The 71,696-nt window shown below is 44.3% G+C and overlaps 6 protein-coding genes across 6 annotated transcripts in view; 1 reads left to right on the top strand and 5 right to left on the bottom strand.

Annotated features, from left to right (window-relative positions):
* epoa (erythropoietin a) overlaps positions 1 to 17,177 on the bottom strand; it is an 18,278-nt gene extending 1,101 nt beyond the window's left edge. Inside the window, exons 1-4 of the mRNA XM_056300692.1 lie at positions 17,010 to 17,177; positions 5,343 to 5,473; positions 4,548 to 4,634; positions 1,289 to 1,453 (exon numbers count right to left, since the gene is read on the bottom strand). Coding sequence (XP_056156667.1) covers positions 1,289 to 1,453; positions 4,548 to 4,634; positions 5,343 to 5,473; positions 17,010 to 17,031 — 405 coding nt within the window. The 5' untranslated portion in view covers positions 17,032 to 17,177. The remainder of the gene's footprint in view (positions 1 to 1,288; positions 1,454 to 4,547; positions 4,635 to 5,342; positions 5,474 to 17,009) is intronic.
* Positions 17,178 to 34,391: 17,214 nt separating this feature from the next.
* On the bottom strand, positions 34,392 to 39,280 carry LOC130130465 (zona pellucida sperm-binding protein 3-like). The gene is made up of 8 exons (XM_056300174.1): positions 39,065 to 39,280; positions 38,293 to 38,420; positions 36,532 to 36,635; positions 36,193 to 36,370; positions 35,851 to 35,968; positions 35,168 to 35,259; positions 34,863 to 34,965; positions 34,392 to 34,651 (listed from the first exon to the last, which is right to left on the bottom strand). Exons 1-8 carry the CDS (start codon positions 39,278 to 39,280, stop codon positions 34,571 to 34,573), a joined length of 1,020 nt encoding a protein of 339 aa, XP_056156149.1. The 3' UTR covers positions 34,392 to 34,570.
* Positions 39,281 to 39,852: 572 nt separating this feature from the next.
* Positions 39,853 to 40,928, top strand: ufsp1 (UFM1-specific peptidase 1 (non-functional)). Its single transcript, XM_056300723.1, has one exon. It carries the CDS (start codon positions 39,959 to 39,961, stop codon positions 40,670 to 40,672), a length of 714 nt encoding a protein of 237 aa, XP_056156698.1. The 5' UTR covers positions 39,853 to 39,958; the 3' UTR covers positions 40,673 to 40,928.
* Positions 40,929 to 41,500: 572 nt separating this feature from the next.
* Positions 41,501 to 43,020, bottom strand: LOC130130464 (endonuclease domain-containing 1 protein-like). Its single transcript, XM_056300173.1, has 2 exons — positions 42,697 to 43,020; positions 41,501 to 42,082 (listed from the first exon to the last, which is right to left on the bottom strand). The coding sequence occupies exons 1-2, from the start codon at positions 43,018 to 43,020 to the stop codon at positions 41,501 to 41,503; spliced, it is 906 nt and encodes a 301-aa protein (XP_056156148.1).
* A 3,377-nt stretch (positions 43,021 to 46,397) lies between these two features.
* si:dkey-85k7.10 (endonuclease domain-containing 1 protein) lies at positions 46,398 to 47,587 on the bottom strand. Its single transcript, XM_056300172.1, has 2 exons — positions 47,294 to 47,587; positions 46,398 to 46,982 (listed from the first exon to the last, which is right to left on the bottom strand). The coding sequence occupies exons 1-2, from the start codon at positions 47,585 to 47,587 to the stop codon at positions 46,398 to 46,400; spliced, it is 879 nt and encodes a 292-aa protein (XP_056156147.1).
* A 4,581-nt stretch (positions 47,588 to 52,168) lies between these two features.
* Positions 52,169 to 53,864, bottom strand: si:dkey-85k7.11 (endonuclease domain-containing 1 protein). The gene is made up of 2 exons (XM_056300171.1): positions 53,571 to 53,864; positions 52,169 to 52,792 (listed from the first exon to the last, which is right to left on the bottom strand). The coding sequence occupies exons 1-2, from the start codon at positions 53,862 to 53,864 to the stop codon at positions 52,169 to 52,171; spliced, it is 918 nt and encodes a 305-aa protein (XP_056156146.1).
* Between the last annotated feature and the right edge of the window lie 17,832 nt (positions 53,865 to 71,696).

Below are 71,696 nucleotides of genomic sequence, written 5' to 3'. Positions count from 1 at the left end.
TGTGACCCATGCTCAATATCGGTCAATACAAACATCAGACTGTGGCAAAATGTTTAGTGCTGATATACTGATAGTTGTTTGAACTGATTTGTGGACCAAAAATCATGGTTTCACGGACTTTTTGTAATTCCTGTGCATCTTTACTCTATGCTGTCCTTTTTTAAAGGTCCATTTGAGCGGCTTTAATTCATTGTAAATTGTTGGAAAAACATCAAAACAGGCAACTAAATAAAAAATAAAGTTTTAAACTGTGTTACCACTGAATAAATAATCTACCAACCATTTCAAATCTATCTATACTCTCAAGAGTGTGGGCAGGCCTATTTTGTTTCCACAACATGCTAGGGGCTGTCACATTGATAGCAAATCAAACACTGTGAAGGGGAATGTGTAAATTGTAAAATTAATGCATTATTCATATAGTTAACAGCAATTATACATTAAATGTCGACATAGCAGGGTTTGACAAAATAAGTGACAAAAGACAATAGCGAATACATAACTGACGGTTGACAGGCTATGTCATACAGATAGAGCGGTTTAGACGACAGTGGCTCCATGCTAATGCTATGTTAAGTTCAACTCAGAAATGTTGGGACTGGACTGATCTCTGTATTGGAGATGTTAGAAGAAAATGTAATGGATGTAGTAGGGCACCAGCCCATTACCAAGCTTTCATCCATCCATTCATTATCCAAACTGCTTATCCTGCTCTCAGGGTCGTGGGGATGCTGGAGCCTTTCCCAGCAGTCATTGGGCAGCAAGCAGGCAGGGAGACACCCTGGACATGGTGTCAGTTCATCACAGGGCCGACAAACACACATTCACACCTAGGGACAATTTAGTATGGCCGATTCACCTGACCCACATGTCTTTCGACTGTGGGAGGAAACCCACGCAGACACGGGGAGAACATGCAAACTCCACACAGAGGATGATCCGGGACGACCCCCAAGGTGGGACTACCCGGGGCTCGAACCCAGGACCTTCTTGCTATGAGATGACTGCGCTAACCACTGTGCCACCGTGCCGCCCATTACTAAGTTTCTAACTCACCAAAACAGGACACCATTGTGAGACGAGAGGTAACTGATACTAAATGCAAGTGCAATCTGTACATCTCTAAAACTATAACCTTCCTTTTTTCCAATGCTTAAATTACCTTTGAACTGTCTGTATTAACCCAAAAAAGATGTTTGATCATCATCCCAAACTGCACTCCACACATCAACATCATACTTTTAAATGCTGGCCTTTGAATTTTGACTTTTGAACTCATTGAACTCACCTGGATGTTGAGGCTGCGCAGCACGGCGTTAAGGCTGAGCACATTTCTGATGCTGTTGTCTATGTGGCTGTGCAGTGCTGTGTTGGTGACTGAAGTCCGGAGTGAGTTAAGGGCCCGGTGCAACAGCCAGAGGCCAGCTTGCACTTCCTGAGCTTGAGCCAGTGCCTGGTCAGAACAAAAGTGTTGAATGATTAAGATTATGGTTAGGGGTCATGGACAAGGAGCAGGATTAAACAGTCACCTCCTTGTATAAATGAGTGGGGGGAAATTATGTCCAAATTGACTACAACCCTAAAAAACAGAAAACAAAGGAAAACCACAATTCTGACATCTGTACATTACATATGTACACCAATCAGCCAAAACATTAAAACCACTGACAGGTAATTGAATAACATTGATTATCTTGTTACAAGGGCACCTGTCAAGAGGTGGGATATATTAGGCAGCAAGTGAACAGCCAGCTCTTGAAGTTGATGTGTTGGAAGCAGGAAAAATGGGCAAGCGTAAGGATCTGAGGGAGTTTGACAAGGGCCAAATTGTGATGGCTAGACGACTGGGTCAGAGCATCTCCAAAACGGCAGGTCTTGTGGGGTGTTCCTGGTATGCAGTGGTCAGTATCTACCAAAAGTGGTCCAAGGAAGGACAACTGGTGAACCAGCAACAGGGTCATGGGTGCCCGAGACTCACTGATGCATGTGGAGAGTGAAGGCTCGCCCGTCTGGTCCTATCTAACAGAAGAGCTTCTGTAGCTCAAATTGCTAAAAAAATTAATGGTGGCTATGATAGACCGGTATCACAACATGCAATGCACACAGCTTGCTGTGTATGAGGCTGCGTAGCTGCAGATAGGCCAGGGTGCCCATGATGACCCCTGTGCACCGCCAAAAGCATCAACAATGGGCACGTGAGGGTCAGAACTGGACCATGGAGCAATGGAAGAAGGTGGCCTGGTCTTTTTTTTTAAAACATTTTTTAACTTTTTATTTCTGGGTATTTTCTTCATTACAGGAACAAGAAAAACAAAAACAAACAACAAACAGAAAAAAGGAATGGGAAAAAAAGAACAGGAAAAAAACACGGGAGGTCATGGGATGATCAAGAAACCGCTAAAGTAGAATATCTCAGTATACTTACAATAACTATGAACTATCCTTCTCATTGGCCAAATAAATACATAATTTTTCCCACCATTTTCCTCCCAGTTCTTTTTGGAGCCGAACAGAGTAAGTCATCTCTTCTGAAAGATGTAATTGTATGACAATATTGATGAAAAGTTCAATAGCAGGACCATTTTTCTGAAGCCAGTGTTCTGTAATGGCCTTTTTACTTGCCGCCAGCAAGATCTTCAAAAGATAGACATCAGTATTATTTAGTCCATCAGGGATATGTCCAATAAACAAGGATGAGAATGTAGTACTGATGCTAAAACCCAGGGTTTTTGAGATGATAACTGATACTTCCTTCCAAAAAGTCTGAGTGCCGGTTTGTTTGGACTTCTGTTTAGGGGTGATAAAAAAGCGAATCAGGTTTTTTTCCCAGCAGAAGTCTCTCCAGGTCCGGGAGTTGGTGGAGGACGATTGCCTTTTCCAGGCATCCAACCACATGTCCTCAGTTATTTCAGCGTCTAGCTCTTTTTCTCATTGTTGTTTCACATAGTCTGTAGAGGCCTTATTCAGTGATGTGGTGCCATAGTATAACTCACTTATAAGATGTTTGTTGCTTTCTGAGTGACATGCGTCAATAAATACATGAATAATAGCTGGAATCTCTCTTGGATTAGAACCTTTTATCTTTTTAGAAAAGTAATCACGGAGGTGTAAGTACCTATAGAAGCCCTGCCTCCCCAACCGATATGTCTGACATAGATTATCAAAACTGCCAAGCTCCCAGTTTCTAACAATCTCGCATATGGAAGTGATACCAAAATAGACCCATTGCTTATATCTACCATCTAAAGATGCCGGTGTAAAGTCAGACTCATATGCCGGCCATCTGAGCAGGTTAGCTTCTCTCGAGTTGGAAACGTTTAACCACTTCCCCCCATATTTTCAGTGAAAAAAAAATCACCCATTGACTTGCTGTCTGTAATATTTCTTTCTCTTTGCCAACACAGCCAAGCAATGACTGTATTGGTGTATCAGTTGAGGATAACTCCATAGTCTTCCGTTTGGCCACATAAGATGGGTTACACCAAGAGGTCTCAGCTGAGCTGATAAGTAGTAATCCCTTAAAGATGGGGTGGCCTGGTCTGATGAATCACGTTTTCGTTTACATCGTGTTGCTGGCCGGGTACGTGTGCGTCATTTACCTGGGGAGGAGATGGCACCAGGATGCACTATGGGGAGAAGGCAAGCTGGCTGAGGTAGTGTGATGATGCTCTGGCAATGTTCTGCTGGGAAACCTTGGGTCCTGGCATTCATGTGGATATTACTTTGACACGTGCCACCTACCTAAACATCATTGCAGACCAAATACACCCCTTCATGGCAATGGTATTCGCTGATGGCAGCGCCCCCTTTCAGCAGGATAATGCACCCTGCCACACTTCAGAATTGTTCAGGAATGGCTCGAGGAACATGACAAAGAGTTCAAGGTGTTGCCCTGACCTCCAAATTCCCCAGCTCTCAATCCGATTGAGCATCTGTGGGATGTGCTGGAAAAACAAGTCCGATCCATGGAGGCCCCACCTCGCAACTTACAGGACTTAAAGGATCTGCTGCTAACGTCTTGGTGCCAGATACCAGAGGACACCTTCAGAGGTCTTATAGAGTCCATACCTCGACGGGTCAGCGCTATTATGGTGACACGAGGGAGACCTACATAATATTAGGCAGGTGGTTTTAATGTTTTGGCTGACACACACACAGACACACAGACACACACACAGACACACACACAGACACACACACAGACACACACACACACACACACACACACACACACACACACACACACACACCTAATACAAAAAAAGTCCAAAGCGGTCCACATGCCAAATGCTATGTTAGAGGCTTAGGCGTTGGAGTAGTTTAAATAGTGTATGAATAAGTTTAAATATGTATGATATGAAAATACTCCCTTAAGCATTATTATGTGAAATGTTTAGACTGAGGCTCTGAGGTGTAAATAATGCATTTTAAAAGCAGGGTAGCAGATTCCAACACAGCAAACATTAGAATGATGAAGAGTTATAATCTTTTTTTTGAACATTTTTTTTTATTTCAGACAAAAGTCATCACGTTTTGTGACTACTCACATTTTTCTTCTCCCAGACATCAAAATCTACTCTGGTTTGGGGAACAGTGATGGTCTGTGAGAGACTACATCCTTCTTTACACGATCGCTGAGTGAAAGAAAGAGAGCAGAGTAATTAGACAACACAACACAAGGACATCTGTTGCACACTTAAACCAGTACATACATTTCATTAGTATGTTAAGATAGGTGGCCTCACTACATAGCAACTGAAACACTGACACTGCTGGCGTTAGTGCCGGCTCTATCCACTGAATTATACAGGACGATAATAAGTCAAACAACATCTTTTGGGGGGGGGGGGGTTCCCCCTTTTTCAACCCAATTGTACTTGGCCAATTACCCTATTTTCCGAGTCATCCCGATCCCCGCTCCACCCCCCTCTGCAGATCCGGGGAGGGCTTCAGACTACCACATGCCTCCTCCGATACATGTGGAGTCGCCAGCCGCTTCTTTTCACCTGACAGTAAGGAGGACGTAGTGCATGGGAGGATCACGCTATTCCCCCCAGTTCCCCCCTCTTCCCTGAACAGGCGCCCCGACTGACCAGAGGAGGCGCTAGTGCAGCAACCAGGACACATACCCACATCCGGCTTCCCACTGGCAGACATGGCCAATAGTGTCTGTAGGGACGCCTGACCAAGCCGGAGGTAACACGGGGATTCGAACCGGCGATCTTCATGTTGGTAGGCAATGGAACAGACTGCCACGCTACCCGGACACCCCCATCAGACAACATCTGCAACAAGATTATCACCCTCCTTTATCCGAGCATGTTTAAGTATGTGTCTCTTACCATGGCAACTTCCGCGTCTCGTGCTTCCTGAATGAAATGGTTTAGGACTCTCAGGTCACAGATGGGCCTCAGCGGTGACGGTAGGCTTGGCCGGGTCCACTCCAACACTAACAACAGCAAGGCAAAGAGTCCTGGAATCACACACAAATACACATGCAAAAGTTACTGACAACTGACCGACTAAACATGGTGGACATGAATTAACATGTGCAGCAACAGCTTTGAGTCTGTATCCACTTGAGCTACTTCCTCACAAAATCAAAGAAAATGACGAAAACAAAACAGGTGGACTGGTGTCAGTCATAGGGTAGGGGTGCCTGGTTGTATTAAGCTTTGATTTTCAATTCCCAATTTCAAAAGAAAATGAATCCCGGATACATGACAAACACAATATTGTGGTGCACCCACACACACCCTTGCTTCCAACGTGCTAATCAAATCTCCGAAGCTTAGCGTCTTCCTTGAAAGCATCTGAGACAATATCTGGTGAGGTTTTTTCATTGAGCGTAATTATTAGATAAAATCTGTGGGTAAACCCAGCTGCATTCAGTGACATGTCTTCTGATCAGTAAGTACACCTTGTAAAATGAAAACACTAGCAGCATCGTTAGCCCGAATCTGTAACATGATGCATTCTGAGCAGACACTTGTACATAACACATAATATGACAAGCATGGATTTCATTTCCAGTTTAACAACAACAAAGTACTTAAACGTGTGGGTGATATTAATATTGCACTCTGGCTGCAACCCACAGACACTTGGGAACATAATGTAATACTATCAATAATATCATGGAGCCAATAAGCCTTTAAGCATCAGAATAAAGCTTTACATGGCAGAACACATTAAGAAGTATCATTACTGAGTGAGCCTGTTTGGGCCGACTTATTGATAATGCCATAACAATATTGTCAGCTGCACTGTTGTGCATTCTTAAAGACAGAATGATGTCAAAAAAGATCGCATCCGCTTTTTGTATACACATGGTCTTTCATGCACAAGGTATTTTTATGCACTGCTGACTAAACAGGTCATAACAATGCACTGTCCACACACCACACCTGTTATACTATACATTACCACGGGGTGGGGTAGCGCTGGGGAGATGCTGACAATTTAGCTGTTCATTTATTCCCCCCCTTTTTTTTATTCTCCCCAATTGTATCCAACCAATTACTCCACCCTTCAGAACTGTCCCGGTCGCTGCTCCACCCCGATCCGGGGAAAGCTGCAGACTACCACATGCCTCCTCTGATACACGGGGTGTCACCAGCCGCTTCTTTTCACCTGACAGTGAGGAGTTTTGCCAGGGAGACGTAGCGCGTGGGAGGATCACGATATTCCCCCCGGTTCCCCCTCCCCCCCCCCGAACAGGTGCCCCCAAAAACCAGAGGAGGCACTAGTGCAGCGACCAGAACACATACCCACATCCGGCTTCTCACCGGCAGACACAGCCTGTGTCTGTAGGGACGCCCGACCGAGCCGGAAGCAACACGAGGCAGCTGTTCATTTAGCTATGGCTGCTGTTTCAATCAAGTTGAATTAAGGATGGCAACAACAAAACAAAATCGGTGCAGGAACTTTAACACAGTAAATGAAATGCTTGGGGTCTATTAAAAAGACTGCCATGAGTGGTATCCACTCTTCCTTCTCCTCATCCTTTTTTTTGTTTCATTGTTAAGTCGGTGGAGTGTATACTTTCTAAACTTTGAAAGCACTGCAAATTAAATATGCATTATATCAACCCTCTACAGTTACATCAGTACATATTTGTCCTGTTTTAACTGCTATGATGACGGGCTATTGATTTTCTGACAGATAGATCTGTCAGAAAAATCAAGGTCTCAAACTATAGATTTGATAATACCACACAAATACACCTTCATACAAACGAGTACTCTGTGTTGATGTGGCATCTTGTCGTCGATATACCAAAAACTGCTAATATGAATTTGTGAGGACTCCAGGCTGTGGACCTCAAACCTACTAGGGTTGTGATGTGAAATTAAATCTGATGAATCTTAAGTGCATCTAACATATTGTTTAAGATTTTGACTAGAGATCATTTTAACAAGCAGTCAAGAATTTGTTGACTATTTGAATGGCCAGCTAGTCAGAAAATCTATATTTTGTTCTCTGTATTATTGTCCCATGACCTCTTAAAAACTTTTTTTAACATTTATATGAATGCTGCTACTACTGCTACTACTACTACTACTACTACTACTACTACTACTACAACTACGGTTGATAACAATATTGTAATAATGGCACTTCACCAGGACAAATTCTTGCCAAATCTTTGGGATGTTAGAAATATTCTTTGCAGTCCCTCTGGAAATGTTTAACATAACATGAAAAAGAAAAAAACTCAAACAGCTAGTTTAAAGGAAACAACAGAATTTTGCTAGGACCCTAAAGACTGATCGAAAATCCTCCCCATCAAAAGAAGAGGATACATTTTAATTATGGAAGACACCTTTTACCCTTCAACACATTCCTTTGACTTATAAATGAACCTATAAACTGGTATTAGTGCAGCAGTGCGCTCATGTAAAATCAGCACAATTTGAAGCACCTACAGCTGAGTTTCATATGTTGCCATAGGGGATATATGTCATCATTGTCTGCCAGCATCCTCCAGGACACAACCTCATGAAGTAATTGAACCCTGACAGACTTGGCCTAATGGCGGAGGGGCATTTACCACATTCTGTGGCCAGAGGTTAAAAATGCCATAAATGTATTGTGTTGACTGACTTTAGCATCATTTACCAGACCCTGCTCTCTCGCGCTAGGTTCATGTGTCAACTGTCTCCCAACTTGCAAGGGGACCTTCAAACCATTAGTATAATAGTGCTTTCATGGTTGACACTAGAGCTTGGCTTGATATTGTGATTGTGATATTACTTCACCGTTGTCATTCCCTGGTCTCGAAGGCTGCATTATGATGAAGGGATGCAGTTTTCTGAACTTATTAAACTATTTTAACTGAGTGAAATTAGCAATGAATGTCTCTACTTGCTTGGTGCATACCCACAGTACTAACAATTTCTTAAAAATGTCTTGTGTGTAAACATCTTAGAAAAGCACCACAATATTGTCATATTGATAAAGTATTTAGTCTTAAGTGTCATATTTGATTTTGTCAATATCGCCTGTCCTTGGTTGACATCCTGAGTACTTCTGTGACAACTGTCTACCTTTGGAGGAGGGCTTTGTTATCTGAATTATGTCTAAGCTCCCTCTCCTAATTCAATTTGAACATATGGTATACCTGGATGTATGAGGCACTGTTGGACTTATAGTAGGCTGTGTCAGTTCAAGACCTGGTTTACATTTGTTCATTTGGCAGATGCTTTTATCCGAGAGTAACCAATTAACTGATATATTCAAGTATTAACAACTAGCATCATAGATGGCTAAATAGTAATATCAAGAATGCATGTCAGGTCAAATGAACATTTTAAGAGTGCCTTAGATCGATCGATCAATCGATCAATCAAGTTACATTTTATATAGCACTTTTCTAGCTGCAACAGCTACTCAAAGCACTTTACATTTCTGGCTCAATTTCAGACACCTGTTATGATAGAACATAAGCCGTGTTCTGTACAATCGCTACCCATTTCTTTTGCGTAAGGCCATCGAAATGTGATGTACACCGGTTAACTTATTCACGTGCATCAACATGCGTCCAAACGGCATCTGTAAATGTGAGCAGCTTTTATAGCCTCCAGGGACGTGCAACATGATCCAGAAAGGGTCAGTGTGGGTGCAGGTCCCTGATCCAACCAAGCAGTTACACACCCAAGTCTATAAATCAAGGTCCTTAGCAAAGACTATTAGTTGACTAATAGAATCAGTTGTGTAACTGCTTGGTTGGAACAAGACTATTGTTTGACTAATAGAACCAGGTGTGTGGTGCTTGGTTGGAACAAAGACCTGCACCCACATCATCAAGAGGCAGTGACAGGAGAATCAAGGTACAAATTACATAGCCATATATGAGTAGAACAAGCATAAAATGTCACGTGCAAATAGGAGATGGCACAATAGTAGACATCAAAATAATGGTGTTTAAGTAAGAAAGGGTGCAATAGCCACAGGCCATTTAAGGATTAGGTTTGCTCTCGAAGAGGAAAACTTATGGGTCTTTTTTGAAGTAAGTAAGGGAGCCAGGAGCTCTGATGGAGCCTGGGAGTTTGTTTCACAATTTTGGGTTCAGGTGAGAGAAAAGTCTGGACCTGGAGCCTGTCAGTTGAGTAGAGGGCACAGATAGTAGCCTGCCAGAGGTCAAGCTAAGTGGGTGAGTAGGAGTGTGCATGTTAACATGCGACTGCATGAACATTTTTGCATCTCCTTGAACTTGCCTGGGGTGATCACAACAGGGTTTTGAACTTCATGCACGTAGCAGCAGGTAGCCAGTGTTAAGGACATGAAGAACGAAGTGACATATACATCTGGGGCAGGTTGAAAACCAATCATTCTGGATACTTTGCACCTGTTGATCTGCACAGGCTGGGTGACCAGCGAGAAGTGCAGAGTCTAACTCAGAGAGAACAAGAGCCTGGACCAGGAGCTGGGTCACGTGTTCTGATATGTATAATCTAATTTTACAGATGTTTGATCTGGATTATTGCTAGAAGCATTGCAGGTGTCTGCTCTGTGGTGCCAGTGTAAATTAGATTCCAGGACAAAGAGTGTCTGCGTGGGTTTCCTCCGGGGGCTCCGGTTTCCTCCCACAGTCCAAAGACATGTATGTCAGATGAATTGGCCGTACTACATTGTCCCTAGGTGTGAATGTGTTGGCCCTGTGATGGACTGGTGGCCTGTCCAGGGTGTCTCCCCGCTTGCTGCCCAATGACTGCTGGGATAGGCTCCAGCATCCAATGACCCCAACTGGGATAAGTGGCTTGGATAATGGATGGACAAAGAGCAAAGATTGAAGATAGCTTCTGTCTTTCAAAATCCCTATCAATGGGCTCTGACCATGTTTTTGATTAAGTATGATCGGGAAGAGCTCCTTATAATTTCAGTAAACTTTCCTCAATCTCTATGGATTGACTAATTCACCATGCCTGCATCCAGGTTGCTTTGGCTCAAAGTCTCAGCACCTCTCCAGGAGGTTACTACATCCCTATGTCTGACATGTCACTGAATAATCAAATAACATCAATTTCTATAGTGAAAGTGGGAAGAAACACATACAGCACATGATGGTTGGTTGTGAACCAAGGTCATGCAAGCCTAATACAGGCTAAGGTGGAGGTATGAGAAACAAAAAAGCAATCGATCATTTGTTGGGAGCCATAGAGAGCCAGTGGCTGCCAACTTGGGCAGTAATAATAAGCAATAATAATTAGCACTAAGACCCATCTCTGGTCAGTTATTCATTCTTCATGCATGCATACATGCATCTGATGAATAAGTGTTAAAACATAACATAACTTTCAGCACAATGTGTTGAAGCCAGATGCTTAAAGCTTTGAAAGTGTAGACCATCCACTTACTCTGTTACAGAGGCCCTGAAATATTTAAATGAGCACTTTAATCTATTTTTATGCCAATAAATTTACCACAACACTCCTTTTGCCAGTATCTTTCCAACACAAACCTCAAAATGTGTTCTATCTGTTCAACCCTTTAAGCATAAGGCCTGTTCTTCATTGAGGCCTGCTTCAGCTCAAGTCCCAAAACTTTTTGCAAGTGAGCGATAAAACCACTTCTTCCAAATTAAAAGGATACCAAATCCAATCACAAATGCACAAATTTCACAGTTGGATCACATAGCACTAGTATTTTTCTCAAGCTTTGTGTTTGTAAACATGCAACTGAGTGAGCACAAAATATGTTAACATGTGTGTCCAGACTTTAAAATCAAGGATGAATTTGGGTCTATTTCTAGAAATGCTTTGCCTAATTGACCATGCAACGACTTTTATCTATTCACTGCTGAAAGACACAGCACACTGTGAACCCTTCTCGGGTATACTAGGAAATAAGAGCAGCCCCAGTGTTGTGGGTCATGTGGGCACCTAGCTCCGTGCAACACGCTGAATGCACTCTTTCACAGCAATCCGGCTGTGTGACGCAGAAGGATGACAAACACGACAGATGATCTTCCCAGGCAGACAGGTCAGACGCAGGTTAGATTTCCTTCTAAGGCTGCCAGACCTCCGGTACAAAGTGACCCAGACTGCATAAAGGTTCAATTGATATTGTAATTGCGGTCACCACTGAGAGGTTATAAATAACATATGAAGAATGATAACTATGTTACACCTGCTGCAAAAATAAATCTTCAAGTGGGAACCGGAACCAATATGCATTTTTGCCTCTGACTCAATCGCTCCATTGTAAACTAGAAATCAGCTTTTATGCACACTATTTGTGAACCTCTTTCAAGTAATCCCCAACGTGTCTTTCCCTGTCAATGGCACGTCTTTCTCAGAATATTCGAGTAGTGGTGCTTTAAAGAGGTCACCAGGGTAATCAACTTAATTCCCACGCACAATTTCTGCGAATCCCACGTCATTGAGGGTTGTCACTGACACGTAGGATGCCTGGGTTTTTAGCGCCATACGACATCCTTGTACAACACAGCTTTTTACAGAATCCCTCTGTGTGCAGTCAATGCTGCCTGTATTTTCACAGCCTCATAATTGCTCTATAAGCATTAGTGCTGATAGTGTGGCCTCTTCATTCCTCTGAATAAGTATTTATAATCCCCGTGGACCTACCATCTGACCCAGCACACACACACACACACACACACACACACACACACACACACACACACACACACACACACACACACACACACACACACACACACACACACAGTAACCTTGCACAATAATCTGGACATGAATAAGGTGTGTAATGTGTGGCACATATTTTTCGTGGTATCATAAGATTTCACTGTTCAGTACTTAATGTTAAATCCACTTAATTAACAAAAAATAGGTCAAAGCTTGCCACTTCGGAAATAATCCTACTATATTGGGCATGTCAGCATAAAGTTCTTTGCTTGATACAAATTAAAAATGTCCTGTATCATCAAACTTCTGCATTTGTGGTCAATTCAGTGCAACTCAAAATCTTAAAATACCATCTTCACATGGCATATCCAAAGATGGTATGGGCATATGCAAGCCCCAGAGGTGTTTGCACATTCTTAATCTCGGCAGACATACTTATGATCAACAATGTGATCTCCGGGGTTAAATGCTACATGTGTGGGGCAGCTGACCTTGTTAATGGTTGGCTCTGGGATTTGTCTTTATCCAAAACGCTGGTCACTTTCTTAAACAAGTGTGTGACTCAGCTTGAGCATTACTGATGACCTTTCCACCTTCACCATTGCCTAGCCTACGTGAGAATGAATGAATCTCAGCCATGTGTACTCGTGTGAAAGCAAACACGCATGTGCGCGCTCACACGCGGGCGCACACACACACACACACACACACACACAACCACATGTGCATGCAACGTTAACATTTGCAGCCAAAGTCAAAGGCAACGCTCTTCTTCGTAGTGTAGGGTGCCAAGATCTTGTTTCTATTTTAAATTTGAAGTCACGCTGCGTAAGTGCTGGAGCCTTGGATACTGCCAAGCGGCACAATAGGTATGTGACAGATAATTCATTAAGGTTATCAGATGCTCCCATGTGCTGTCGCATTTCTCACACACCATTTTAAGCAACTCTTAGTAGCCACATATCAGAATAACTACTTCACTGGCAGCTGCTCAACCTTAGTCCTTGAATATAAGTGAGCTGAACAATTCATTCAAATGGGTTTGGTACCAGTGTGGGCAGCACAGTGGCCCAGTCGTTAGCATTATTGCCTCACAGCAAAAAGGTCCTGGGTCGAACCCCAGGCCGTCCCAGGTCCTTTATGTGTGGAGTTTGCATGTTCTCCCTGTGTCTGCGTGGCTTTCCTCCGGGTGCTCCGGTTTCCTCCCACCATAAAAGACCTGCATGTTAGGCTTAATACTCCTGCCTGTGCCCCTGACCAAGGTGATGACAAAGAACTGAAGTTGGTCCCTGGGCTGCCCGCTGCTTCTAGTGTACACTGCTGCAAGTGTGTATAGAGGATGGGTTAAATGAAGAGAATGAATGTCACTGTATGCATGTACAGTGGCAATAAAAGTATCTTCTAGCTGTCAAGAGTGGGAAGAACTAAGAGGGTGGTCAAATTTCTGGTACAGGTCAGTGCATATACAGAGAAGCCATTCACCTTGCAATGCATCTTTCCCACTATTTTGAATGAAAGTCACCAACAGCAAACTTTAAAGGCACAATGAGTAGGATTTGTCGGTTGTGGTTTGTAAACACAACATTCAATGTTGGCCCCTCCTCCCCAGCTCAATGACACCAGAAGCGCGCACCCCCTGACCGCAGTTGCCAGAACACATCCCAGTGTACAAGCCAACTCCGTGTTGCTCTTCATTCCCATCCTCTCCCTCAGTGCTCACTAGCGGGTGAAAGCCAACCCCAGATTCACTCTCGTTTTGGAATGAGCTTTGTCTGCTTGGTATTTCGCCTTGGTATATTTGCGTCTTTGCGGTGCTGTTTCCGCCATTGTCGTTGTGTCCTCTTGCATCCGTGTTTAAGATCTCGATCTGGCATCGGGTTGCTACGTTTTTATAGAGTTCCATTGCCCAAAGGTTAATACCCAGAAACGTCCTGTACACAATAAAATAAGAAAATACAGGCAGAGGACACCGAGTCTCTGCAGATACAGACACCGTCACACATGTCTAGGGGGTCATAAGTGATGATTGAGAGGGGTTATTTTTGTATGAGTCTATACATTTATTTCAGGGGTGTACTAGGAAAGAAATTCAGCCTTGGACTTATCCGCTGGGAACGGCCTGGGGAGGGGTTGATTACATATATACATACAGGGGTTAAAGGACATAGCCCACTAGATTTAGCACCCTAGTCCTTGCTGGTAATGATACTCTTTTATTGTTGATAGGTGATTCTGAACATATTCAAAGGCTTTTGCAATGGAAAGTAGCATATGTCTATTCCAGGACGTGTTTCAGTAGGCACAGACTTACACTGATCAGTCAAAACATTAAAACCACTTACAGGTAAGTGAATAACATTGCTTATCTCATTACAATGGCACAGTCAAAGGGTTGGATCTATTAGGCAGCAAGTGAACAGTCAGTTCTTGAAGTTAATGTGTTGGAAGCAGGAAAGATGGCCAAGCATAGGATCTAAGTGACTTTGACAAGGGCCAAATTGTGATGCTAGACAATTGGGTCAGAGCATCTGCAAAATGGCAGGTCTTGTCAGGTGTTCCCAGTATGCAGTGGTTAGCACCTATTAAACGTGGTCCAAGGAAGGACAACTGGTGAACCGGCGACGGGGTCATGGGTACCCAAGGCTCATTGATGCGCGTGGGGAGTGAAGGCTAGTCCATCTGGTCAAATACCACAGAAGACATACTGTAACTCAAATTGCTGAAAAAATTAATGCTGGCTATGATTGACAGGTGTCAGAACACACAGTGCATCACAGCTTGCCATGTATGGGGCTGCATAGCTGCAGACCGGTCAGAGTGCCCATGCTGACCCCTTCATGACAATGGTATTCCCTGATGGCAGTGACTTCTTTCAGCAGGATAATACACCCTGGCACACTGCAAAAATTGTTCAGAAATGGTTTGAGGAACAGGATAAAGAGTTCATGGTGTTGCCCTGGCCTCCAAATTCCCCAGATCTCAATCCGATTGAGCATCTGTGGGACGTGCTGGAAAAACAAGTCAAATCCATGGAGGCCCCACCTCGCAACTTACAGGATTTAAAGGATCTGCTGCTAATGTCTTGGTGCCAGATACCAGAGGGCACCTTCAATGTTCTTGTGGAGTCCATACCTCGACAGGTCAGAGTTGTTTTGGTGGCATGAGGGGGACCTACACAATATTAGGCAGGAGGTTTTAATGTTTTGGCTGATCAGTGTAGATTGTAACACGCCATCAGCAAGGCTTGAATAGTGACAAGTAGCCTATCAGTGGGGTCGTTTTTTAACCACAAGTTACAGCACTTTTAACTGAACATGTAGCCTATAATTTGACATCCATCTTACCGCTTCAGTCTGCTCCTATTAAATAGTGTTTCTGGCTTGAGGATGCTGATGCCCAAACAGTTATGTCGATTTTCTCCCCCCCCCCCCCCGGCGCACGCGCAGCTGTGGCCATGGCCTATGCATCGTAAAGACCTGAGAGGGACGCTTAGTAGGATTTGTTCGCAACACGGAGAACACACGGAGGACATCAAATAACGTTACAGAGGTGAGGACATGCCAAAGCTAGCTAGCTATATAGTTAGCCTAGTTTTACACATGACACTTTTAGGCTATGGCTAATCCCTGGAACATAATCGCTGCTTGCTGGTCCCCTGTTTTTCACATTGAACACTGCCTTGCTCTACCTACACACGCAGCAGAGTTGCGCCGTGGGCCTGGTGCAGTCTGCTCCCCCCCCCCCTATTTTTTTCGGACCCTCCTTTACTTTTATTGGCATTTTCTTGTCCATGGCTGTCGTTGGCCATCTCACAGCTGCGCACTACTTTTGCGTCTAGAACAGGGGTGGCTAACCATGTGCCATGGAGAGCCGTGTGTATGCAGGTTTTCATTCCAGCCGGACTGGAATGAAAACCTGCATACACACGGCTCGGCTGGAATGAAAACCTGCATACACACGGCTCTCCATGGCACATGGTTAGCCACCGCTGGTCTAGAATGTTAACGGGCATTAACTAACTTGGTTGTGATTGGCCAGTGAGCCCAGTCTCTGAATACGCAAACAGCATGCTCTCATGCGCACCCCGAATGACAGGCACACAGGGTCTGTCTGGTTTTTTTTTTTTTGATGGTCCACCGATGCAGCGGCCCACCAGGAGTTGTCCCGGTATGCCCAATGGCCAGTACACCGCTGATTATTATTATTAATTTATTTTTAGAAAAATTCCAATCATTCTGCCTTTAACTTTTGAATGACCAGAAATCAGATGATACAGGTGTGACATCATTTCCTGCTAGGTTTGATTGGAGAGCCCATAGCGGCGTCAACGTATAAAATGCCCCCTTTTCACTACTGTCTCGTTGGCTTTGTCAAAAATACAGATCCGACTTTCCCTCTCCTATCTGCTGTGTCATGCCAGGGGAAAAAGACAGCAAATATGTTTCCAGCAAAAGAAACAGAAAAGACAAGAAAAACCAACCTAAATCTTCTACTGCATTACATTTAAAAAGACTGCTGCTATTGCTTTAGTTTTCTGCTCCATTGGGGCTTTGTTCACTCCACATCAGTTACGGTAAACTTAATTTCAAGTAAATCACATCAGTACTGTAAGTTTTAAGAAGACAACCACGTGAAATCTTAATATGAACGTTCAAAGATTACCTGCATGAGCAAGTTATTGGGTTTACAGAGCTGCCAAAACGACTCCAAAAACCAAAAAAAAAAACGTCATTGTAGACACGCGCACATATACAAATCTAATCAGTTTCTACAAGGCAACAAAATAAAAAAACAACTCTCCTCAATACGGTTAGGACTATTAATATGTCACACGGAGTTAATCCACCGGGTATGTTCCCAGTTCCACCGACCCAAGTGATCCGCTACGGGCGCTCTTACCTCTACCGGTTTTCTGCGACATTCGCGAACAGGTGCGGCGTCTCGCAAAAAATGCATGGTGGAAAAATGACTCAACGGGCGTGCAGCCTTCGCGGCAGCGACGGGCGTCTAGTCGGATCCAATGCACACACACGCTTTCGTCCGCATTATCCGTGAGCCAGCAGCGGCCACACAGACTTGCGGACGCCGGTGAGAGTAGTGGTCTGTGTGGCTTGGCATCGCCGGCTGTGGTTTCAGCAAACCCTTTTTTATTTACCTCCCATTCAAACTATGTCACAACGTGATAGCCCGCGGGCTTGTGCGCAAGGTCGCGTGCGCGCTTTTTACGCACCGCCGAGAGCGATTAAACATCAAGTCGTGCGGTCCCGTGCGTAAAGCATCAAACTAGACAACTAAAAGACTGTACATGTGAAAAATATACATCAAGGCATCTGAACAACTCACTGGGAAACTCCATATCCGTATCCGCATATAGGCCCTCACAGGGTCCTCGCCGTTTCGCCCATGGGTCCGTCTATTGCCCATTAATTGGAAACGAAGCTCTTTTGTGGATCTCTGCACTTATCCGGTAGGTGTTTCTACAAACTGATCCTGTTTTGATTTTTTTTTTATTAATGACTTTGACAATGATGATGCATTGTTTCTGTGATTACTATCTGCACCGCTTCCCCCTTTAAATGGAGAAAAAGTTTTTCTTTGATTGTTATCCAAATAATGTAGTCCTAAAACAATTGTCCTCAAAAAAATAAATAGGCGCAAAAAAAGCCATGCGGTGACTTCCCAACTATTGTTTATTTAGGAAAGATCCTCTAAGATGTTTTGACTAGCAAGAGATGGTCAACATGAAACATCAAAAAGTCTCAAGTGTTATAATACGTAGGCTATTTGGATATCTGTGACTCTCGTGATGCAGGTCACACGAGGTTGCCACTGTTGTTATAGTGCTATTAGGATTCAGAGTTGCTAGTGTAATTTCCAATACATGGGTTTTTCCACAGTGTATTGGGATCTCAAATCGTTTCCAACATCATCTAAATAAAATTAACAATACTTTATATTATTTGAGCAGCTTAATGTGCAATGACATGTCCAATGGCACTCTTTCAAAACTGCATCTGAACATTTGCATTTCTGCATTTGTTTACAGCGTGCCAAGTTTGCTGCAATCCATTTATTGATCCAGAAGATTTCGCAATTTGTTTGATAAAATGGAGCCACTTGAAACTGCAGTTAATCAAACAATGATACTGTTGATTCAATACCCCAAATCTTAAATTAGCAATTCTCAGAAAACAATCTGAAGGAAACCAAATATTGAAACAAGAAAAGAGGAATAAAAGAATAGGCTTCATATTTACAAACTGCCAAATCTTCAAAAATGTTTTTCCAAAATGCTCAATAGTGCAAAACAGTGAACAAAATTATGGTGTGAGATGCATAGTTAAGAATATGCACCAAGATTATGGTGTATTTAATCCAAAATGCTTTAAACAAGACCAGGCCTCTGTTGTCAGTCATTGTGTTGAAAGGATGGGTGGACGTTCATTACAATCCAAGCAAAAATATGAAATCCCATCATCTGTGTCATCGATACAGAACGCCTGCCCCGGGATGATGCAGAGACTCTTTCAAAGAAACCATCCAAGGCGAGGTAGATAGAAGGCGAGATAGACAGTTAGAAGACCACAAGTCATCCACAATGCAACAGCAGATAGTATTAGAATAGTTTCCTCTTTATATGGTTTTCTTTTGGCACAATGACATAAATAGACCTTTAGGACGAACTCGTTATGCTAGATGCTATTTCTGAAAATGATGTAAACTTCAGTATTTATGTCTCACGGCTGAGATGAAAGAGATATAAACATGTATTATAATCTGTTATGAGATATACTAAATGAGATAAAAGCATGTAATATGTTATAAGATGTGCGATAAAAGCATGCAGTATAATCTGAGATAAAATTGAGTAAAACATGTTCTAGTTTATTATGAGATGTGAGCTAAAAGCATTATATAATTAGATTAAAAGAATTAGATGAAAGCATGTGTCATAATCTGAGGTATGAGATAAAAGCATGTATATCATATTATGAGATGAAAAACGAGATAAAAGCATGTATTATATATATTATGAGTTTCCAAAAGGTGATTCCTGCGTGGTCTGGACATATTAAAGGATGTCAAAAAAGCTACAACAACATTAGACATACGAAGTCCTTAATTGGGCCTCTCTTTGACTTCAGGATCTACACTGATGAGCCAGAAACATTATAACCACCAGCCTAATATGTTGTTCATCCTCCATGTGCCACCAAAGCCATGCTGACCTGCTGAGGGATGGACTCTACAAGACCCCTGAAGGTGTACTGTGGTATCTGGCACCAAAACATTAGCAGCTGATCCTTCAAATCCTCTAAGTTGCAAGGTGGAGCTGCCATGGATTGGACTTGTTGGTCCAGCATATCTCACAGATGCTCAATCGAATTGAAATCTGGAGAATTTGGAGGCCAGGGCAACACCCTAAATACTTCATCTTGTTCCTCAAACCATTCCTGAACAATGTGTGCAGTGTGGCAGGGTGCATTATCCTGCTGAAAGAGGCCACTACCATCAGGGAATACCATTGCCATGAAGGGGTGCACCTGGTCTGCAACAATGTTTAGGTAGGTAGCATGGGTCAGATTGACATCTACATGAATTGCCGGACCCAAGGTTTCCCAGCAAAACATTGCCCATATCATCACACTGCCCCCACTGGCTTGTCATCTTCCCACAGTGCATCCTGGTGCCATCACTTCCCCAGGTAAATGGTGCACACGTACACCCCCATTCATGTGATCTAAAAGAAAATGGGACTCACTGAACCACGTGACCTTCTTCCACTGCTCCAAGGTCCAGTTCCAATGCTCGCCTGCCAATTGTAGGCACTTTCAACAGTGGGCAGGTGTCATAATGGGCACTCTGACCAGTCTGCGGCTACGCAGGCCCATATGTAGCAGGGTGTGATGCACTGTGTGTTGTGACACATTCCTCCCATTATTAAAATTTTCTGTGACTTGTGCCACAGTAGACCTTCTGTTGGTTCAGACCAGACCAGATAGCTTTTGTTGCCCTCCTGCATCAATGAGCCTTGGGCGCCCAACACCCTGTCAATGTTTGAGGTTTGTCTCTCCTCTTACCACTGTCGGTAGGTACTCACCACTGCTGACCAGGAGCACCCCACAAGCCTTGCCATTTCAGAGATGCTCTGACCCAGTCATCTAGCCATAACAATTTGGCGCTTGTCAATGTCACTCAGGTCCTTACTCCTGCCCATTTCTCCTGCATTCAAAACGTTGACTATGAGAGCTGATTGTTCTCTTACCATCTAATCTACCCAGACCTTGACATGTGCCCTATTCGGTTCACCTGTGAGTGGTCATAATGTTTTGGCTAATCAGTGTATGACGTCACCCTGCCCTTTGGAAAGCCTTTGGGGCCACAGACTAGAGGGACCATACTGAGCTTTCCTGGAAGTTCCCTCTGTGGGTCATGAAAGGAGGGGTATTCCGGGGGCTATAGGAAGCTTACCCATCAAACAGGAAGTAATGGTATGTTTGAATTCACAGTATCATGTATCATGTATCATGCACAATGCCAAGTGACACACATGGTCAAATTATTTCAAATTCTTGGAACAATAAGGGCACAATGTGTACTTAAGAATCACATGCTTGCTGTGTACAAAGTTCATTATAAACAAAGGTTAATGTATATTAAGCAAATGTGCACACAGGCAGACGGGGGGAGGGGGCACGAAATGGCCTCTAGGTGCCATGCCAAGAAAGCAAAGAGGGCCGTTGACCAAATGTGTCTTGTGAAGGTTGTACAAAATGAGATGGCAGTTCGATGAGTAGAATGCCTAATTATATAAAGATAGTAAATTACAAAGAAATTCCCTACACCACTTAAATTAACCAAATTCGCTTTCCAGATTCAAATACAATCTGTTGGAATGAAACAGACACAGATCAACTATATGAAACAATTATGCTTTTTTTTTCTTAGACACAAACAAAGAGGACAAGTATAAGATGGTCTGGACTAGAGGGCAACTATGAATGCAGGATAATAATTACAAAAAGGTGACACAGACACATCTACATTAATTTGCTAATCTAATTTGCTAATTGCTCATCTCCACAGCCAGGAAGATAGTGTGTTAACACTGCTTCATTCTGTCTAATGTCAATCTTAGTATTAAGAGTGATCCAGTGGGATTATGTGTGACTTTTTATCCGTGAAAGACATATCAATTTACAACACATTTAGCAAAAACAATTGCTGCAGTTCTGCCCTGAAAAGCCATTTCAATACAAAGATACTCAGCCAAAGTGTATATAACATTTACACCTTCAATGCCAATTCTGTTGTCGCAAAAAATACTAGCCCACTGCTACGTTTGTCCAACTCCACATCTACTCTATAAAATTTGTCTTGCATATTTAATCTTTAACTTTGTAGTAATATATGTTACTACATCAGTCAGCTTCAGCTCCATTTGGCATGCTCATCACAGTGCTAAGGTGATGAATATGTTGACAGATATTTGCACTGTTTGCTTGGAGCCCCAGGGCTGTTTGCTTATGTCTGAGTCAACGGGGGGAGAGAAAGGAGAGAGAGACAAGGTACGTGCTGCGAGCCATGCACCGCAGCCAGAACAGGGGCTCGGGGTGGGAATTGGAGGGGGTGTGGGGTATGTGCGGCAGGAGGGTCCCGTCACAATGACTCCTGGGCTGGAATAGGACATACTCATGGAATTCAAGATGATTCCATAGGGGAGGGGGAGATATTAAGAGAGGGGTCAAACCCAAAGAGCACCGCTCTGCCTCCCCCGCACACATAATGATGAATAAACAAAGACTTCCAGGAGTCAGTGTTGCAAACAGGCAGGTTAGGGAGAGTTCATATCATAGTAAATAGAGAGCAGTGAAAGTGCACAGTTGTTACGGTGAGGTATGTGTGTGTGTGTGTGTGTGTGTGTGTGTGTGTGTGTGTGTGTGTGTGTGTGTGTGTGTGTGTGTGTGTGTGTGTGTGTGTGTTACGCTTTCTCGTATAGCTTTTGGGATCCCAGCCAGCTAGGTCTGCCCCTCTGGCGCGACACAAGACAGGAAGCTGACATAAAAGAATGGGGGGACTGACTGTGGAGGATACAGGAGCCAAAGCAGTGGCTGCTGGAGAGGTCGGAAGTTATTGTTTCAGAGCGAACAGGGGTCCACAGGGAAGGGGGGGGGAGGTAATCTTTTCATTTTGTCTGGCCGGCAGGGTATTGTGGTTCCATGATTACCACCAGTGTTGCTGCTGTCCCATCACTTGTGAGCCTCGACGTGTTGGGTAAAAAAATACCGTGACAGGAATCTCGTCATCGCAGGTTTTATGCTGGGGGGAATAATGAAACGTAGTGAGATAAACACGTTTAATCATGAAAGTGACGAGAACCTCCCTCAACAAAGCTCATCCCAGTACTCAACAACAACAATTTCCCTTGGGCAAAGCATTACAGACCCAGTGACTCTTCAGTGGCCAGCAATACTATATTCTGGTTGTACCGGGAGGCCTACTTGAGTTAATGTGTATGAGACACTCAATACCAGGCCTGGTTCTAGACACAACTGATGGGGAGGCTATGAAATAAATTAGGGGGGCTTGGGTTGGCTTGGGTTACCTTGAAGGATAAAACAACGTGCCTTTCACAGATAAGGTCTCATATTTGCCACACTATGTATGAAACCCTTATTGATTCTAATTGCTAACGTATGGTACTCACTTTTTTTTCTTTTCTTTTTTAGAATTTTCCCTTTTTTCTCTCCCCAATTATATCCAGCCAATTACCCCATCCCGGTTGCTGCTCCAAGCCCTATGCAGTTCTGGGGAGGGCTGCAGACTACCACATGCCTCCTCTGATACATGTGGAGTCGCCAGCCACTTCTTTTTACCTGAGAGAGAGAGGAGTTTCACCAGAGGGACGTAGCGCGTGGGAGGATCACGCTATTCCCCCCAGTTCCCCCTCCTCCCTGAACAGGCGCCCCGACCAACCAGAGGAGGCGCTAGTGCAGCGACCAGGACATATACCCACATCCGGCTTCCCACCCACAGACACGGCCAATTGGCTCAGTGCATAAATGTAGTCCACTGACTTCCGGTTTCTACTGCAGCGGTCGTACCAGTTTCCTGTTTGTTGCCGTGCGCTATTGACAATGGCATTTTTCATAATGCCTGCAAGATTTACCATGGATAAATGTCAACGACATGCACAGAATTGTCGACAAACATTCCCCTGCACCTACCAGCAAACACGTGAAAAGTTTCCCACAATCATGAGGACGAGCGGACGGACTGACAGACAGACGGACGCAATTGTGGACGTAACTTGATATGTACAACTTGAAACTTTTCACCCGTTTGCTGGTAGGTGCAGGTGAAAGTTTGTCGACAATTCTGTGCACGTCGTTGATATTTATTCATGGTTAATCTTGCAGGCATCGCGAAAAATACGCCATTGTCAATCGCACACGCCAACAGGAAACTGGTATCACCGCTGCAGTAGAAACCGGAAGTCAATGGACTACAGTTATGCAGAGTCGATTGTGTCTGTCGGGACGCCCGACCAAGCCGGAGGTCACGCGGGGATTCTAATCGGCGATCCTCGTGTTGGTGGGCAACGGAATAGACCGTCATGCCACGCGGACGCCCAGGGTATTCACTTTTAGCGTAGGTCAGACTACAGGAGTTTTAAAATCCTGACCGATTTTTAAATCGGGTTGCATCATGCACATAAGGAAATTCATCACAGACGCTCTCTCTAATCTCAAATATGCACACGATTTGAAGGTAATGGCGCATCACAAACTACATGATATTGTAGCGAATTCGGGGGGCAGTCCGGGAACCGCAAGCGACAACGTTAACCAGTCGACTAAAGGGTCCGACCCGCTAGCCAAGGGCCACCGAACCTATTCAACCGTGATCGTTACATTGCCCCCTTCCTTCGAGATTCGCCACAGCAAGGACGCGAATTTATGGGCTCCCGCACCGCAAGTGATTACGTTAACCGCTCGACTAAATAGTCCGACCCATTAGTCAAGGACTAACGTGTCTATTTATTCATGCCCGTTACAGTATTATTAAGATTATCGTGCCAGAGGGAGCGACGCACCACCTCACGTGATCTCATGGGTACATTGACAGCAGTGGCGTTGTCCCTAGCTCTTTTCTTTGTCCGTACGGTTACCAGTGTCTTGGAAGACACGTTATATAGGCAGTCGTGTTCTTGCCACGTATTGACAAGCCTTTCCTCCATCTCAGCTGTCCCAACGCACCCGTACAACAGCTTGGGGTTTTCTTTGCGGTCGCTATTTCAAAAATCCTTTCCGTCTCGTTGTGGACTTGTCTCTCTTATTGGCTATTGCCGTCTCGCTCGGAAAGTAGTGACGTAATGGTCCAGATTTTATATCTGAAATATCTGAAAATTATCGGGGCAGCCCCGACGAGTCTGCGAGCGGTTTAGGAGGATTAAGATTGGATCTGTAAACCCCTCACTTCACCAGATAATCTGGGATGAACATCGGTACCGACCATGATTTCAGACCAGAGGGGTGAATTGGGAATAAGTCAGCCCCAAACCCCTGTATTCTGAACCCGGTTTAAGTGTTCTTGTTTGTCTACGTCAGTTATTTTACTTGAATCATTTGGGATTTAAATTATCATTGGTTAGGACCTGCATAATGCTCAGTAAGGACTAAAATAAAGGCAACCGAATCAGCTGAAAATTATGTTAATCCAACATCTAAATTTATCCTAAACATCTAAAACGGTAGGTTTGATTGCTGGCCCCTCTTTACCATCAAACCATTGTGAGCACCAAATTACTTGCCACAAGGAAGGCCAGTCAATAACAGAAAGGGAGAGGAGCCAGGGATCGAACCCCTACTCCTTCTTGTTAAAAATGCGGGCTTTTATATTTGCCCCTCTAGAGAAAACTTGCCAGTTTTAGACAGGTAATACCTGAGAAATTCTAGGTGCAACAATTGGCATGGATGGATAGATAATATTAAATCATTGAGAGGTTGTCCCAAAATATCTCACCCCTATTCATGTGTGTTTATCAAGTTTCTGTAGGCCTGCGTTTCAATGAAACGTTTTCCTTCCATTGCAAATTTGTAGGGTGGGCTATGTGATCATCTTGGTGGGCTTAGCTCAGCCTTGCCCTGCTTAGATCCGGGCCTGCACCCTACCCTTCAAAATATTACTCCAGGCAGTTGCTGCAAATGAGAACACATGAAGTAAACTTAGGAAACAGCTGTAGAAAAAAAATCAGTCATAAATGAGGCGTATGTTTCTGTGAAAACTACATTTGGCTGGATAAGCAAAAGGACACATTTACTGCCCCTCATGTAGCTGTCCTGTCCTCAATTTCCATGGCTTTGTGGCCCCTGGCTATAAGCCCTATACTTACCCTGAGAGTTTTATGATCCGGTGCAACTCTTGGCCTCCATTTCTAAGTCTGTATTGTGTGTGTGTGTGTATGTAAAATATACTTCGTCTTAATAGTGTGTATGCAGGGGTTATGATAATCTCTAGGGTCACAAAGGCTGTCTGCTAAGGTGATTTTAATCTCCAGTGACCAACATCAAGTCTCACAATTGATGAGAGATGTTAGACAATGGGGAACTTGTCTAACAAGTGAGGTACTCTAATAAGCAAGGTATGTATTTTAAAAAAAACTCAGTATATCCCTGTGCCCTTTTCTTCCCCCTCCTCTGTTCACAATATTATCCAGTAAACAGAAGACTTTACTCTCTCTGTGACCTTGCTTGTCTTGCTACACCATAGATCATGTCAACCCAAACCAATTCCCAGCCTGCTCATTTAACTCACCCTTTAAACTCTTACATCTCCTTCCTATCCCATTCAGCTCCTATCAACCTCCTGGCTCCATTGTGTGGAATCCCATCTCCCTAAGGCTTCCATTAAGTATCAGGGGCCATCCGGTATCTCCCACCTCGGTACTCTGTGGAAGTGTGTACGCTTCATTATACGGTGTCTAGCACCAATAGCAGGAAGAGCTACTAAAGCAGTGAAATGAGTGAATCCAAGGACTGAAGAGATCTCTCTCAGCCTGCTGGTTAGCCCACAGCTTTATGACGGAGTGTGCAGAACAGTGAGGCTCGTGCTCCTGAGCCATCCGATAAGGATTGCCGGCCAGCAGCGGAAACCTGACCTGTCACTTGGCTGACTGTGACCCCGATTGTTATTGGCGATCATGGGAAGACACACAAGCAGACACTTCTATATATAAATGCACCAGAGCTGCTCCTTAGCAAGAGAGGAAGATTTAAATAGAACGTTTTGAAAACACTATAAATAGAGCAAATAAGTCACATTTTGACTCACACGGGAAACAAACTAAAATGTTTGGTATTGCACACTTTCACCTCTCCTTTGGACCACACACCCCTGAATAACAATGAACATTTCAAACACTCCCACTTCAGAAGAGAATAAATGGCTTAAATGTTTACGCTTCTTGTCCAAGGAGACTTTAGTATAGAAAAATGGGTTAACAGTTCATTTGAAGGGTGCCTTTGTCTGTTGTGCAATGGGAAATCAGCAATTTTATAGAGCAGAGGATTAAAGTTAGGTTATTACCTCTAATGGAGAACAAAGGACACAAGTTATAGAATAAAACTCAAATTTACCACAAGGTGATTCAATAATGACAAGCTGCACAATCCTTTAAATGGCTATTTATACCCAACAGCATGAATTGTTGCACAGTCCTGAAACGTTGTGCAATATTTTGCTTCCTTTACATTATTACGTTCCCACAGATGTTCACCATGATGGATTTAACACTATTTAAATTGTGTTCGGGTCTGCTGTGACCCATTTCAAGTTAAAATTATATAATAACTACCATCTAGTTTTTTTTTTTTTTTGGAACAAGGCATTATGATATCCTCCACAACAGCTATATAAACACTACAAAACTGATTTTGACCATTTTAGCCAATTCTGAAGGTCTCTACAAAAAAAGTGTATCATTTGGTGTTCGGGTCTGGGAAGACCCAGCAGTTACATTGAAATGTCGTGGGTAACTCTGGGTCAAATTTGGCTCAATCAAGATTCATCTTTGACTTTAGACACCCCACTCCCACCCCCTTCCTCCACGGTAACAATTATTTTCTCGCAGTATGCACTTGTACTCCCAATCCCTCTGGCACCCCTCCCCCCATGGGAACTCAACCTTTCTCACAGAATATGGACACTGACACTGAAATTCAACTTGAACCTGAACACACAACCCTTCCTCCACGGTAACAATTATTTTCTCGCAATGCAGTGTAGGCTTTGAGCATCTCGTGGGGGGCGTGGCATGAACAACATTGCACAGATTGTCTCGCATATCGCACATCTATAAATATCTCAGCCAACAACAGTTTGCCCTTCTTGGACTGTGACGTTCACATTGGGGAAGACAGGAGCCTCCACATTGGGGTTTACAGGAAACCTACACACACACACCAATATCTACTTTTCGACTCACACCACCCGCTGGAACACAAACTGAGCATCATCAGAACTTTGCAACACAGAGCTGACAATGTGCCCAGCAGCACTCAGGCCCAACGAGAACAACACAAACACCTGAGGGGAGCTTTAAAAACCTGCGGCTACCCCAGTTGGACCTTTGTGAAAACTGCAACATGTTCCAAAAAGACCAACCAGGTGAGCGAGGAGGAGAAAAGGAACAGAAGGAAGAGCACAGTCATCCCGTATGTTTCTGGGGTCTCCGAGAAACTCAGGAGAATTTTCAGCAAACACCGCTTCCCGGTATACTTCAAACCCAGCAACACACTCCGACAAAGACTGGTTCATCCCCAAGACCGTGTGCCACACACCCGGAAAAGCAATCTGGTGTATGCCATACAATGCAATGAGGATTGCACTGACCTATACATAGAAGAAACCAAACAACCACTACACAAACGGATGGCCCAACACAGAAGGCCAGACTCCTCAGGACAAGACTCAGCAGTCTATCTGCACCTAAAGGAGAAGACACACTCCTTCGAGGACAGCAACGTACACATTTTGGACAGAGAAGATAGATGGTTTGAAAGAGGGGTGAAGGAAGCCATCTATGTGAAACTGGAAAAACCATCCCTCAACAGAGGAGGAGGTCTGCAACACCACCTATCTCCCACTTACAATGCCGTCCTTTCATCTCTACCCAGGAGACTCAAGAAGCCTAGCCTCCAAGAACAACAGTCGGTCACTAACGGCTCCAACCACTCTCATGACCACTGAACAATGAAGTTGAAAGTAACACCCCCAATGACCGTCGCTGCTAAACAAATGCAAATCAATAGCTCCGATGGCGACTGACACAGCCATAACATCGATGCACAAAAGAGCAACGCATATCTATGGATCTGTTAGTGATGGGCGTTGGTAAACATCTGATCACAAAGAGCCACGCAAATCAATAGCCCTGACAACGACTCCTAAAGGATAAATACTGAGTCTCATCACCAGCCAGTCAGACTAGCTTGGTCTAGTCAGAAAGGCACGAACTGAGGAAGCCTCTTGGATGAGAGGCGAAACGTCTTCACGGATATATACCAAGTCCAGCTGCAATTGATTCAACTCCTTTTGGATCTCAGCCAAGTTTATTTGAGTTTCATTCAGCAGTATCTGTCGATTTCACAATGAGCAAAAGATTTTTCACTGCCCGTGAGGCTCTTGGTCACATCTTTGAGGAGGGAGATCAGCCTTTGGGGGAGAGAGATCAGGCTGAAATTGAAGATGTGTCTGAGGATGAAGATGATGTGGAGTATGTGCCTGAACATGATGAAGACACATCTGATGAGGAAGTAGGCCTGGATGAGGGAGAACAACAGGAGGTCTTCGTGTCAAGGAATGGCAAGATGGCATGGTCCAAGATCCCTTATGAAACCAAAGGCCGAGCACAAGCTCAGAACATCATCAGAATGACCCCTGGGCCCACTAGATTTGCAGTGTCACATTTCCAAGATATAAAGACAGCATTTGAGCTGTTCATACCACAGTCTATCCAGTCTATCTTGATTGAGATGACGAACCTGGAAGGGAGAAGAGTGTTTGGCAACAGTTGGAAGGAAATAGACAAAACCTATCTGGATGCTTACTTCGGGCTGTTTCTTCTTGCTTCTTGAAAAATGTCGTCATGATGTCCACTCTCCACAAGAATGCTGCTGTGAGCAGTAGGGAGGACAAAAAGTCAAACATTATCCTAGACTACAACAGGAACAAAGGTGGAGTCGACAACCTCGACAAGGTCACTGGCACGTACACTTGCCAAAGAAAGACGGCCCGGTGGCCATCGGCTGTCTTTTATAACATTCTTGATGTCTCAGCCTACAATGCGTTCATGGTGTGGACTGAAATAAATCCTGGGTGGAACAACGGCAAGTTCAACAAAAGGAGGCTCTTTCTTCAGGAGCTGGGGAGAGCTCTGGTGAATCCCCACATTGAACAACGTCAGTCGGTTCCCCGAACTCCTGGCTCTGCCAACTTAGTAAGAGCAACCTCCACTAGGACTGAGCCAGAGAATGCCAGTGGCAGCAAGAGAAAGAGGTGCCAGTCCTGCCCTTCCAACAAGAACAGAAAAACCAGCACGACTTGCCACACTTGTAAAAAATACATCTGCAGAGAGCAGATGTACTCAAACAGTTGCATACTGTGATTCGTGCATGTGAACACGTGCACACACACACACACACTGGATACACAGAAACACCTTTGTTCATGTTTGTGTTTAATTTTAATCTGTTATTTTGAATCAAATAAAGTTTTGTTTTATGAAAAAAACGCTTTTTTTCTTACCTTTTTCTAACAGAAATCTGTATGGGTCAATTTTGACCCGTAACACCACAGAGGTTACTATAGTTAATAATATAAAGTTCTGCAAACTTTTTTTTTTAGAAATTGTATTCTAATATTAGTCTATTATAGTCAGATAACATAATTATCCACTGTCTTCACTATAGGGAATATAATGAGTGAATTTAATCCCATTTTTAACTTAAAAATATGTGGTGTAATGTCTGTGAATGTTCTCATTCATCCAGGTCATGGTTATCCAAAGGAGTTGAATCGAGTGCAACTGGACTTGGTATATATCCGTGAAGACGTTTCGCCTCTCATCCAAGAGGCTTCCTCAGTTCGTGCCTTTCTGACTAGACCAAGCTAGTCTGACTGGCTGGTGATAAGACTCAGAATTTATCCTCTTGGAGTCGTTGTCAGAACTATAGATGTCCATGGCTCTTTTGTGTACCGATGTTATGGCCGCGCCCGTCGTTATCGGAGCTATTCGTTTGCATTTGTTTAGCAGCGACGGTCGTTGGGGGTGTTAGTTTCGACTTCATTATTCAGTGGTCATGAGAGTGGTTGGAGCCGTTAGTGACCGACTGTTGTTCTTGGAGGCTAGGCTTCTTGAGTCTCCTGGGTAGAGATGAAAGGACGGCATTGTAAGTGGGAGATAGGTGGTGTCGCAGACCTCCTCCTCTGTTGAGGGGTGGTTTTTCCAGTTTCGCACAGATGGCTTCCTTCACTTTCTGGTGTTGTAATGTGTCTTGGGGCCGTAAAATAAAATTACAACAGGATTGTATGGTTATGAATGCATAAGTTATGATGTAGCAAAACCAGTGTTGGATGAGTCATTGTTGTTGAGTGTTTTGGACTGAGGGTTCAAAACTGACCGGCGAGCACACGGGACAGAAACAACTTTCGAACTTAAGTACATTAAATAAATACTCTTAGATCACACACAATTAATTCTTAACAGCTAGCTAAACCGCAGTGATGGAGAAACTACTATTTTATCAGCTGCAGTTAAACAGCAGATAAAACAGCATGGCCGTACATTTTAACGGGTGAATATGAGCCGTCCAAATAACTCGGACCGCCCCAACATGTATTGGCAGTCGTCATGAAACTCATGACGTGTTAAATCACACGAGATTGCCATGCGTTCTCTTTATACATGTAACCGTGTACAGTTCTGAAGAGCACCTGGTTAAGCCAGCCAACGCGCGTTATTAGGTCAAAAGGACAAGAGATGATGTGAGACGCTGTCAACACTGATGTCTTGACTAAACTGGTTGCCGCTTGCACGGAAAGCATATGGAAGCATAACATAGGAAAAGTATCGTACTTTTTGTGCAATGAGCTGTTAATGTTCATTTTTTGAATGATCAGACATACACGTTTACCTGCAACCGACCGTGCCATGGCAATACACTATTGTGATCATTACTTGTAACTCCCTAATTACAATTTACAATTGAAATTTCAGGGGCATCCGGGTGGCGTGGCGGTCTGTTCCGTTGCCTACCAACACGGGGATCGCCGGTTCGAATCCCCATGTTACCTCCGGCTTGGTCGGGCGTCCCTACAGACAACTGGCCGTGTCTGCGGGTGGGAAGCCGGATGTGGGTGTGTCCTGGTCGCTGCACTAGCGCCTCCTCTGGTCGATCGGGGCGCCTGTTCAAGGGGCAAGGGGGGGACTAGACAGTACTGCTGGCGTCGTGTGTGACTGCCGCTTCTCCCTCTCCTAGCCTCCCCTTCCCATCCAATCCTGTATGTCTGTGTTATGTTCATCTGTCGTCTTGTTTCACTCCATTTATTGTAAAGCGATTTTGAGTACTAGAAAAGCGCTATATAATTTTGATTTACTATTATTATTATTATTATCATTAGCGTGATCCTCCCACGCGCTACGTCCCCCTGGCGAAACTCCTCACTGTCAGGTGAAAAGAAGCGGCTGGCAACTCCACATGTATCGGGGGAGGCATGTGGTGGTCTGCAGCCCTCCCCGGATCGGCAGAGGGGGTGGAGCAGCGACCGGGACGGCTCGGAAGAGTGGGGTAATTGGCCGAGTACAATTGGGGAGAAAAAGGGGGAACCCCCCCAAAAAAACAACCCCCCCAAAAAAAGTACATTTATATCCTTCATTGTAGGAATAAACACCGTTAGAATATTTTTTATTCACGGTAGAAATTTGGAACTTCATTACCGAGGGATATGCCAATACACACACACACACACACACACACACACACACACACACACACACACACACACACACACACACACACACACCAAAAAGCCAACAAGGAGTGTAAAACTCTTTCCCCCTTTCCCTCTTTGCCTTGTCGAGACTAATATTGTCAATTGAGGATGGGTCCCTTATGACTTAATCAAAACAGCTATGTAGTTCAATGGATGGCCCATTGACGTTTCCCCTGGTGGTGTGTGATGAAAATGCATCAGCCAGCACTAATACTACAACATCTCAAACAAAACGTAGTACTTCCACCAAGAAAGGGTTTGTACTGTGCCAACACTGACTTTAATGTCTAGAAGCTCAGCTGATGCCACACAGCTGTTCAAGCCCCAGGTAAACAAGGGGCATTAGCATTATGCAACAAGGCCCAGCAGCATGCAATGCAGTCTAATTGCTCTAGGAAAGAAAACTAGACGATTCACTTAGTTCCTGTAGCACATGAGAACAGCCGGGTTTCACAGCTGCAGATCTCTCTGCCAGTTTGTTCTAGAAAAATCAGATGAAATCAGAAAAAAAACCAAAACATTCAGCAAAGGGTAGGTTCAGAAAATGCAAGAAATAGTGTTTTTGTTTTTTTTGCCATATTTAATGTAAAATCATTGGTCGTCTGACAATGAATACCACGAAACTTTAAAAAACAAATCAGTAATCGACAACTGAAGAGGGCAATGCCAAGTAATTTAAGAATTCCCATGCCGAGTATTAGAAAAAAAGAATAAAGACACTTTATTTTGACAGTGTGTTCTTATAAAGAATTGTATTCTTACAATTAATATGTTCTCTGCACTTAATCCATCGCATTGTATAGGAGCAGTGGGCAGCTGCAGCGCCCAGGGACCAACTCCAGTTCTTCTTTCCATTGCCTTGCTCAGGGGCACAGACAGGAGTATTAACCCTAACATGCATGTCTTTTTGATGGTGGGAGGAAACCAGAGCAACTGGAGGAAACCCACGCAGACACAGGGAGAACATGCAAACGCCACGCAGAAAGACCTGGGACAGCCTGGGGTTCGAACCCAGGACCTTCATGCTGTGAGGCAACAGTGCTAACCACTGGGCCACCGTGCCGCTGCACAATGACACATTTTCAAACAAGGCTACTACTTTTCCCATACTTTGACATATTTGACCATCGTCAGGTATCAGCCCACAACCTAGAAGTGTCACTCAGGATGATTTTTGGAAACCCAGCTTTTCTTCCAACAAGATAACAACAGGTTTTTACTGTAGCTGCTGTGGTTTGTGTTTATGGCATTGGGTTACACATGGTTGGTATGTTCTTTGACACTTCCCTCAATTTACTTGCACAGCTTAGAAAAGCTGAAACCAAGAGTATTTTTTTTAATGAAGTATTCTACAAAAGCACAAACGGAGCAGGTTATAGACTTAATGAAAAATAAAGCCAATCAAATATTTGCTTTTATATGCAATTCATGCAACCCCTCATTTTGTAATTGATATTTTAGTGGAGGAGCACAAAACTTTAAATATAGCTTAGGGTACATGATAAACAGCCCAAAAAACTTTCCTCCAGATTGTGAAATTGCTTTTATATGCAAGCATACCACATCCAACTCTCATATACTGCACACATAAACCCAGTGTACCACAATAGGCCTTGCACTTTTCAACCGTGTGCGATTATTGAGTTTGCTCGTTCCAAGATGCCTGCTATTATCGTGCTTTTTGAAATTAGTTTCCACAGCCGTTTCTGTAACATCAGTGTCAGATGAAACTGATTTTTCTGACTTAATGCTTGTAGAAATCCGTTTGAGGGCTGGGATGCAGGCAGATAGCTCGAACACAAGGCTGGCCCCTCTACATTGAGATAATGAACAGCTCAATTTTAATCCAGATGACATCAGCGAAAACTTATTTCTTATTTACAGAGCATTTCTCTGAATCATGTGCTCATTTAACTATACTCAGGTGGTTCTGAGGGATCTGGGTTTTTTTTTCTAACAGTTGTGTTTTCTTCTCACAAAGAAAAGCAGCAGTTTCCTGCAGGATATTTTATGTTCACTGCCGTAAGGGTTCTTTGCCAATGTTGCTCATTGGCACAGTATGGATACGGTAATTGTTCATACCTACTGGGTAAGACCCATTCAATAAGAAAAAACTTATGTCATGATAAAAGCCTGTGTTCAAACTGCCTCAGATATAGCTACGCCTTTTAAGATTATGTGACTCTAACCAAGAAATTGGGTTATTTGGAACATTGTGAGCCAAACTCTGTCACTTTTCAGGGCCTCCCAGAATGCTTGATCATTCAAGCGAATACCTCCTATATCTGAACTGTAGGGATCTGTCTAATGCAAACACCCACAATAACTTTGAGCTCCTTTATTTTCCACATTAAATGTGTCCTGTGCCCACCTGCAGTTGACTAATAGGATGTGGAGCGGGCTCTTCAGTGACTGACAGAGAGATGGCCTGCCCAATAAGAGTGTGGAAAGGTATAAAATGGCCCCACTGTTGTGTCTGCCTCCTGCTCCTTTCCTTTAGAAATAAACAAAAAATATTGATTCACAGCGATCATGATAACCATTGTAGCCATGTACAGATTAATGCACAAATGAAAATATGCAAAATTATCAGTTTCACCATGAGCTGGAAACACCACATTTGGTACAATCTCTACTAAATCTTGTTGGTTGTGTTTTGTTTATAGAAAGGGAAGAGTGACCTGTCCCTGGTTGAGCAGGGTCTTCAGTGTTAATGGCAGTCTTTCTTCCACTCCATCTAAAGCAGTCATTGGAGTCACAGCACTTGCAGAGAGCACTATCTCCCTCTGTGGTCTGCCATCTGAATGACAGCGAGTATAGTAGTTTAGTTGTTATGCCACATCCTGCAACATGCAACCTAGGAGGCTCCCATTAAACTAAGTGACATTACCTGAAATAAAATGACATGGCAAAATGACACTAATTTTCACTAATTTACATAAACCTGAAAAGCACTGTGTAGGCTTAAAAGATTATGGGTAGGAAAGCATCATCAGCCCCACCTGAATGAAGGCCGATGGAAGTAGCAGGCCTTGTTGACCTGGTCAGCTGGATGTTGTTTGAGGGTAGCTTTGAGATGACAGCTGATAAACGTCTAGCAAAAGAAAGCACAACCAGCATAACAAATGTTAGCTCTATTGTCTTATTTTGACAGGCAGATTCATTGACAAGTTTTACATCGTGCTTTACAGATAACAGGACAAGGTTCAATATGATAAGTACACTTTGAAGCAAAAGAATGTTTTTGTATATTTCCACAAGGACAAAAGCCAATCATACATTTCATTATAATAAAGCAACTTGTAAACCTGATAGCCTACCAAGGCAGTAATTAAAAATAGAAAGTACATTTCCAGGAGAAAATGTGTACGTCAAGTCAAATTTATTTGTGCAGCCCATTATCACAAATTACAAAATTGCCTCAAGGGGCTTTACAGCAACACAACATCCTGTCCTTAGACCCTGGCAGGTCATCTGAAGTGTTGGCAAAATGGTTGGAGACAACTACAATAGCTGACAAAGGATTTTACAGTGTTTAATCTCAAACAGTTTAAATATGTTGAATACATCCCTAAATTTCCTATAATAGCTTGACAGTTTGTGAAGTTTATATATTACTGTAAGCAGGAGTACTTGGGTGTCAGAGTTGGGTAGATTGACTAAACTAAGAACGAAGCCAGCTTACTTGGTCAGTAGATTCCTGGTTAAAGAGGAAGGCCTGGAGACTGAAGCGTAGTCTGTTGTCTTCTTCCCTGGGAAAGAACTGAGAGGATGACTGCGGCACCACACTGTCCACAAGACATCTGTCAAAGAGGGCGAAACACATGCAAAATACGAGCACACTTGAGTGGATAAAATACAACAATGTGTGCCTCACCATTTTAATATGTTTCAAGTACACAGACTCCATTTACATTTGAGCAACGCAAGACTTAAATTTGGTGTAATGAACCCAACATCTGAAGAAGACACTTCATAGTAACAAACGGATTAAGGTTTATCTGTTCACTCAAACACAGAGACTGACCCGTAGTTCGTGATGAACTTGTAGCTGGGCAAGGAGAGGGGGTCAGATTTCGTGGTAGCAACACAGTAATCAACATAGATCCTGAGAGGAGGGTGCAGAGGGGCCTCCACACTGGCCTCCAGAAACACTGGCTCCCCCTGCTGGTATAATGAAGAACTACGTGGTGAGGTCCAATTATCTACGACGAAGCAAATAAAATACTCAAGCTTATATATATATATATATATATATATATATATATATATATATATATATATATATATATCGTTACTGTGAATCAAAATGGGACATTTTAGGAGCATTTTATTTGTCAAGGAAATTAATTATTTTGAAGTTCACCTGTCATGGTGCGGAGGGAGAAGTGCAGCAGGCCAAAGGCTCTGATAGTAGAGGTCAGGGGCAGCCAGGTCGGGGTTAGAGGCTCTCCACTTACTCTTTGCTTTCTGTGATGCCACAGGCAGAAAAGCACAGATCATACTTAGGTTCATGGGGTAGAAGATAAGAGTGGCAGCGCTTGTGTTTCTTTTTTTTAAGTTGGGGCTTATCATTTAATTGACAATAGGCAATTGACAATAGTAACATTGCAGAGGACACAAAAAGAAGAAGAAAGAAGAGAGTCACTTTATTTTGTCCTTGCACAGTTGTTGTTGTTTGTTACAATGAAACTTTTGAAACTCGTCCTCTGCATTTAACCCATCCTATTGTATAGGAGCAGGAGGCAGCTGCAGCGCCCGGAGACCAACTCCAGTTCTTTCCATTGTCTTGCTCAGGGGCACAGGCAGGAGTATTAACCCTAACATACATGTCTTTTTAATGGTGAGAGGAAACTGGAGTACCCGGAGGAAACCCACGCAGACACAGGAAGAACATACAAGCTCCATATAGAAAGGACCTGGGACGGCCTGGGGTTCGAACTCAAGACATTCTTGCTGTGAGGCAATATTGCTAACCACTGGGCCACCGTGCCGCAATGTAAGGCAAACTGAGCCCATTAGTCACATTATGCTAAAACCCTTTTACAGCTTGATAGAAAACAAAAATTAGCAAAGTCATTTAAAAAGAGGTCGTTGTTCTGTTTTATTTAATTTAATTTAAAAACTGGCCTAGCTGCCGTTTAATTTTGGTCATTTAAAACAAGTTTGTAATGTAAGAGGTTCGGGGTTTTTTTGTGCAATAAAATGTTACATGTCTGTTTTGTTAATTCTCAACTGATATTGCATCTTCAAGTTTCATGCAGTGTTACAAGCTGAAAGACAGCGATTTGAAGCCTTCTGCAATCTCCCGAATCCATTTCAAATGGCAGCAGGCTTTCAGCCATTCGTGTCCACACCGGGCGGCCAATTCTGTCGCGACACTAAAGCAAATCTGACGTCAACACACTGCGACGGCAACAGACCAATATGCGGACGTTAAAGTCTCTCTGGTATAGTAATGGTTAAACCAAGCGAACGACTTTGGCTCTAGAAGACAGCTGAATATTCGAAAACTGGGCCTTTTATGTGGGTGTTTCCATGGAGATGCGTCTTAAACTACTCTGCTGATTGTCAAAGTTCATCTGGATACAACGTTTACTGACATACGAATGAGTCAACCTTTTTAGATTTTCTTAATTGGATTATTGAGCATGCATCAGGATACTCTGATTGGTGCGCGATGCTCATCTCCGTGTTGAATAAATGCTCTGTAAACAGCCCGCTAGCTCACGTTAGCTGTCTAACGTTATGTGCACGGCAGCGAGAAGAATAAAAGCAACGAATGAAAGTGCACCGTTGTGTGCAAACTCTCCCTCTGGCCAGGTTACCAAAGTTGGTAACACTGCATTCATTTTCATTGGGGTTTGCGACCTTGCCGGCAGCCATCACAGTTGGCTAGCTAGCCAGAAGTCGTAAACGTTATCAATGGGTTTTCACCAGTTTTACTAATATTCATATTACATTAAAACTCAGCCACTGCACTGTATCTTTCTTACTACAGATGGTGTGCCCCCCCCCAGAAACGAATTAAATAGAAATAAGTCAAATTAAGTTTAAGAGGTTTTCAAGAGGAAATGGGATCTCTGAAGGGCGGGCCCTGAAGGGGTGAAATTTGCAGGTGCCTTACCTCTTATAATGGCATTCGATAGGTATGTTGGTTGTTGGCCCTCTGACTATCGGACTACCTCTGGAAATGGGGACCACAGCAGAAGTCAGCACCAAGTTGTTGAAATAAACGAGCCATTCCCCATCAACCTGGATAACAACATTAGCGAGTAAATAACATTAATCACTGAAATAATTAGAAAATCAGCCTTTTAAACTTCGGCATTATCCCTGCCTGAAAGTAATTCTGAAATCCCAAGTAAAGACTGCATGTAAACGTGCAGAACAATAGGCTAATAATAATAATGATCATCATCATCAGCACTATAAAGCCCACTACCGGCTGAACACACTACATACTCTCTCTCTCTCTCTCTCTCTCTCTCTCTCTCTCTCTATATATATATATATATATATATATATAAATTTGGTTCTGATGGACTAAAATGAGTTTTATAACTCCGTTGGTTTGCAGGCTTAACCAGAGACGAGTTCCCTTGATTTCAACTTTTGATACCAAGGTAAATGTAAGGAATATATTGTAGCGAATTCAGGGTCGCTACAATATGAAACGAGCTGGACTATAACATTTTATTTTTCCAGATTTTTTTCCCCGTTGAAATACGCTCGCTTGTTGGACTACATGTGACTTCAAATCGAGAAGCAACGTTTTCTTCGTTGAGTTTACATTACAAATAATGTAACTACCATGGATTCTGATCCCATGTTAAAAAAAATTGTCAAAACCGCCAATTAATGGCGTTTCTACTATCGTTGCATCCATCTAGTCTTACTTTGGACTTAGTCCCACATTCTTGTATTCTAGCGTCGATGACCAATTCAGATTTAGAGACGTCCTCTTTTAAAACTGCTCTGCAAGAATCCCGAGTTGACTTCTCCCCCAGGCGAAGACGTTCGTTAGTGAAAGGGATGCGTCTCTTTTCGAAAAACTCCCGTTTCAACGTTATTCTCATCTCAACTTCTCCGCATCTTATTTCAACTCCAACCATTTTCCGAGTTGCCACAACACCATGTCCAAAAATAACATCGCGCACAAGCAGCGAGAGCATCAAAGAGACGATTAAAGATAAGTTATGAAATGCCATCGTTGTCTTTTGTGTCTATTCTTGAAGAGCGATGTAAAAGTCACAATATGTCCTTTTACAGCAGGTGACATCATTACGCTGCTAATAAAAGAAAGCCCATGCACAGGTGTGCTCAGCGAACTCTGGCACAGTAATGTGAAAAGGTAACGCGGAACCATGGCCTTGTTTTTTATGTACTCGAGGGACGCATATCGGAGACGTATTCAATTTCAGTAAAATTATTTGAGATTTTTTTTTTTTTGCAGAGACGTTTTGGAGATCCATGTCTTTCAGTGTATTTGTAGAGCAAAGACGATTGACAGAATTATCTTGGGACGTGGGATCCCGAGTTACACTCCATACCGATTGGTGGCGGTAATGCTCATTTGGCCATTTGTCAAGCATAATTAAAACAGGAAAACGAAGAAGAAGATTGACGAGGGCAGACGAAGAAGAACAGCCATCATTGAACATTGATCTTCGTAAAGCTACGAAAGCTGTACGCTACCCGGTATCCACAGCCAAATAACGACTGTCGATAAGAAGCAAATAACGCAATGAATTAACAGTTAGCCGATTCAGAGATGTAACTGCACTGAGAGAATGACGACGAAAACTAAATTGGACACAGACTGGATCCATGCTTTAGTTAGGAGTGTCCACGATGGACTGCGCCGACCAGTTACAGAACCTCTGAGATTTTCCTCAATAAACGGAGAGTATCTCTATTTCCATTATGGTTGTGATGGGCAGGATGACCGGGGCTGGGGATGCGGCTATCGTACTGTTCAGACGATTGCCTCCTGGCTGTGCCACAACTGGTCTCCAGCCAAAGGCCAGTGCAAGCCCCCACCGAGCCTCCCCGAGATCCAACAAGCCTTGGTCTCCATGGGGGACAAATCAGCCTCTTTTTCACATTCAAGGGAATGGATAGGAACATTTGAGGCGTCGCTGGCCCTTGACTACTTCTATGACCTTCCTTGTAAGGTGGTACATGTAAGGGGCGGAGGGGCAGAACTGGAGCAGGTGGCGGTGGAAGAGCTCCATCAACACTTCCAGAGGCATGGGTCTCCTGTCATGATGGGAGGGGACAGGGACAACGGCTCTAAGGGGATACTAGGGGTATGCACAGGGGAAAGTGGGAGCTTTCTGCTAGTTGTTGACCCTCACTACTTCGGACTTCCCCTGGAAAAGGCAGTGCTGCAGAAGCAAGGATGGGTGGCATGGAAAAGAGTATCATCCCTGGATCAGTGTTCATTTTACAATTTATGCCTGCCTCAGACTGCAGATTATGGGATTATGAACCAGCCTCCTTGATAACAGCTGTCAAAACCTCTTTGTTCTTTTTTGTTTTGTTTACATAAACAAAATAATCCCTGTTTTGAATCTCCAGATGAGTTTTCTATAATCTGAAAGTGATTTGGCTAATGTGTCATTCCCTGGTCTTGCTTGCTGTCCCCACATCAAGGAATGTGACAGTGTTTGATATTGATATTGCTTTGAACAGAGCTGCACTACCATCTTGTGGTTGGAATGGTTATTGATAATTTGAGGCGATTCAATAAATTCTTGTCATGTAAATTCTTGGATTATGGCTCTGTTAAATTTATTGTGAATTCTGTATTTTATTGGCCTCATATTCGGTACAGTTTCTAAAGTGATATCGTTTCATTTTATGTAGGAGTGGAAACTGTTCAGACCCATATTTCACTTCATATTATACTCTTACCCTGAGGCCAAGATGTTGATATAGCTTCATGAATGAACGTTAGACAGTCAGACTTTAAAAGGATGTCATTGTTTGGGTGTAAAGAATTTTAGGACTAGTATTGATATTTTCTAATTTGAAAAAAGACTTGTTTTTCCGTTGCTGCAACAACAGGAAAAAGTTTAGTTTTCTAATAGATTGTTTGTATGAACACATTTGTATTAACACATTTTTTATTAAGGTGTATCACACAGTTTCCAGTCATTTTCTTGTTTTATTACCTTAACAATATTTCATGTGATCATGTTAGATTCACTGTCAAACCAGTAATTATCTGTTCAGTGAGACACACAAAACTCACATTTGCCAAAAATTTAAACGATACTCCCGTAAACAAGAAATATGACCGATCAATTTGAGTTAAAGTCAACAATTTCTCAAATATCTGGTACACAGTCATTGTAGAAGATCTGGAAATTTTTGTCCACCTCCATCCTCCCCTTGAGGAACTTCTCAAGGTTTTTGAGAGGAACCTCTACGATGTGGTTGTTTACTCGATCATTGAGCCCATATGCTCCAAACACGGGGAACTTGTAACGAACAAAATAAGGTGCATTTTGGTCAAACTCAGTACAACAATAGGCGGACCACATGTACTCCGGTATGGCAACCCGGTCCAGGTTGTCTCGGCGAATCATGGTCCCAGAGGTGGTCGCTCCAGTAATTACAAAGGCCCTGCCCCTGCAGTAGTTGTTTAGGCGTTTACGGATAATCTCCTTGAATTCGGCCCAGGGACCTATGTTGAACTCTCTGATCTGAGGCACCACATTAGTTAGGGTGTAGGTAGAGGCCTTGTCTAATGGGTCAGCTTGGTGCTCATCAGGATTTAGATGACCCCGTTCATATTGAACCACATCAGCGTAGTCTTCCAAAACTGCCTGGGTGTCCTCAAAGTTCATGTGCATCTGAGCAGACTGAGGAAAGGGCTCCATGTTATTGCTGCCCTTCTCTGAGGAGAGCTGGAGAAGCAAAAGACAATGAGTTGAGTTAAATCAAAAGACAGAAGTGATCTAATGTACCATTGGTGAGACTACGTTAATTTAGAAAGGTTGAATCTGTTGATGGTTTACTAATCTCATTTACACATAAGCCATTTCCTTTCTCAGTTTTTCACTACATTTTTTATGCATTAGCAAATTTATTGAAATACAGATGTTTGTGAATGAACAATTTCAGTTTAGATAACCAATATAAAGTGTATTATAACAATATACTCTAGTAAAGCAGCTTATCTCAATTTTACTCTCTTTGTCCAGAGCAACAACAACAATATCTTTTTTCCTCAGGCTTTACTAAGGTAAAAGATGAGAATTCATGAAATCTAGAAATCAAACCATGAAATTATTTCCTTTGTCTAAAGAAAATAGATGACCAGTTGAATGCCTCCAAGTGTGTGCACTGACAAATGCAGTACTTACCACCATGTATGGTATTGTGGTTAAACACAGTACATTTGACAACAGTGGGCATGTGTTAAGATATACATTACAACTCAGCGTGAAACTTAAGATTGCTAATACACTTGGCTCTCAGAGTAACTTAGATTCAAGTCAGGTTTCACAACAAAACTTACCTGAGGCTCAAACATCCAAGGGAAGTCCACCTTCTTCTCCCCGTCCGACTTTTTGAAGGTATAAGCCGAGTAGATGGGGATGTGTTTGTAGGAGTCGTAGAGGGTGGCATAGCGTGGCTTGTCCTCGTAGCGCTGGCAAATTTTCTTTAATGACTTACTCAGGTAGCCTCGTGGCGGAGTTCCCATGTACAGGGAGTCCTTGCAGCGTTCCACATGGTTGAAGTCCTCCACCACTCCTGCCTCAGCAACATGTAGCAGTACACAAGTCAGCAAGGTCACAACAGCTCCGAGCAGCACGGCACCGTTGGTTGATTTGAGCATCATCATGACAGCTGCTTTTTCCACTAACCAGGAGCCTCAAGTTTACCTTTGACCCTCTCCACTCTAAACTAGCCTTCTTAGTCTGCTTTCACTCCCTGCTTTTACAGCCCTAACACACTACTACAAATCCAGCAGTCGACCAAGCTTCAGAAGCCAAGTACTCGGGTACAGTTTATCACAACTAACATCATACTCACTCTCACTTCATTCGCTGTTACAATAAACTCGACTCCCAATGACTCCCTTTTCCATATATTCAAAGTGCGATGCATAAAACGGCAGTGAATGTTATCAGTACTTGAGAGTAGCCTGAGATAACTTTCAATGAAAGAGACAAACCTGAAGTGGGCATAATAGTTGCTCTCTGTGTGAAACAGCAGAATTAAGATAACTTTATTGTTTTTCATCATGTTCTACACAAAGTGTAATCTCGTTTCACTGTCAGTCATATAGTTTTTCTGTTGGAAAGAGAGAGGGATATAGAAAAGGGTGAAAACTTAAAAAGAAATAGATACTACTACTACTACTATTTTCGGCTGCCCCGGTCAGGGGTCGCCTCAGTGGATCATCTGTTTCCATTTCTTCCTGTCGTCTGCATCTTCCTCTGTCATACCAGCTACCTGCATGTCCTCCCTCACCACATCCATAAACCTCCTCTTTGGCCTCCCTCTTTTCCTCTTCCCTGTCAGCTCCATATTCAGCATAAGGCGAGTTTTATTCTCTTTATCTAATTCAAAAGAAATAGATAAAGAGAATAAAACTCATCAAATGTTCACCAGTGTATAAAGGACAGATACTGACAATACACCCTAAAATTTTATTCTGTTTGCTATTTATCTGGGGTCAAATAGGATGCAAAGCAACCCCCTGTCATGTAACTGGCCAGGGTCTGAGAAAACTACCACAGAAGATCAGAATCTCAACACTTATCCCAAACCCTGCTTCCAGTCTATTCATTGCCTTCCATCCATTCCATTCATTGCCTTCAATCCATTCCATTCATTATCCAAGCCGCTTATCCTACTCAGGGTCGCAGGGATGCTGGAGCCTATCCCAGCAGTCATTGGGCGGCAGGCGGGGAGACACCCTGGACAGGCCGCCAGTCCATCACAGGCCCCCCCCCCACACACACACACACACACCTAGGGACAATTTAGTATGGCCGATTCAACTGACCAACATGTTTTTGGACTGTGGGAGGAAACCAGAGCACCCAGAGGAAACTCACGCAGACATGAGGAGAACATGCAAACTCCACACAGAGGACGACCCGGGACAACCCCCAAGTTGAACTACTCCGAGGCTCGAATGCAAGACCTTCTTGCTATGAGGCAACCGCGCTAACCACTGTGCCACCATGCCACCCTGGGGTAGTTGAGAAGAGTAAATCTAAAATTTGAAATCTATGACAGGCAAACTAATTTATTATTAGAACCTGCATTATAACGCTAATCGTGTCTTCGTGTCTCATGTAGGCTGAGACAAGATAGAAATATTAAGTGAAAGCAGGTAGAGGTTTTTTTGCAGAAGAAATTGGATAGCACGGGAAGACTAATATATAACTGTTGCTCTTTTTGTTGACAGTGAAAGAACAGAAGTCCCGTTTTTTTACCCCCTTCTCTTTAGAAGCTAATAAATATTTAAAAAAAATCTCTTTTGTGAAGGATGGATGGATGGATGGGTGAATGGATGGGTGAATGGATGGATGGATGGATGGATGGATGGATGGATGGATGGATGGAATTACATCAGAAAAATGTACAACCAGCAGTATAACCAAAACGGTCAACCTAGGAAAGCGTATCCCTGCAAATTGAGGCAAGGCAAGCAACAATCAACTGTATCAGTGTTACAAATATAAGTTGGATTAATCTTTCATTCAGCTGATCAGTCATATAAGAAAAGAACAATATGAAACATTTTAACGTGTCTTGTGTGGCCACCAGTCAAAAAAAGGCTGATATCAACTATTCACAAAAGATTGAAAACAGGACACCACTAGAGGTAATGAGACATTAAGCTTAGTTATCTTTATTAATCCCCATGGGGACATTCTTCCACTGCATTGTGACATGTGGTTCAATGGTTTCTCTGCTTCTGTCGAGGCATTCACTGTGCAAGTGGTCAGAGAAGCAACACAGGATGATGGTGGCACACAATCTGATATCGCCCTGTCGCTCCGATGACGTCATAATTATTGTTGCTCAAGGACCATTGTTGCAACGGACCAATCACGTTGTTTTTATGTCGGGCCTATGCGACAAGGGGAAAAGAAATACAAAAGCTAACCTAACATAACCTCAACCTAACACGTATCTCACCCCAATCTTAACCCGTAAGTTAACATTAACCTAATCGATACCCGATAGCTAACCCATGCTAGCCCACAACGCGTTATTATTTTTCCCACCTGAATTCCGGGAAGACCCGCCCATACTCTATCTCTGATTGGCTAACGCTATCCCTAACCCCACCCTAACCCTAACCTTAACCAACCTAACCAACGGAGGCAACGAGTACTAGCCAATCAGAGGCAGAGTTCCCGGAATGCGGGTGGGAAAAAAAAACAAGGCGCCCACAACCGTCGTTCGCCCCCCCCCCGGGGGGCGATATTATGAACCCTACATAGGCCTCGCCAAAATCTCGTTTCTGGCTTTGTCACGTGTGCGCCACCGTAGCAACGCGAAAATATGTTGTTATGGGGTTAGCGCTCATCAAGGAAACGCTGTACCTGTCTAAGTTATCCACAATCAACATTAACGTTTTTAACTCAATCTTTGCTTGCTCCACGTTTGAGCATAGGATACTTCACCCCTTATCATGACTACAAACAAAACGAGCTCCTATATTGTAGTAATATGACTTTTACATTTATACACAGGTAACAACTTACTGATTAGCTTTCTTAAATGTGAGAAAGTCTATTTATTAGATATATGTTCATTTTCAGACAACTAACGTTACTTACCTCCGTTCTGTTGTTGACAGCCAGCAGTCCAAAATTACAAAAGCAGCCAGCTGTCCAAAATTGCGAAAAATACAAAATTACAAAATTGAAGGTAGCTAACGTTAGCTTTGCTTCGCACCGAGTTGATAGTTGATTGTTTCCTTAGCAACGCAGCGGAAATCCGGCGTCCGTTCGCGAGATTTGGGACAGGGTACGGGATTTTGGCGAGGGCTATGTAGGGTTCATAATATCGCCCCCGGGGGCGTAAAGGCACGACAACGTGATTGGTCAGTTGAAATGACGGTCGTGGAGCAACATTAATTATGAAGTGGTAGGAACAACACCAACACGGCGATATCAGATATACACCGCGGTGGCTACAGTACTGCGAGATGGCGCATTGACAGCTAAATATTTTTTTTTCCTAATGAGCTTAATTAGAATAAGGCGGGACACAATCATCCACAAAGACCTGAAAATTCTTGTCCACGAACGTCGACTTCTTGAGAAACTCCTCCAGCTTCTTGATGGAGATTTCCAGCACCTGGTTGCCCTCCTTCTCGTTGACGCCATAGTGGGCGTAGGCCGGGAACTTGTAGCGCTCGTCGTAAGGCGCATTGCGGTCGTAGTTAATGCAACAGTACGCCGACCACATGTAGTTGGGCACCGCTACGCGGTTGGCGTTTTGCCGGCGTATCATCCTCCCGGAGGTGGTGATACCTGTGACCACGTAGGCCGTTCCGCGGCAGTAATTGTTGAGCCGCTTGCGAATGATATTCAGCTGTTTCCTCCAGGCCCCGGTGCTGAATTCACGGACCTGAGGCACAATATTGGTCAGGGTGTAGGTGGAGGCCTTGTCGTCAGGGTCGGCCTGGTGTTCGTCGGGGTTGAGGGCGCCGCGCTCGTAGATGACGGCGTTCGCGTAGTCCTCTAGGACGGCCTGGGTGTCCTCGAAATTCATGTGTGTGTAGCCCAGTGGGAATGGCTGCATCTCCCCCGTGTCGGAGGATGTCGATAGCTGTGTGGGACAGGCAGACGACATGAACGACTGAGGGATCATGAGATGGTCGACTGGGATCTGATCCGACTGCTCAAAAGTAAAACATTTTAATCGGGGATACATACACATTATGTATCCAAAGGAGTTGAATCAAGTGCAACTGGACTTGGTTGCACTTGATTCAACTCCTTTGGATAACCATGACCTGGATGAATGAGAACATTCACAGATACACATTATGTAGTGTGGATACAGGGGAGGGCAATGACGTGAACTTTTCTTTAATATCTCTCTAGATTGTACCTGTCTCACAACACGTTTGTTTTTACCTGGGGCTCATACATCCAGGGCACATCCATCCGCTTCTCCCCGTCTGAACGTTTAAAGGTGTAGGCAGAGTAGACAGGGACGTGCACCCCCGAGTCGTACACCGTCACATAACGTGGCTTGTTGTTGTAACGCTGGCAGATGATCTGGAGGTTGTGGTACTCCAGCCCTGACGGTGGGGTCCCCATATAGAAAAATGCTTTGCACTCCGGTGTCAACTCCTTTTCCACCGACCCTCTCACCGCCGATATGACTATGCTGACAAGCAGCAAGGCCAGCTGCGCCCAGACCGCCATGGTTTAGATGACTACCGAAATCAAGCCAACAGATGGTTGCAGTTGTTGTGTCAGGGATGTTTGCCGGCGAAGAGCCTGTGAAAGAAGTGGAGGAGTCCCCAAAAAAAAGTATCAGTTTTACTGAAAAATCATTTTCTGGAGCATCTATTTCTGCAAATTAAATGCAAAGCGTGACGCTCTTGCTTGCAGCAGAGTGAAATAGGAACAGCCAGTTTCACACTTGGTTCTCTGCTATCGGTTTTCAGCATGCAAATCCTCTTACACCTCAACCGGTCCACCACTGGTCCGTCACTTGGATACCTGAATGATGGTGCAGCCAATACTATCACAGTGCTGCAGCTTCTTCCATTGGGGGATGAGGAGGTTTGAAAAAAAAGTTTATCTCAATTTAGATCTTTTGGTCATCAGGTTTCTTAAAGAAGTAAAGTCCAGAGAGAGAGAGAGAGAGAGAGAGACCAACAGCTCATTCATGACACAAGGCAACAGAGAAGGCTGTCTGGTTTTTGAGACGCTTACATATGAATTTATTAAACTTCACAAAGTGTTAACTCGACTAGATTCATCCATATACATTTTATGGTACACGAGCAGAAATGAACTCAAAATACTGGATAAGGATCTAAAAGAAATTTTATTTTTCTATTATGTTTGGGTATTTAACCCTTATAATTTCAAATAAAATATATGTTTTAATGAATTCATAAGTGGAGTTTTTTTTCTAACTTTTCATAGAGTTTTAATGTTTTCCACATAATCTGAAACCTCAACCTCTTCTTAAGAAATCAAACACGTGGGAATGAAAATAGATAATCTTACAATGGTAGGTGTTGATGATAGGTTTAAATAAAAACAATTAAATCATTCATAAATCAATATTTTTTTATTGGTGAGTGTTTTCATTAATTTATTTCAATAAGCAACAGCGCATTACAGACACGTGACTCTCCCCCATCCTCCCTCCCCCTTAACGTAGTTTTTGACCTTTACATTCATTTAGACTTTGACTCTTCACAACACAATTTATTTATTTTTTCTTTTCTGTCTTTTTTTTTACATTTTTCCACAGGAATAGAAACATGCTGACAAATGTTCAACAAAACCCAATTAAATCGATCTTATCGATATTGATTTATGAAAACAGTTACAGCGATAAAGGAGAAAACGAGAAAAGAAAAGGAAGGGGGAGAAAGGACTAGGAAGAGGGATGTAATCCAGAGGGTGTTCCAGGGGGTGCGCGAGGCAGATGCTAGCTAGCAGTGTGTACATGTATGTGAGGTGTTGACCTGTGAGAAAAATGCATGGGATTCGTCCTTATTAATTCTGGTGTCTGAGATCTGCAACTTATCCTAGTGCCTCTGAGCAGCAGACAATCTCTGCAGCCACCTACGGGCCCCACAGTCGTGCAGACACCCCACGACCAAGAGAACAGATGAAGCACAAAGCACCACAACCCCAGAGGAACACAAAGCCCAAAGGGAGGCCAGGAGCATGCAGAGCGACTGCCCCGCATCCCGAGGAGCACAAACCAATCCCAAAACCACAAGCCGGGCCTGCACCCCCGAGGCACCCCCCACCACCAACCCCTAGGCACAGGGTGCATCTGCAAACGTGGGACCCAAGCTGAGGATGGATAACACCAGCAGACAGACAACTAACACCAACCGCCGGCTCGGAGCTAGGCCCTGGCCCTGTGATCGACAGACTGACACCCCGAGCAGATAGGCAGGCAGGCCACATCCAGCCACGCCTGCCACATTGCAGCCTGCTAGATGCCCCATCCAGCTGCAGCATGCACCCACGTAGCCAAATACTCCCGACCCAGGCCAACCGACGGCAACCCCCCGGGACTGACAAGGCCCCCGCCAGTGCCCATAGACAGCCAGACATGCAGTCCCCTGTGCCCATTCCAGAAATGCCAAGCAGTGGGAGCAAGTCCAACAGCTGCCCCCCACCCCACGGCACACGCACACACGATGATGAGCCACCACCCAGGGGACCCAGGGAGCACCCAGCAGCACTCGCAACAGCCCCGCCGGTACACAGCAGGCAGGATACCACCCAACAACAAGGACAAAGTGATCCACTTGGGCAGCCCCCCCCCTTCCCTGTCGCCCTCCGGCTGACCACCTACCCTCACCGACCCGCTGACATCCCAGTAAGTCCCAGTGCATAATGTGCCCTTGTGTCATGTATGGAGCTATACTGGAAGGCTGTGGGGGTATGAGTCATACAGGCTCATGTAGTATCACCTGAACCACTCATACCCCTCCTGCTCCACCAACCCCCTTGGTATGGAAGTGGCTGTTGTTTGGAGTATGATTTGTGTGGATGGGTGTGTGAACTAAGCTCGTGTGATTGGACAAAAAAATGTCAGGACATTGTTGAGGTGCAAGCAGGGGCAGGAGCGTCGTGGGCAAGATTTCAGCCGCCCGCCGTGCCTCCATCCAAATGGCTCACACCTCACCTGTCCCAAAAACCACAATGCAAATTCTGTTTAGTGATAGCAATGCAAAAAGAACACCTGCTATTCAGGGATATCACACACACACACACACACACACACACACACACACACACACACACACACACACACACACAGGCGGCACAGTGGTTAGCGTGGTCTCCTCACAACAAGAAAGTCCTAGGGTAGTCCAACCTTGGTGGGTCGTCCCCGGTCGTCGTCTGTGTGGAGTTTGCATGTTCTCCCCGTGTCTGCGTGGGTTTCCTCCGGGGCCTCCGGTTTCCTCCCACAGTCCAAACACATGTAAGTCAGGTAAATTGGCCATACTAAATTGTCCCCAGGAATGAATGTGTGTGTGTGTGTGTGTGTGTGTGTGTGTGTGTGTGTGTGTGTGTGTGTGTGTGTGTGTGTGTGTGTGTGTGTGTGTGTGTGTGTGTGTGTGTGTGTGTCGGCCCTGTGATGGCCTGGCGGCTTATCCAGGGTATCTCCCCGCCAGCCACCCAATGACCGCTGGAATAGGCTCCAGCGACCCTGAGAGCAGGATAAGCCATTAAGCTAATGGATGGATGGATATATATATATATATTTGCAGCTGATGATTGCTTATGGCATGAAACAGGCTTGTACTGTCTCATAAAGAATTTACTTGACTCACTGGATTTTATACATATATATATATATATATATATATATATATATATATATATATATATATATATAACGTTTTTTCCAGAAACCGTCAATGTTGTTGATAAAATCTATACATCTATATTTATACACACACACACACACACACACACACACACATATATATATATATGCGTAGATTGTTTTCCAACACTTCCAACTCTTCTAACAGGTTTGTGCTTTTCTGGGCCGCTCAGTTACTAGCAGGCCATCGCTCACCCTCACATAGCTACCTCACATTGCCTGCTGGTGAAAAAAAAACACCCCAGTTCAAAATGATATTTACAAAATAATTTCACACTACACTTCATTTGTTCTGCTTGCTATTATAAATACGGGGCTGTGCTGTGATCCACGGACAGGCCTTAATCGAGAAAAATTACGATACATTTAACATTTCACAAACGTAGAATTTGATTGGCATCTCATAAAATGTAGAATGTAAACGATTACAGCCTAATCACATGTTTATGGAGTTTTCTTCTGGATCTTAAACTAGACTTGAAGTAAAATTGTTCTTTTTCTTAATTTTATACATGATTTTTTAATAGAGGTTTTTATTTATTTGTTTGTTTGTTTGTTTGTTTTGCCCCCTTTTCTCCCCAATTGTACTTGGCTAATTACCCCACACTTCCGATCCCTCCCCGGTCGCTGCTCCACCCCCTCCGCCGATCCGGGGAGGGCTGCAGACTACCACATGCCTCCTCCGATCCACGTGGAGATGCCAGCCGCTCCTTTTCACCTGATAGTGAGGAGTTTCGCCAGGGAGACGTAGCGCGCGGGAGGATCACGCTATTGCCTCCAGTTCCCCCCTCCCCATGGAACAGGCGCCGCGACTGACCAGAGGAGGCGCTACTAGTGCAGCGACCAGGACACACACATCCGACTTCCCACCCGCAGGCACGGCCAATTGTGTCTGTGGGGACGCCCGACCAAGCCGGAGGTAACACGGGGGTTCGAACCGGCGATCCCCGTGTTGGTAGGCAACCAAATAGACCGCCATGCCACCCGGACGCCCCTTTTATAGAGTTTTTATCGAGGGTTTTTTTTTATTGTTTGTGATTAGCTGAGTTATAACACCGGGGTTCCAACAACGAAATGAAATGCACATGTTTAAAATAAATTCACTGACATTTAGCTGATCTGGCTGGTACTAGTTGGTGATCTCCTCCATATGGTCCATTTTCTCAAGCTGCCATTGACCTAACAGTTCTTCTCCTCACTGGAGTCTTCATCTAAGGCCAGAAATTGCTCTTTCAAAATACATGTTCGTCTTTCGTGGAGTCAGATCAATTCAATCCAGAACGGACTTGACCTTGGATTAATTTCGAGTTCATAACACCTTTATGAAAACTGATTTGGTTTGAACCAGTTTATTCTAGTTTATGAATAGACTGAATCCATAACTTGTCAAGCCAGCGCAACATGTTCTCTCAGACCAAAACCGCTTGTAGGTCCTTCGTTTTCCTCTTGAAACGGTTCTCTGACGGACAGCCCTTGTAGAAAATAGCAAGGTTGCTGTCCATATTCGTTTGGCTCTTCAGAAAGGTCTCCAGGGTCTTCAAAGGGACCTCTACCACACTGTGGCCGGTCTCCTCGTTCAGCGCGTAGCCCCCATAGCTGGGGAACATGAACCTCACCTCGTACGGTGAATTGCGGTCAAACCACGGGCAGCAGTACGCCAACCACAAGTGTTTTGGGATTGCTATACGATCTAATCGATCCCTCTGTATTGTTGCCCCAGAGATTGTGGCCCCCGTCACTATGAAGGATTTACCTCGGCAGAAGTTGTTGAGCCGCCGGCGGATGACGTCCAAATATGGATCCCAGGAAGCTTGGAGGAAACCTGTGATCTGTGGAATCACGTTGGTCAGGGCGTAGGTGGCAGATTTCTCTTCAGGTTCCGCTTGGTGCTGATCCGGATTCAGCGAGCCGCGCTCGTATGCCACAGCATCCGTGAAGTCCTCCAGCACAGCCTGGCTCTCCTCAATCTGAGGGAGACTGTCATCGCTCAAGGGGAGCACCCTCATGTTCCCACTCTCGTCGTCTGAAACCAGCTGTAGAAAGATAAGTGCAGAGATAGGTGGTGGCACTGATTTTAAATATGATCATGATCCTAATAATTTGTCTGAGGGCAATTTCATGGCCCGATTAACCCACCAGGGGACCCCGGGGTACGCACACCCATTGCCCCCCCCCCCGCCACCCGCCCCGTCAGATAGGCTACGCAAACAATACTAAACATTGTTAAATATAAAACTAATGCAAATACCCAACATGGTAGCTTGGGGCCCTGCATCAGTAGAGACTGTAGCTTGGGGCCCCCGCATCAATAGAGACTGTAGTTTGGGGCCCTGCATCAGTAGAGACTGTAGCTTGGGCCCTGGCCTGCATCGCGATGTAGGGTTGGAACAAACGTCCCTTGTAGGGTATAACTGGGGATCTCTACTATACGTGAACAAAATACCCCTGACCTTTTGGGGGCACTCGCCCGGCATGCCCGGTCCATAATCCAGCCTTGGGCAATTTATAGGAAGGCTGTGTGGTAGTTTAGAAGCGGGATTGTGTGTTTTCACTAGGATTACAAGAGAACACAATGCAAAGAAAATACAGACGATTGCACCCTGAAAAAGTAAACTTTTCTTGATAAATTTGATTGGAGACAATACCCAAAAGAGTTGCCTTGGCATTGTTGCACCAAAAAAATATGACTGTAGTTTTGACCGCGTCTTACATGTAACTTGCTCTAGAGAGTTGCCCATCTATTTTGCCACATTTATTTTGGCCAGCTGGCAGTGGCGTTCAAACTGAACCCAGCAGTGCTGCTATCAGTACCTGTGGCTCGTACATCCAGGGAGTGTCCATCCTCCTCTTTCCATCAGACTTCTTAAAGATGTAGGCCGAGTAAAGAGGGAGGCGCTGACTGCTGTCATACAAGGTGGCATAGTGAAGCTGGTCTCGATAGCGCTGACAGATCCTCCTCAGCGCGTCTCCCCGGATTCCCTCTGGTGGGGTGTGCATATAGAAGAACTGGCTGCAGTCTTTGAAGCTCCTAGACACGCTTGCACCCACTGGGGTGGAGACCATCAGCAGGTGGACCGAAAGGAGGTAACACCAAAACAGAGGCATACTGACACAGCCGACGAAGGCAGAGATGACTGGGGATGGCAATAATCAGGATATTCAGAAATACGGTCATTCCCTTGTCATAAATGATTCCTCATTTCCGGTCACACACACCAGGACCAGTAAAGATGGCTAAAAGTACAAAAAAAGTTGGAAAAGAGGTGAAATAGCTATGGTAATTAACTGTTTGAAAGTGTCATTGAACGGGTTTTGCTGTAATTGCCTACACAAGTAAAATGACTGCTCTGCCTGGGCAAAAAAAACCAGTATGGAAAGCAGCAGTAGCTAAGAGTGTATCCATTGGCTGGATGGTTGGCTTATCTTGTACCACAATGTCCTCACAAGCCCGTGACACAATGGCTTGTACATTATGTCATCTTCAGAAATATAGTGCAACCTTTACAATGCTCCTAATCTACTTCATTTTTTGTCACTATTTTGTGTATTCTACCTTCCTCAAGACGTTTCACTTTCATTCACATTTGCAGCCATGATGTGTAGCGCGCTCTAAGAACTGGAATTTGTGCGTAAAAGGGTTTTGTTTGGGCACAGGAGCTGGATTATGAGCAAAATAACCCCCCCCTTTTCTCCCAAATTGAATCCGACCAATTACCCCACTCTTCCGAGCCGTCCCGATCCACTCCCTCTGCCGATCCGGGGAGGGCTGCAGACTACCACATGCCTCCTCCCATACATGTGGAGTCTGCAGCCGCTTCTTTTCACCTGACAGTGAGGAGTTTCGCCAGCGTGTGGGAGAAATCACGCTATCCCCCCCCCAGTTCCTCCGTCCACCCCCGAACAGACGCCCCGACCTCCCAGAGGAGGCGCTAGTGCAGCGACGAGGACACATACCCACATCCGGCTTCCCACCCGCAGACACGGCCAATTGTGTCTGTAGGGACGCCCGACCAAGCCGGAGGTAACACGGGGATTCGAACCGGCGATCCCTGTGTTGGTAGGCAACGGGATAGGCTGCTACGCTACCCGGACGCCCTAAAGTAATCTAATATTAGGGCGAGATTCAAAAACACTTCTATCTTTGTCTGCAGGTCTCATTTAAAACAAACTTGGCGGGAGAATGTGCGTGCCTGTACGTGAACTCTGACCCGTGCGTACCAACATTTGGGAGGAAATTGGCGACGCAGATGGCGAATTGAAGCCAGATTGCATAATGATGCTTTTCACACATTTAATTTCGCTTAATATCAAACGTTAATTATAGATCCACGTTATGTTAAAAATTCAAACCAGCAGTGTTATTTGTACTTGCACCAAAAATAACAAAACCGACATAAATGGTGTTCACCTATCAAGCTTCCATCTTCTCACGGCGTCCCAGGGTGATGGGTGGGCCTACCACTGAGTGACGCGATCATTGTGGCAAGGTGCGAAGCAATCAGTCCGACTGCTGTAAACATGAATACTGCGGTGACAGTCGTGCGTAATGACGCATGGTGGATGCACTGGAACCGCCAGAGGACTACGCGAATGGAAGGATTAGGAGGGATCGAGTGTTCAGGGACCACGAAGATTTCTTGGCCCATGATGATGACTGGCTAACAAGCCCATTTAGATTCCCTAGAGCCGTGCTATTGGATCCGTGTGCTGAACTGGGACCGGCGTTAGACAGACTAACCCGACGGAACCGCGCCATCCCGGTACAAATACAGATACTAACCACTCTGGGGTTTCTGGCAACCGGCTGTTACCAACGGGAATGTGTTTGACAATATGAAATGTTTACCTTCATGTCTAAAGCCCCTTTTGGGAATAATACAATTCTGTCCTTAGGTCTGGGATATCACACAGCCGTCCCTGAGTGCAACAGTGCCTGCCGTCTTGGACGGCATCATTAATATGAGCAGTCGATACATCAGGTTTCCTTACACTGTGGGAGAACAGGCCAACATTAAAAGGCAATCTGCAGCAATGTCCAGTTTCCCCACATGTAATCGGTGCAATTGAATGCACTCGTATTGCTATAAGGGCTCCACATGAAAATGAAATTTTCTACGTTAATCGAAAGCATGTGCATTCAATTAATGTCCAAGTCATGTGACTCCAACATGGCGGCGACGAATATAGTGGCACGACGGCCTGGCTCAATACGACTCCTTTATCCTGACGCACACACACTCACCCGAAACGAGTAAAACAATTTAATACAAAGACAGTATTGTTATGTCTGCACACATCGACAGTGCTGCATTTGATTTGGTGCTGTTCTATTGTGCTGGGATCGATTGGTGATGCCTGCGGGCTCTGGGTTGTTTGATCGGGTCTGCCTTTGATGCTGTGTCAGTCTAAATAAAGAATGCCACGGAGAGGTTGTGTCGAGCGACAGCGCTGTGTCCTGACGTGATTTCTAAATACAATATTGGCGACGAGGATGGCTGATATCTCTCTCCCACCACCTGCCCCCTTCCTGGCATTACCTGGCGAGCCTCCGGTACCATGGACTCGCTGGCTACATAGTTTTGAAAATTACACCATCGCCTCAGGGCTCGACGACGTGAGCCAGGCTAGGAAGACGGCTCTGTTGCTACACTGCTTGGGAGCAGAGGGTCATCGTGTGCTCGGGACTCTGGGGAACGTCACAAACTTTGACGAAGCTGTGGGACTTATGAGCACCCATTTCGCTGCTCCACAGAGTGCCCTCTTTCGGCGATTTATATTCCGTCAGCGACACCAACTGCCTGGTGAGTCTGTGCAGCAGTATGTAGCTAATTTGCGAGGGCTAGCTAGCTCATGCAAGCTTGGCACGCTTCAGGACGAGATGGTTCGCGACCAGCTTATCGAACACACCAACAACGCAAAGGTGCGTGAGACTCTCCTGCTGGAAAAAGACGATCTTCTGCTGTCCAGAGCAATTACCATCGCATTACAGGTTGAGGGAGGAGCTGAGTGTGCTGCTATGCTAAATACACAGCAAGTGGCCACCTCCAGTCAAGCTGCCAACGACTCCTCCCTCTACTCACGGCTGCCCCTCGGGACGCAACCCAGCCAGAGCGAGGCGGGCGCCGAGTCCACTGAGGACGTCTTGCAACTGCAACAACAGCGTTCTCGGCCCCGCCCTCAACAGTCCTGTGGTAACTGTGGGTCTCGGTCTCATGTTTCAAGGGCTCAGAACTGCCCTGCCCGTGGCCAGACATGCCGTAGCTGCGGTAAGCAAAATCACTTTGCCAACGTCTGTCGATCTTCCCCGGCTGGGTCAGGGGGCCACACCCCTAGTCTTCAACCGCCGTCATTCACAAGGTGAGCTCTGGGCCAGTGTCATTCAAATCATGCACAGTCAACATTAATGATGTGTGCATCCCCCTGCTGTTGGACACCGGTGCAGGTGTGTCTCTCCTGAATGTTGATACCTAGTCAATTTTTCGGTTCACTGCCACTGTCCGCACCCTCAGCTGTCCTCTGTGGGTATGGTGACTCCAAAATCGATCTGGTTGGCTCTCTCCAAGTGACTGTCCGCTATGGAACCAAGCTGGTGCCCAATGCAGTTTTTCATGTGGCACGCTGTGGGGCCAACCTGATGGGCCTTGACCTGTTCTCCCTCTTAGACACAAGGGGGGCAGCAATCCTGACTGTTGCCACGCCTTGGCAGCAGAAGTGGCCATCGCTGTTTATGGGGCTGGGCTGCCTCTCCGCCTTCACCCATCAACCTCTCCTCAACCCTGCTGTGAAATCTGTCATCCAACCACTGCGCCGCATCCCGTTGGCTCTCCATGATGGGGTCTCCGCCGAGCTGCAACAACTGCTGGAAGCTGGCATCATTGAACCGGTGGACGCGTCACCTTGGGTCTCAAACCTCGTGGTGGCTAAGAAGAAGTCGGGGGGCCTGCGTGTCTGCGTCGATCTACGTGCAGTAAATAAGGTAGTGGTCCCTGATAAGTATCCACTGCCCACCTCAGAAGAACTCACTGCTCAGTTCTATGGCTCTGAGGTGTTCTCCAAGCTCGACCTCAGACAGGGGTACTTACAGGTGCCCCTCCACCCCAGCAGCCGAAACCTCACAGCCTTTGTGACACATGCAGGAGTGTTTCGCTACACCAGGATGCCTTTCGGTCTCAGCTCCGCCCCTAGCGGCTTCCAGAAAATCATGGTCTCCGTGCTGGCTGGCATACTGGGCGTGGCCATTTATCTGGACGATATAGTGGTACACGGGCCCACCAGTGAAATCCACGACAAGCGCCTCAACATGGTCTTCGCAGCCCTGTCCAAGCCCAAGCTAACTCTCAACGCTGAGAAATGTGTCCTCTGTGCCAGCCATCAAGATCGTGGGGTTCCGGCTGTCAGCGAGCGGTGTAACTCCACTACAATCCAACGTGGATGCCATTCAGGCCATCCCTGAGCCCAGCTCGGCCGCCCAGGTCGCCTCCTTCCTGGGTATGACAAGTTACTGCCTGAGGTTTCTTCCCCAGTACTCTGCGACCACAGCTCCCCTGCGCCAGCTGCTGCGTAAGGATGAGCCATGGGTGTGGTCAAAGGCATGCAGTGACGCTGTGCGTGGACTCAACTGACTTCACCACCAGTGTTGGCTCACTTCGACATCTCCAGCTCCACCTTTGTGACCTGTGACGTGGCATTGTGAAACTGAAACAGTGCTGCCGAGACCTGGTGTGGTGGCCGGGGATAGACAGAGATATTGAGGCTCTGGTGAAGGACTGTTCTGCCTGCCTTGTGAGTGGCAAGACTGGCCACCAGGCTCCCCCACCCCTGCAACCTCTCGCCTGGCCCTCTCAGCCCTGGGAACGCCTGCAGTTGGACATTTGTGGTGAGATCCATGGAGTTCCCCACCACCAACGCTTCATGGTGGTCGCCTACGATCTACACTCAAAATGGCCAGAACTCACCACTTCCGGCACTGTGACCTCACAGATCATCATTGACTTCCTGGACTCTCTCTTCTCTCGCTGGGGCCTCCCAAAGACCATCACCACTGACAACGGCCCTCAGCTGGTCTCTGCTGAGTTCGCTGCTTATCTCGAAAACAAGGGCGTCCGTCATATACGCACTGTGTACTACCACCCCCAGGCCAATGGTGGCGTTGAACGTTTTCACCAGTCACTGAAGAAAGGTCTCAGAGCACACATGGCCCAAGGGTGCTCTTTCACGCAGGCCATCCGTCACACTCTGCTGCACTATCGGGCCACACAGCACTCGACCACAGGCGTCTCCCCAGCCTCTCATGCTAGGCCGGGAACTGTGCATGCCCCTTGACAGGCTCCGCCCCTCCACACCCCAGACACCTCCCTCTGGGGTCAGAGCCTCAGTCACTCATCAGCAGTAGCGGATGAAGCAACGGTTTGACCAGTCAGAACGAACCAGGGTACCAGACATCAATGTGTCAGGGTCTGAAGGCCCCACAGGGACAATACAATGGCTTCATACTGGTCCTCTCCTCTCCAAGTCACCCGTCAGCTGGGCCCAGCCACCTACCTCCTCAGCGATGTCACTCCTGGCACTCCAGTCGTCTACGGAAGGTGTCAGCTCTGCCACACACAGTCGATGACACAACCTTAGCCAGTCCCTCAGCATAGCGAGACGCCCCGGGGCTTCATGCAGCTCCTACACGGGCTCCAGACATTCCTGGACCTCAGCTTCCCCTGCCTTCTCCCTCCCCACCTCGGCCTGCCCAGCCTCAGGCCGCCTCGCGACCTGTTCGCACACGTTTACGCCCTGGCCACCTAGAGGACTTTGTGTCAACCTTTCATGTTTGAAATCCTGCCGGGGGGGGGGGGATGTTATGTCTGCACACATCGGCAGTGCTGCATTTGATTTGGTGCTGTTCTATTGTGCTGGGGTCGATTGACGATGCCTGCGGGCTCTGGGTTGTTTGATCGGGTCTGCCTGTGATGCTGTGTTAGTCTAAATAAAGAATGCAACGTAGAGGTTGTGTCGAGCGACAGCGCTGTGTCCTGATGTGATTTCTAAAGACAATAGTCACATCTGAAGCAATGGAGGCACGGTATTCTTGGAACCTAGGGGAAGATAGGATGCACACTTTGTTTGCTGATGCCAAACTGTTTCAAGTAATCTTTTTCTCACAGCTAAAAGTGTGGCTATAACTATGTAATAACATTACAAATTATACACATAGCTGTTTGAACCATTACCAGTTAAGTTACATATTTAGTTATCTATATAACTAACATGCCCATATTAGTAGATTAACTAATTAAAGCAACTGGATAAATGAAAAGTATGAGAAAAGAGACATAATTTATAATAAGAGACTGACAGGACAGGGATTAATGAGCTAAACCTAATTTATTTATTGATTTAATATTGTTACTTGCTACCTAGCTGAGCTTTAACTCTCTATCATCTGAGTCTGTATGTTCATACTGTCGTTGGGTCATGAAGGGTGTGATATTGTTAGAAGACAGACAGGTCTTTCTGTTGAAAAGAAAAGCACTATATAAAATGCAACTTGATTGATTGAAAAGCTATGCATGCCTATTTTTAGAATTTGGCACACCCAATGCTGCATATATGCAACAAAAATAAATCCACATTTATAGTATGACACGTAACAGTTAACGTTAGCTATGAATTAAACTTTGGTTGAATTACACACCATATTGTAACGATCGCTAACGTTAGTCTAAGTATGTGGATATTCCTCTGTGCACTGCTGCATTAGGGAAAATTCTAAAAATGGTAACTTGGCTAGCTAGCTAAGTGGTATGTGTGATCAAAAAATGTTCTTGTAGCTTTCTAACAGTAACATTACTATTTCTTCTTTACCAGTTCATATCTGTCTCTGTTATAATTGAAAGAATGCAGCATTCAGTAATAATAGACCAAAGCAAATGTGTATTTGAAACTGTAGTGAATAAAGTTTTAAAGGAAAACTAAGAAAGCAAAGTTTGGTTAGGATTTTTTTTCTGCAATGTCAGATGGATTATTCCCAAAAAAGACTTTATGGACAAGATAAGCATTTACACCTTTATTCTAAAACATATACCCCCCCGGCTTGAGTCACAAGATAACACACCAATGGGACTCCACAGGGACTGCTGATGGAAACTAGCCTCTTAGCTAACTCGGATACATTTACATATTTCAAATGTTGATTAATGCACATTGTCTCTTCCCAAATGATGTTTAACATTTTAAAATTTTAAATGAAAATGTCTGGCCATGTATTATTTTAAGACTTTGATTGATTCACCATTTAGTTCATTATTTCTTTGTCAAAGGGAAGACTGCAGTAGCATGAAATGTAGTGCAGTTTGCCAGGCCTGACATTAAACTGTAACTGCTGAAAACACACCCTGACCTGATAGAGCTACACAAGACTGGCATGAGGACAAAGTGTTCTCTCAAAGGAGGTCAGATCACTGATTTTATTACGTTGGAGTATAAAGTCACACAGATATGTTGGAAAGTTTCTGCTTGATACCAGGACTGAATTGAGACATTGGATATCTTCTTCCTCTTCTCTCGGCTGCTCCCATTAGGGGTCACCAAAGTGGATCATCTGTTTCCATCTCTTCCTGTACTTTGCATCTTCCTCATTCATTCTCTGAACTGCTTATCCTGCTCTCAGCATCGCAGGGATGCTGGAGCCTATTCCAGCAATCATTGGGCGGCAGGCAGGGCGACACCCTGGACTGGCTGCCAGGCCATCACAAGGCCCACACACGCATACCTAGGGACAATTTTTAGTATGGCCGATTCATCTAACTTACATGTCCTTGGACTGTGGGAGGAAACCAGCCCCCGAAGAAAATCCACGCAGACACGGGGAGAACATGCAAACTCCACACACAGAACGACCCGGGATGACCAACCAAGGTTGGACTACCCCGGGGCTCGAATCCATGACCTTCTTGCTGTGAGGCGACCACGCTAACCACTGCACCACCATATGTGTGTGCGTGTGTGTGTGTGTGTGTGTGTGTGTGTGTGTGTGTGTGTGTGTGTGTGTGTGTGTGTGTGTGTGTGTGTGTGTGTGTGTGTGTGTGTGTGTGTGTGTGTGTATACACACACACAGTGGCTTCAAAAAATATTCAGACTCCTTCCTTTTTAGTACACTGTGTGGTAGATTTAGTTTTAAAGTGATAAAATTGCCATTTTTTCCAATCATCTACACTCAATAACATAATGATCAAGTGAAAACATGTTTTTAGACATTTTTGCATACTTATTAAAAATCAAATAGTGAAATCTCTCATTTACACCAGTATTCAGACACTTTGCTGTGGCACTCCAAATTGTGATCAAGTGCATCCTGTTTGCTTTAATTATCTCTCCCTCTGATGTCTCTCGCTCTCCTGATGCTCCCAACTTAATTCTGGGAGGCTTCAACCACTGCACACTGGATAAATCTCTACAGAGCATTCACAAATGTGTCTTGCCCAACCAGGAATGGCAAGATACTGGACCAGTGTTATGGCTCTATCAAAGGAGCTTACCGATCCTTCTCACTCCCCCCGCTGAGTACGGCTGACCACAATTGTGTGCTTCTTATACCAACATAACACACATGTCTACAGAGGGGGAAAGTGCTCACTAGGAAGGTGAAACTCCGGTCGGAGGAGGCATCGTTGGAGTTGCAAGGCTGTCTGGACTGCACAGCATGGGATGAGATCATCGCGGGACGTTAATGAACTCACAGAAGTTGTCAGCTCATGGGTATCATACTGCGAGGACATTGTTATCCTTGAGAAGGTAGTCAAGATTTATCTTAATAGTAAGCCCTGGGTGACCAAAAACCTGAAAGTGCTATTTAACCAGAAGAAACATGTATTCAAGCAAGGTAACCGTTCTGAGTTGACTGTTCTACAAAAAGAAATTAAACAGGAAATTAAGAGGGCTAAATGTGGATATAAACAAAAGGTTGCATACAAGAATAGACACTTTGTCATTTGTATATGCAATGAAATTCACTCTCTGCATTTAACCCATTCTAGCTGTGTAGCTAGGAGCAGTGGGCAGCCGCCGTGCAGCTCCTGGGGAATGGTTTACCCTTGGTTTACCCTTTCCGGGTACTGACAGCTGGGTAGACTGTGCCCGGGGATTTGAATTCAGAGTTACCTTCTCCTAGTCTTTGCCTAAAGAGGCATCAACCCACAAGGCAGCAGGTGGATTTGAAATCAGAGCTCCCTTCTCCTATCCCAATGTGTTGGCTGGACTGGGCACCATGGGAAGGACCATACAGGCATGCAGGAGGACCAGATCTATCAGTAGGGACGTCATCATTAGCCAAAGCGCCCTTGCTAAGGTAAGGTGCTACCCCTCTACAGCCTGCAGTTGCAGTTTAGCGTCTTACCCAGTACAAACTGAACAACAACAATTTAAGCTCAGCCTGGAGCAGTGCCAGGACAATGGTTGGTTTAAATGACAAAGCAAAGAAAAAAGTGGCTTAGATGGCTTTTCATCAGATCTGGCTCGAGCGTAGGAGTTTAATAAGTTTTACTCAATCTGATGTGCATGATTTTAGTAATGAAACTGCTGTTTTTAAACACAACCTACTGAAGTATTGTCAACCTGTTGCTTTCTTTTCTGTACTACAGAGTGTTGTGAATACTTTTAACACTGTAAAGTTCGAACAAGCCCTGGCCCTGATAACATTAGTAGCCGCTTGCTGTCCCACTGTGCTGTTCAAATAGGCCCTATTTTCACTCTTCACTCTCTTTCACTTACCATGTCACTCTGTCATCAAAAGGTCCCCAATCTATGGAAAAAATCTACAGTAGTTCCCAATGTAAAAAAGAGCCATCCTAAGACCTTGAATGACTATAGGCCTGGAGCTTTAACCTCTCTTGTTATGAAGTCATTTGAAAAACCAATTAAAAGAACTTCTACAGGACAGAACATCTTCTTGATCCATTACAGTTTGTATATTGGACCAACAGTGGGGTTCAGGATGCAACCATAACTCTGCTTAACTTAATTCATAGTCACTTAGACAGGAGTAAGAACCATGTCAGACTGTTTTTCGTAGACTTCTCATCAGCCTTCGATACTATACAACCTCACCTGCTGGTGCAGAAGCTTGTGGAACATTTTAGGTTGGATGTCAACATTGCTGGATGGATTTTGGACTTCCCCACCAACAGATCTCAGAGAGTGAGAGTGACTGGACACTCTTCTGGCTTGACTTCCACATCAACTGACTCCCCTCAGGGCTGGGTCATCTCTCCTCTCCTATTCTGTACACTGTATCCTGTATACTAATGACTGCCGCAGTGAGTTCAAAAAACATCACATTGTGAAATTTGCAGATGACACAGTGATTGTGAGCCTGCTGAAGGAGAATGAAATGTGCCAAGACCAAAAACTTGTATTGATTTTAGACGTAATCCCTCCAACCCGGTCAACGCTAAGATTAATGGTCAGGAGGTTGAAATTGTTGAGTCATACAAGTACTTGGGCACTATAACTGATAACAAGCTGAATTTTGATTGTAATACCAATTTGCTATGCAAAAAAAAAAAAGCCAGCAGCGCCTTTTTTGTCTGAGGAAGCTGGCTAAGTTTGGTGTCGACAGGTCCCTGATGACTTTGTTCTACAGATTTTTTTTATCGAGTCAGTTATTACTTTTTCTTTTATCATTTGATATGCCTCTCTCAATCTTAAACAGAAAAATGCACCAACAAAGGTGCTCAAGGTCTGCAGTAGTATCACAGGTACCCAACAGAAAAGTCTGTTTGGTTTATATAACAAGCGGATGTTACGGAAAGCAGAATCCATCCAGTCTGACAACACCCACCCCCTGCACCTATATATATATATATATATATATATAGAGAGAGAGAGAGAGAGAGAGAGAGAGAGAGAGAGAGAGAGAGAGAGAGAGAGAGAGAGAGAGAGAGAGAGAGAGAGAGAGAGAGTTTCAGACCTTGGTTCCCACTTCAAATACCCAGTAGCCAAAACCAGTAGATACAAACACTCCTTCATTCCCTCAGCCATTTCACTGCTAAACTCCAATAGTAAGAGGTAATACCAGCTCCACCTTGATAAACACTGTTTACTGTTGCATTGCTTTTTGTTGGCTTTGTTCTCCTCACTAGATGTTGTATTTGTTTGTATTTATTTGCCTTATGTGTTCTGTGGAGTTGTTTAAATGTTGCCACTGCTACACAACAATAGCCCCTCTGCGGACAAATCAAACCTACTTGACTTGATAATTCTCGAGACGTGTGTAGAACTTGATTGGAGTCCACCTGTGGCAAACTGAATTGATTGGACATAGCTTAGAAGGGCACACACTCCCACAAGTCACACTGCATGTCAGGCCAAAAACCAACCCATGAAGTCCAAGGAACTGTCTGCAGACCTCTACAATAAAATTGTGGTGAGGCAGAGAGCAGGGCAAAATCAAAATCATTTTCTAAAGCTTTGAGTGTTCCCGGGAACACAGTGGCCTCTAACTGAGCAATGCAAAGGACAAAACATAACCCCCCCCCAACCCCACTGTGTACTCTTAAAACTATGTTAGATGCACATCTTTTTGCACTGCCAATTTGTTGGACATATTACTTTGCATACTACTCTGTTTATTTATGTATTTTTACCCACTTACTGATGTTTACTGATGTATGCCTGCAAGCTCATGCAGTCTCAATGAGTTTAGATAATATTACACTGTATTACTATTTCACTATGCAGTACATACAGTACTTCTTTTCGTTGCAAGATTTCAGCTTTTCCAATAAACATTTCACAGCCCATTGTAAAGGACCTTTGAATCTTATGAAGTCTGCAGTATATTCGGAGGTGGTTTCAACAGTGTAGTTTCAAGTCATATTGTCAGTTGACTGTGATTCTTGATTAATATTACCAGTAATATGATTTACTCACCAATTAAATGAATCTCCCTCATCTTGCCAGTTTGCGAGAAAGCAGATGGGGACACTACTCCCACTATTGAAGGCTTTTCCAGGGCTGAAACACATTTGAAGCCCAGTTCCTAAAACAACTGTCATTGAATCCCTCTGTACACAAATAGTCCCAAGGAAGGGCTCCATACTATTTCTGCTTTACCAGTTCACAATTGTCAGTATTAGAATAGAAAGAATGCAGCAATCAGTGAGAATATGCTAAAGCATAAACAGTGTGATTAAAACAGCTTTCTTCTTCGTTTTTCTTGACAACTTCATCCACTACAAAGCCAAGTTAGCATTTTTTTTTCAGTAAAATCACTTGGGATTATTCCCAAAGTTAACGTTTTGGCAAAATAATCATTTACACCTTTATTCTAACTAAAACATATTACCATATGATGAGACTCCCCTCTCAGCCTGAGACACAAGATAATATGCCAATGAAAATGCATGGCCATGTATCATCATTAAACTTAGATTGAGACTACATTTAGTTGATACTACATGAAATGTAGTGCAGTTTTCCAGGCCTGATATTAAACTGTAACTTGAAGACACACCCTGACCTGATGGCGCTAGACAGGACTGGATTGAGGACAAAGTCCTCTCAAATGAGGTCAGGTCACTGATTTTATTACAGCATAAATAATAAAATCACACAAGGTGTGATTGGTGTTGAGCGTCTGCTTGACACCAGGATTGAATTGAAACAAACATATTCCCCATTAAGCAAGTCCAATTACCTAAAAAGTAAGTTCAATCTTCCAATGTAATTAATGACAGGATAAACAAAATAGTAATAAAAAAAGTAGATTTTATTTTTTTCAAATGTGCTAAAACATCCCTAAGGCAGTCAGCACATGTAGCAGTTGTTTTGTCCCTAATCCAAAAGAGCAAATCACTTTCCTTTTTGAATAGTCAATAATTGTGGATGTGCGCCGACTCCTTTCACAATAACTTCACATACATCCAAAAAGGAAAGGAAAAAAATGCGAAAAAGAAAGAGAAAAAAAAAACCTCTCAAAAAGTTTGGCGTTTTCTGAGATATTTTTAGACATTTGTATTTTTATCCATATTTACATCTGGACAGGGACTGGTGTTGTATCAATGTGTGTGTGTGTGTGTGTGTGTGTGTGTGTGTGTGTGTGCAACCACAATAAAGATGCTGTTTTGAAATAACAAGGTCAAGTTCAGCTTTATTATCATGTGTATTGGAATACAATGAAGTCTTCACAGTCTGTGTGGTGTATTGGATCGAGGAGAAGTCACAACAGTCTGTACACAGATGGATGTTTGATGGTTTGCACACATACACATAAGAGTGAAAAAAGTTATTACAAAATAGAGACTGTGCTTTGTTGTCTGAAAATAGTCATTTAAAAGCCAGTTAAGCAATTGAACAGTGTGGATATTGTGGGTCTACTATAGAATTTACACTTAGTAATCGCTATGACGTGCGGTCAGGGTACGCAGGGTAGGTAGTGCCTACCCTGTGCATACTCTGTGATAATTTAATCAAAATAACCACACAAGAAATTCACAACATATCAAAATCTCACTCTAGTTCCAAGTATGCTGTGTTCTAACGTATTTTTACGTCCTTGTCCTTTTTTTTAGTCCTTAAACTTCTAAGAGCAAAACGCCGTATAGCGCGCAAGCTGCGCTCTTTGCTCAATCATTTCCGCATTCTACCTAATACTGCTTGTGTGTTTCCGGTCTATCGATGGCGCTGTTTTACACCCGTTCTTTGCAGGAGCTCCCAAAGCTCAAAGTAACAGATGTCCACAGAATTTGCCAGCAAACAACACCAACCAGCAAATTGGACAAGGGCTTTAGTTTGTATGCTGCATTCTACATTCACAATTACGAAGGTAAGAAAACAAATATTAATGAGTGAGTAACTAGCTAGCTAATGGTAACGAATGTCAAATACTAGGCTAGCTAAGCTAACGTTTGCCTTTGCTGTAGCTACTAACATTAACAAACTGCTACACGGACGTGCCTGTGTGACCACTTCATTCATCTTGGCAGCTGATTTGGCTCTTGAGACCCGGACCATTTTATAAATGGAAGGCTCAATCAAAAACCAAAACGCCATCAGGTGGTCATAGCTTGCAGATCTATTCACAAAAGACACATCAGACCATTAACTAACACTCAATAAAATCATGTACAGTCACCAAAGTCATGTTAATTGTAACAAGTATCCTGTCATCTCGTATGTTACCCAAATCAACATTCGGATAGGGTGTTTGTATGTATAGACTATTTTAACCACCATCGTTAAATATATAGAAAAATTGTCAGCGGTCACACAGTATAACTCGTGGATGGAGCACAGGGTTCCCAAAGACAAAAGTAAACAAATATTAGGCTACACTGACGACAGGATTTTTATAATTTAATTTATGACTAATGTTAACGGTTGATGTCAAACAGTTAGCTAACGTTAGAATAACAGTTACATGCAACTTGGACCTAAAGTTACCTGGTATAGAATCGGATGTCGGCGTCGGAGCTTGAAAACCGCTGTACCCCAAACTCTCGCTGGACACGCAACTCCTGCAGTTCCTTCCCCAGTCTTCAATTTCTTTGTCTTTGTCTTCTACAGATGACAAGGACCTGTCCAGTGCAGACGGTTCAGGGACAGAGCAGTAGTCGTGATCCCTTGTGCTATCGTGTTGCTCATCAGCAGGGACTGGATCAACGGGCCGTTTTGCTCTCCCACACTGCGCCGTAGTGTCTCAACAGTATAGCCATTCCATTCAAAGAGCGTCGGTACAGCACCTTTACCTTCTTCGACCATCAAGGGCTGTTGGCTCTATGAGCTGATCAGTGCAGAAGTGTCTGCTACAGAACTTAGTGTGAGAGGCGATGGTGAAATGATCCCAGCGTATGTTTACCAGCCACTGTCTTCTCAGGTCAGGATGGATTGGAAAGCCATGGAAACTTAGTATGCCGTTAAACTTGGAGCTAGCGGGACACAGCAATGCTCAGAGTATTTATTTGTTGTTTTTGAAAATGTTCGGTCTTGAACTTTTTTCTAGGTAGACTCATGATGATGAGCAAACTGTCATGCTAGCTAGTGTAGCTGAGCTAAAGGGTCAGACCCGTTAGCTAGGGGCTAACGTGTCTTATTAGTAGTTTACAGATTAGTCGAGCGGTTAGTGTTGTCGCCTTGTGGTGCAGTACACCCGTATCGAATCTTGCACCGGGCAAGAAAATAACCGGTTACATTGGTGGCAGCGGTGGGATCCGGAAGTGTGCAGATCCTCAGAAGTCTCTTCGGAGAGCGGGAAGAACAAAGCGCGAGGGCGCGCTTCCGGGAGAGGGTGACGACTGTAAACTACTAATGAGACACGTTAGCCCCTAGCTAACGGGTCTGACCCTTTAGTCGAGCGGTTAGTGATGTCGCCTTGTGGTGCAGTACACCTTGTATCGAATCCCGCACCGAGCAAGAAAATAACCGGTTACACTAGCTAGCTAGCTCGGCGCCAGCGCGCTGTAAACAAAGGGAGCGGAAACGTACAAGCAGTACTATTTCGAAGCGGAACTACGCCACATAGCCTAGTGCATGTAGCGCATTTGAAAGGGTAGGCTCGCCTTTTCACACTGGCCAAAAACCCCCGCTAATGCTCGCCTTTGGACAATGTAAAAAGGCGGATGTAGCGGTTTATTTTTTTTTTTACCAGCGTGAAAGCAAATGAAGGAGTGTGCGCATGCGTATTGGCATTGCGTAGTTTAAGGCGAAATCCACGGACGAGGGCACCGTTTATGGTCGGGCGTCGTCTCCATAACAACGATGGTTTAGGATTATGGGTAGTGTAGAGCCTTCCGTTCCGCTATCCAAAACCGGGTGGTAAAGCGTCTATGTAACACCGCGGTCGGGTTAATGTCGGAGTGTATCGCCGCGGATGGGTTTACATTGAAGAAAGCGTCGATGTTTTACGATTTGGGAATGAGAACAGGCTGCATAGGCGTAGCAATACACAGATTAACTGGATGAATTCAGTGGATGGGGTCTCCATAGAGGTTACACCTGTGCAGAGGAAACATAGAGGTGGGGCGAGGCTGAGGCTGCTCATCTATAGCCGTAAAGCGTTGACAAGTCAACCGTACCAACGAACAAAGCCCCCGAGTCAGTTAAGTTTCGTTTTCCTGGAAAGTACCCTGAGATTTCCCAGAAATGAAATTGAAACTAGTGGCAGGTTGGTGGAGAGCAAAGTGCAGTGTCGCGCTGAACCAGCAGCAGGTAAGATCTCTGTCCTCATTTGTAGACGATGCCTCTGAAAACTACGTTTCTCTATGATTTAAAGAATGCAGATAAGGCATAACCCAAATAAATGCAACAAATATATAAATAAATAATGCAATGAAGCTGTCAAAATGCTCCAAAACAGGTTGATCATATTAACGGAACGGAAACTGGTGTCAGCTGACAATTGTAGATAGCGGTCGATAAAATAAAAATGATCATCTTAAAAAGCTTCAGTCAGAATTAAAACGTGTCTGGAGGATTTTCGTCCTCATCGAGTATTCCGCCGTGTCTTGTCTTTTGCCGATCACGTGTCACAAAAGTGTACATTTCCTCACTTCGGAGGTCGTGCAGGAAACACCACATGATTCAACCATAGGTACGTAGGAAGGACGGTGTGCTGTTGGCTTTCAGCGCACATGTCATGGTGGCTGGGCGGGGTCACTTAGTGGTCCGTGCCCGTTGTCTTATAAGCCATCTAGAATGAACACGGCGGAGAAATAGTTAGTAAACTTGCCTGAAATTATAAAGGATGGTGAGAGCAACAATTTTTATAGCAGCTTAAAATGGCTCCTTTCTTAGGTTACATTATATACAAGGTACATACAATTGCAATGATCCAATTGTTTAAAATTGAAGAATTCAAACTTTTTGTTTGTAAATGTCAAGAGAAGAAGTTTGTTTCCATCTATGTGAAGAGGGAACGACCATCCCTGAACCGAGGGGAGGGGGGCTAAGAGTTCATCTGTCAATATTTTCCAATGCTGTGATTGCAACTATTCCCCGGTCCTCTGTGAATAGTACTTACGGTCATTGTAACTCTTATCAGTTTGCATATGAAACCGATCGTTATGCCACTGTATTGTTTATAAGGGTGGGGATACCTGCAATCAGTTGAGACTGAAGAAGTCACTTAGATGAGCGATGAAACGTTTCTCTCAATAAACGTTGTGTCCAGATGAACTGGTACAACTTTCTGTGATATCCTTACCTGGATTATTGAACATGCATAAAGACAAGTTTATGTTTTGTATCCTCTCCACAGGTTTGTTATTCTCCCTAAATGGGGAAATTATGTGAAAAACCTGGCACTGAACCAAGACTGTAGGGTGTGGACATTTCAGAACAATGGACACCTCAGATGAAGAGGTACAAGCAACATCTCAAAACACTCAATAATTAAGTCTATGTAGATTCATTTATGCCATCCATGTAGTAAAATATCAAGGAGGGATTTAAATCTATTCACAAGATGTTAGTTCTCAGTTTGAAGACGTTTCTCCATTCATCCAGATAGCTTCTTCAGTTCTGACACAAGGTGGCGTAGCCTCACTATGTATCTCCGTGGTGCTGTGGGGCAGAGGCGGAGGAGTGACCACAGCCAGGGTCACTTCTTTGGCTCAGATTAGGGAAATTGGAGATGGCCCGGGTGAGTGATGTCACATTCAGAATGCACGTTCACAAAAAGCATGCTCTGAATGGCCGTCCCCACTCACGTCCTCTTTCAAAAAGAGGTGTGGCACCACCATTAGGATGCTACCACACCCTGCATCAGAACTAAAGAAGCCATCCGGATGAATGGAGAAACGTCTTCAAACTGAGAACTAACGTCTCGTGAATAGATTTAAACCTCACCTGGATACTCAATAATTATTAGTTATTATTCCTTTTCAGACAGGCAGAATCTGTACTATTGTAAGTGATGCCAAATGAATATGACATATTTTAAATGAATAGCTAAGC

This window comes from Lampris incognitus, chromosome 20, assembly GCF_029633865.1.
Source record: "Lampris incognitus isolate fLamInc1 chromosome 20, fLamInc1.hap2, whole genome shotgun sequence".
NCBI classification, from domain to species: Eukaryota; Metazoa; Chordata; class Actinopteri; order Lampriformes; family Lampridae; genus Lampris; species Lampris incognitus.
Note: the sequence above shows the minus strand (reverse complement) of the source record. Positions and strands in the feature narration are given on the sequence as shown.

Excerpts from the sequence above, each read along its gene's own strand:
- LOC130130465 (XM_056300174.1), bottom strand. The coding sequence starts at position 39,280 with ATGGTTGGAGTTGAAATAAGATGCGGAGAAGTTGAGATGAGAATAACG. Across the intron at positions 36,371-36,531 it reads CTCCCTCCGCACCATGACAG|ATAATTGGACCTCACCACGT; the intron begins GTGAACTTCAAA and ends GCTTCGTCGTAG. Across the intron at positions 34,652-34,862 it reads CCATTAACACTGAAGACCCT|CAGGAGGCAGACACAACAGT; the intron begins GCTCAACCAGGG and ends AAAGGAAAGGAG.
- ufsp1 (XM_056300723.1), top strand. The coding sequence starts at position 39,959 with ATGACGACGAAAACTAAATTGGACACAGACTGGATCCATGCTTTAGTT.
- LOC130130464 (XM_056300173.1), bottom strand. The coding sequence starts at position 43,020 with ATGATGCTCAAATCAACCAACGGTGCCGTGCTGCTCGGAGCTGTTGTG. Across the intron at positions 42,083-42,696 it reads CTTGGATGTTTGAGCCTCAG|CTCTCCTCAGAGAAGGGCAG; the intron begins GTAAGTTTTGTT and ends TTGCTTCTCCAG.
- si:dkey-85k7.10 (XM_056300172.1), bottom strand. The coding sequence starts at position 47,587 with ATGGCGGTCTGGGCGCAGCTGGCCTTGCTGCTTGTCAGCATAGTCATA. Across the intron at positions 46,983-47,293 it reads CCTGGATGTATGAGCCCCAG|CTATCGACATCCTCCGACAC; the intron begins GTAAAAACAAAC and ends TGTCCCACACAG.
- si:dkey-85k7.11 (XM_056300171.1), bottom strand. The coding sequence starts at position 53,864 with ATGCCTCTGTTTTGGTGTTACCTCCTTTCGGTCCACCTGCTGATGGTC. Across the intron at positions 52,793-53,570 it reads CCTGGATGTACGAGCCACAG|CTGGTTTCAGACGACGAGAG; the intron begins GTACTGATAGCA and ends ATCTTTCTACAG.